Genomic DNA, 72,089 nt, shown 5'->3' with positions numbered 1-72,089 from the left:
GTCCTTTTTTATTATAGAGCATTTCCATGTTAATTAGCATTTTTGAAACCCGGCCCGGCAAACTCTGCGAGATGAAAGAAATCTAATTTTACAAAATTAACAAAACACTATGAAGCTCTTTTGCGCCTTCTCACTTTCATCGCCGTATCACGTGCGACGTGACAGGTGTGCTTTGCATCTCCGCAAACACATTCACCTGTTCGTCACACGGAGCAGCGGCTTCATCTATAAATAAAACTGTGGCCAATTCTGTTTGCGGCGGGTTCACGCCAAGACGGCAGCCGCTCGCGTGGGAACTCCACTTCACTTCACAGGGAGCAGCACAACACATACTGCCACAATGAGGGAACAAAAGAGAGAAATAGTGTGTCATTTTTATTTTTTAACAGTCAGCGTGCCACAGAGTGTACCACATGCTGCGGAGCTACAATAGATGTTTGGGCGTTGGAAGCTAATGGACGGGTCTGGGCCTTCACTGAGACTCGCCTAAGAGATTATGGAGGTTTCGGGAAGGGGGAGAGACAGAGTTGCAAATGTAAACAACCTGGTTGGGGGCCACAGTCACACAAAAGGCTTGATAGTCAGTTAATGAGGCCGAACATACGCGACCACTCGCCTTTGATTTTGCTCAAAACGGCCGCTGGAGTTGCATCGGCCACTTATCGCTCGGTAGATAAACGCTTGCCTGAACGCTGCTTATGAGAAAAGCTATATTTAGCTGATATCATAAATGGCAGCTCAAGCAACAATGATCACAGCAAACACACCTTTCCATCTGCATCATCAGCTGGACAGGGAACATTGACACGGTTCATTTGCTCTTTCTATTGTCCTTAATTATAAACATGCACACAGTTCCTTCCTTCCCCGCACCGAGGTTCCCACAAAACCAAAGGCAGAGTCACAATGATGTAATTACTTCTCCAGGTTCCCAGGATACACTGAAAAGAAAACAGAAAGGGGGGGGAACACAAGGCCGTGGCTGAACAGCAAAGCCAGAATCGGTGCCCTTTAAAGACGACTTGGGTGTAAAGCGATTCTGAATCACCCCGATACATGATTTAATGGCACATTCTCCATTGGTTCAGCCCAGCGCAGCGCTCAGGCCGGAGTCATGGGGGGTTCACTAGTCTGGGAAACAAATCTGTTAGTGGTTGTTTTTGGCGGATTGGAGGAGAAGGATGTCTTAGATTACGTCTGCCTTGAAAACAGCTTTGAATCTAATTGGATGGATCTAAAATAAGAGGGTGGAGCTGAAGATCGACACTTTTTGTTGACAAGCAGGGCTAATGTTATTTATTAAAATGTTTTTGATGACGTCCCAAATGTCCAAATTGGCATGTGGTTTAATGTGGCAACATCTAGCATCTCTTATATAGAGACTGTCCTCAGAGTTTCAGGGGTCTGCAGCAACGTCAGCAAACCACTCAACCTGTATTGAAACAAGGACCCCGTCTCGTTTGCCGTGCTCTGTTGGTGTCACAACGTTATTTACAAGGCCACAAACCTTACGTGGGAAGCGCTGTATTACTTCATCCAAAGCTGGATGGCCCCCCACTTAAAACTAATTGAGACTACTAAGTGTTATAAACAGAGGCCCCCTGCATGACATTAGCATAAAAAAGTAACATTTTGCACACATTTGCGAGTGCACACATCTTAGTGGCGTGGCTTAAACAGTCCTCTACAGTTTTATTTACATTTTCCCAGCATGACTTTTTGTTAGCAGCTCAAAGTAACTTAATTTCTTGTGGTGTTTATCATATTTATCATATTTGTCTCTATTGCTGAGGTCACATGCCTCCAGAGCCGCTCTGAATCTGAGAAATGCCTGTGTAACTAACGAACTATATTTAAATCATGCCTATTTGTAGTTGTCCTTGTGGCCACTATGGCACTTGAGGAAGAAAAGCTCTGTGGAGAGGATGCAGATGAGGGAAGAAAACCCTCTTTGGTTGCTTTTGAACTTGGGATTCAGCGCTTTTCAGAAATGACCTTCGGTGACTTTGTTTTCAACCACGCTGAAGTGTCTTGAGACTGAATTGCTAGCAAAACAACATGACTTCATGGGCAACATGGTACATTTGAAAAGTAAAGAAAGAACTGGACAAGAAAACATATGTTGAAGGTTGGTGATGTTTCCTGTCATTTTGAGGACATTCGTGAGGCTTAGCCTGGTCTGTTACCTGCTCGAAAATAAATAAATAAAAAGGCAGCTACCTGGGATGCTTTCTCAGCACAAGCATTTTAACCAGACTGGCACAAACTTCACTGAAATGAACACTTCTATAACCACTGAAAGCACGCATAATTAATTGATCAAAGACAATTATTAGTTGTAACACTTCATTTTTTTACTTATCCCCCCTCCCCAACACCTTCTGCATCAATACAAGTCAATCTCACATTAGTGCAGACACTGGGGTGCACAGCCTGCTTGGCTCCTAAGCCTTCTTTTTTGGTTGTTAGGGGAGGGATGGCTGCTGGTGGTGGTAAGGGGGGGGGGTATATTCTCTGAAGCTGAAAAACAGCCCCATCAGTAACTCATTTCATATGGACGTGCTCTGATGTGGCAACTGCTTTAGTCTCCACTCTGTATGGTGCTTCGCTATCGGCACTTTGTATTCACGTTCTGCGTTACTCCTTTCTTCTCGATCACACAACGGCAGTACAAGCTATTTAGGGAAAGGGGAGCTGCCACTAATCTGAATTGTTAACTTATTGGTATTTCTTGCTCTGTCTGCTTTTTTAAAAAATGTCTGTCAAAAGCACGGGACTTTGTCAAAACTGGACCGCTTTGACATCTTGACCTTTGCTCCGTGGCTGTAAGTGGCTGTCAAAGCAGAGCTGTCATGTCCCATCTTATATGCTACTCTCCTATTGACTATGTTCAAGTGGGCAGACAATTGTCTAAGCAGGAAGGGGGGGGGGGGGGAATTCCTCTGGGCATAATCAAATCAAAAACACCGTCAATAAACAGAATCAGGAAATAGGAAACAGTATGGCCAATTCGGGGGAAATTTCCCCACAAAGTCAGGAAAAATAAGCTCAAAACACATTGGATGTAAGCAACGTGAGTGCCTCCCCTCACGTTTTTTTTGGGGGGGTGGGGGGAGATCTTTTTGTGTGGTTGCCTATTAGTGCTTAATTGAGAGAGTCCTGGGATAAGCTGTGAAAGAATGTGAGTACTGTCCAAGCCGTGGCGCTGCCCCAACAGAAGGGGGGGGGGATAAATTCACCCCCCCCCCCTGATTACCCCCCCCCCCCCCCCCCCCCTGATTTTTGTTTTTCTCTGCACAAGAGCAATACAGTAAAGTCCGCCAAACGGCATATTTAATTTGTTTGACGAGCCAAGGAAAATTGTTTGCTGTTCAGTTTCTGCTTCCTGTGAGTCTTCCCCTCTCCTCCCAGTGCTGCCGCGTCTTTGTTCCATTCCCTCGGCAGCTTGTTCAACTACTTCCCGTTTGACGTTCATTTGTAACAACTTCAAAACACACTGGCACAGAATATACAGACAGATGTTAGCGATGAAATATTTATCCCATAAATTGTAACCTGGATTCCTCACTTGCCTTGTGAGCTTAGCCAACTCATCTATTATTAATGATGAATGGGTATGTTTTTTTGTCAGCCCTTTGTTGATTTGTAAAAAAGCTGTATGAGTGCTTTTCAGATTTTTTTTTATTTTTATCTATCTATTTCTGTGTAAGCATGTAGCAGATGATGCGGGATGAATGATGAGGGCCAGAAACAGCAAGCTCAGGTCTGTTTTCACCCGATGAATCTTCATCTGAAATCCATCTTTATCTGCTCCCCGATGGTGATGACTGGCCATTTAAAGACACTCGAGCTGTCTTTTGAGACGGAGCCAGCAGCGTTTGAGCCTGAGCTGGGATCCAGGTTCCTCCCACTGCTTTGACATATAAATAAAAGAGAATAATAATGTTCAGCGCCTGCCTGAGCAGCATGCTAATGCGGCTGAAAGTGCCCTTTAACCACCAATGCACCATATCAAAAGGTGGAAAATATGATCCAGAGAGGCATCTAACAGTCCGTGGAAAGCTACACAACTGGGACTCCTGCCTTATTTTTTTATCTGCAGCTAAATAAAACCATTAGACTGTAATGTCCATATCTGAAGCCTGCATGCAAAGTGAATTCTGCGAAAAATCAATCCGTGTGAAACTATAAAATCTCCAGACAAAGTCTGCGCCATGCACATAAATCCAACATTGATGCATTGATGCCTATTTGTTTGAAAGCAACCCTCAGACTTCTTCCATTCAGCGGCGGATAAAACGGGGACGGTGGGAAATTCAGAGGGTGAGATTAATTGGCATGCAAGCAGAGTAACTGTCCACAGTCTGCCGATCACAGGGCTAGCCAAGCATGACAAGCATAGCCTATCTTCTACTTTTCATTAGGCCACGGACGGGGCCAGCCACAAGCTTTATGCTAAACAGGGTTGATACGGCTGTCTCAGTCTCCCAAAGACCTTTACACCCTCAAAACAAAACAACAGGATACGTACTGAAAAAGAAAACAAACAATGTCAGGGGGGGAAAAAAAGAAAAGAAAGGACGGTTCTTGCACGAAGTCTGTCATGCAAAAGAAAAGGAATGAATAGCTGGCGGGGAAATAAGAAGGAAGTGCGGTATCAGAAGTCGACTTGATGCGGAGAATCAATGAATAACTGTCTGCGTATGATTAACTGGGCCTTTATTCTGGAAGCATGCCTGCTCAATTTTCAAAATGTACATTTCATTTATTGGGATCTATTAACTGTGGGGTGTTGGCAGAATTATGATTTGTGTATGCAACAGTGGTAAACTAATTAAAATATAAAATGAGCTGAGTTTTTTTTTTTTGGTGTATGTTCCAACCATGACTCAAAAAACAAGCGGAAAATAAATAGGTTCAGTGTTCCTTGGAATGTTGATAGACTCTGTGTGTGTATTACCATTCTGTTGGTGTGAACTCAAAAAGCCCCATCGCTTCCCTTTTTAAAATTCATATCAAAAGTGCATCTGCAGCAGATTTGTGCTTAAGTTGTACTGGATTTATTTTTCTCTCTTAATAAAGTAGCAGAGCTACTTGAAGGAAAAAAAAATAATCTTGCACACTGAGTTAAATTCCAACAAGCTGAACATACCTACGCGTTTCACAGCACACTTTAACTTAAATGGCAAAATAAGTTCTACTCAGTAACTCTTTGATATGTGTTGGCTGTCTGTGAGAGTGTGATGTCACTCGATGGGTTGCACGTGATGTTTTCCATTTGGCAGGGATCATGTGCAAATGTAAAACAAGATAAAGTCACAGTTAATTTAAAGCTGTTGATGATCATGGGATCCTCTCAAAGGAATAGCTTATTCACTTTCTGCTGCATGTGGTGAGTTTTGTAGCATGTAGGGCATTCTCTATGACACTGCATCATGTTTTCTTCATTCAAAGGTCAACCTAGATGGCCCTTCCTCACATTTTCTTCACTGTAAGGTTACCCTAGTGGGCACTGCATCATGTTTTCTCCATTTAAGGGCTACCAGTAGTGCACAGCATTGTTTTTTCTTTATTGGAATTGCATCATTTTCTCCACTTGAAGGGCACTTCATTACGTTTTTCTCCATTGGAAGGGCACTCTGGAGGGCACTTCATGGTTTCTTCACTGGAAAGGCTCTCCATCACGTTTTCTCGACTTGTCGTTCCACTTTTCTCCACTTGGACAGAATAACTATCGGCAACAATTTTGATCAATTCATAGTGAGTCATTTTTAAAGCAAAAGCAAGCATTCCAAGCATTCCAGCCGCTGAATTGTGACAGTGTTGCTGCTTTTCTATATCTATGTGATAGTAAACTGAATGTGTGTGGGTACTGGACTGTTAGTTGGACAAAACAAGACATGGTATAGACCAAACAATTTATCTGCTGTTGATTATCTTGGTGCATTGATAGTGAAAACAATCCTTGGTTGCAGTCATAATTGATTGACAATGTCAAGGTGACAACAAGACACCACCTCCTACATATTGAAAATGAGTGTGTGGTAGAGCAGTAGAAAAGAACACAACCGGGACAGAAAACTGAGTTCTCATGCTGATTTAGTCGATGCTCCCTCTTCCTGCTGTGAATCAGTCTTGCACTTGCATTTTGTGCCAACACATTTGTGGGCCATATTCTACATGTTGTAAGATTACTTTGCAAGAAGGCAATGAAAACATTTCAGGGTGTATTATATTGTATCACACTGGCTGTGAATTTTTGGTCATATGTCATTTGGAGCTTACTGAAGCAGGGGCACATTTATTCATCATTTCAGCCTCCTTTTCTCTAATCTGTACCTCCTCAGCAGCTCCTCTTGCATCTTAAAAGGAGGTGACCAGAGCTTGGCAGAGGGACAAAACAATAGGATCCCCTCATGGTGAAGTGGATGTGAGTGATCACAGTCCTAACAACCACCGCCGCGACCTGGTTTATGGAAATCACCTCTCCACGGAGCGGACGCCTCCAGCTCATCATAGGGGAATTTCACAAAGGCTCTCACAGGCCAAGAGTAATATCAGCAGAGGAGCAGGAGGGGAGGCATGTTGACACCTTCACTGTTTGTCTGGTCTGGTTCAGAAATACTAAAGGATGCTTATGATGTTGGATTGCGAGTGGATCTGGAGAGCAATACTGGAAAACACCATTACCAGCATGATGACCGTGATTACTGTCATTGAAAGCGCTGCCGTCTAAAGCGACATGATTGGGCCCCCGAGCCCAAGAGTGGGGCAGCCCCGGGGCTACGAAAGGTTGTTGATCTTTTTGTTTTGCACAATGTTGACATCGGTTGGACAAGCGCATTTCCTAGAGGGCGGGTGGGAACGCGTTATTTTGATAGTTAACCCCTCCCTCAAGCTCAAATGACAAAATGCCCATTTTCTGCTGGAGTGTATTCTTCAGCCAAGCATGGGAAGTCGCATTCACAGCCACAGAGTGTTAATAATGTGCCAAACAATTATGTCACAGTCTTTGGCCTCCCATGTGACAGAGAGAGAGAGAGAGAGAGAGAGAGAGAGAGAGAGAGAACACCCCCCCCCCCCTGCTGTGTTACAGTATGCAAATGAGAAAAAAAAGACTAAAGTCTGAGAACTAGATCTTATGGAGCCAGGCCAGGCTACTGTTCTGAAGCAAAGTGAATGGCATCTGGAAGCTTTTTACAGGAATGGGGTCGGGGGGGGGGGGGGGGGGGGTGTGAATTGGAACAGTTTTCCATGGGAAATAAATTGGGAATAAAGAGGCGAACCATAATGTGTTGTTGTTGGGGGGCTGGAGGGAGCTGGTTGGCGCCCGCAATGAACTGGCGTTTTTGAATTTCTCGAGCTAAAGAATGTAATCTATGTCAGCCATGCAGTTATTCCACTATGTGTGTTCATGTGTGCACTGGCCCTCCAACAAGCTCAGTGGGAATAAAAATGAAGTGAAATCTGTTGTAAATGCTGGAAACATCACAAGAACTTGCAAACCGCAGGTTTACTGTGGGAACGGTACTCTTTGACCGTTGAGGTTGACCGTTTTTGCACTTGTTCAAAACACACAAAAAAGTGAGATGTAAAAATAAATAAAAATAAATTGCAGAAACAAGTCTCATTGATTTACCCCCCTTTATTTCCCACCAACAACATTCATCTTTCCGCCATGAATTACTGGTATTATTTACATTGCACCAACACAAAGGCTTGAGGGAGATTATAAAATTGCGATGGGGTCAAAGCGTCCTCCGTGCTCTATAAATTATGCGTCCGGTGCATGTTTAATCACATGAAGCACAACGCTGGCGAACAAACCCTGGCCTGACCTTCTCATAATTAAAATGCAAAGTAACCTGTTCCCTGTCTGCTGCAGTGATTGGACGTGACGTGCAGTCAGTCAGTCAGTCAGACAGCCAGCCTCGCTGCCTGCTCCTTACATACTTCCACCCAACCTTAGGCACACATAGAGCGGCTGTTGCCTCCTCTCCGAGGAGGTTTAGATTTGATGGTATCATCATGTACAGTGTGAGAGGAGGCAATCTGGGATTATAAATGTAAAATAAAGAATCTCTGTTCGCATGAAACAAAAATTGAACTGCAACATTTACCCTTAGGCTATGTGGTAAAACAATATCAAGACAAATTCCATCTAAATGGTATTGTAGCATGTCCTTCTTTCAGTTCTCTTTTCAAAATGCCAAGAAGTAGGCTAAGGAAGAAGTGAGGTTTCCGCCTGATGATAAAACACAAAAGCGCAAAACAATCCCGAAAATGAAGATGTGAAAATTCCACATAACCGCAGCATCATGTCTGCTCTCTGTGTCGGCTCCCCCCCCCCGCCAAGCTGACTGTACTACTAAAAGGCTACTTGCTTCCCAGAGAGTAGCTGCCATTAGCCTCAGTGTTGACCCAGGGTTATGAAACCTTCTAACATTCCTAAGTGTAGTCTCGGAAGCGTTACGCATCAGCATGCGAGAGAGAGAGGCCGTCCCACAGCCAGAGTCATTTATATTTCACTACGGGACCCCTTGATCCACAGAATAAGCCGGCAAAAACAAAACAATCGCTTTAATAATTGGAGGACAGATGTCTTTTCCTCCCAGGGGAGCTGCAATTAATCTTTTAAAAATACGCTGGGTAACATGTCAACTGAAAATAGAAAGAGCATGCCCTTTCTCCCTCTCCACCGATTCTATCATTTATTTATTTTTTCCAATGTGGCTGAGAGGACATTTGCACGTGCAACTGTACAGTGCAGAGAAAATGAACTGACAGCATTTGACAAAAATGCAGCACTTATACAGACTTAATGTGTAAACATGCTGCAGTATGATGTGAGCAATTTAAAAACGTGTTATACACACAGAGGACTCACTCCCTATATTAAAAGTTTTCCAAATGTGATACTTTCAACAGATTCACTTTACATACTGTCACGCTGTTTAGCAGGTAGATCAACCCTCCGCCTCCAACACAGCAACTTTATCATCTCCCCTCTTCCTTGCCACTACAGTATTTCCTATATGCTCCTCACTCTTTCACTCGATAGTTAATTAGTGTGACCAAAAATTAATTAGGGTCTAGTCCAAAGAATTCGGGTGCGCGTTGCAAAATTAATTCCTGAGATGGAGGTAGAGAGGGGAGGATTAATATTCTGCATGTTCTTTCGTAGCCTTGGGTTTTAATGAGAGACGATGAAGTGAAATGTAAATATCAAACACATGAAACCTGGTGATTGACTTAACATGGCTACATTTACATACTTGTGATGGAAAGTCATCAGCAATCCTTTAACAAAGTTAATTCTTGTACGGCTAATGAGGATTTCAAGACCTGTGTGCTTTTGCTAAATGTAGGCTAATACCCAGTGTTGGGCAGTAGTGATGTGCTTACTCTATTCAGAAAGGGATTACAACTTGCAATTCCGTAAAGTACAGTTACAGGTAATGCTCCATTTCTTTGAAAATTTGGCAAACATGCTTGCTGTGACTTCAAATACTTCTCGGCACAGCCTTCTGCCACACAGCGCATGATGATCATAAAACAAGGATGACGGGAAAACTCATGCTCAATTTTATGGATTTCAAAGACGCAGATGAAGTGGACAGATCGGGCCTTAAGAAGGAAAACGTAATAGAGCCCGTGTGCTACGACCTCATCTCTTCCTACAATAATTGCAATTCGAGCAAAGCAGGAAGCGTTACAGTAACTTTGAAGTGAAAATATCTTAAAAAGTGTGAAATGAAAACACATCTTGTTGCGAGGCTATCGCCATCTCTCTGCTTGCTGTCCTTTCTTCTCTCTGCCGGGCATAACACAGTCAGGAAGGCAGTTGTCATGGTGATTAATGCAAATGCGCGCTGTTAACCTGCAGAAGAGAGAAGCGTCTCAAACCTTGGCTTTTGAAGGAAAGAAAACTGAAAATCACACCGGCTTTTATGAAGTGTGACAACTCGCTCGGATGTTATATATGACATGCCCGCACTTCAGATTGTGGAAAACACTTTGTACACGGGGGAGTCAGACAGTGAGCTGGAAATGGAGCCCTTTCAGATGTGACTATGCAGTTATTTTTGACACAAAGCGACATTGGCAACAAGTTGTTTAGAATGACAGCCGGTGCCTCGACTGTGCCATAACAACTGGGATCATTAGTGTACATAAACCGGTCGAGGCATCGCATCTACAGTTCTGAAAGCAATGTGACCGACTAAGAATGCCTTAATGAGAGTGGGAAATGGCAGGGACGAAAGCATCGTTTCGCCGGGGGACCATTATATGGGAATGTGCACTCGCCTCGTCCTCACCTCTTCTTGACCGCTCGACCCCCTGGCTCCAGAGGCTAACAGTGTATTTCTGGGTCCATCCTCCAGAGCACACTGCCGCTGTCTGCCGCGCTGACACAAGCCAGACACTCGGAAAGCGAATCTAATTACAGAGACAATTATGATTGTGACCCAGTTCGACCCGGATTTGTAATCAAATGGACTCATTTACCTTGAGCTTTGGAGCTCCATCTTCTGAGGAGTGAGCGTGAACCCAGAAGCTCCTCTGTCACTCAGCGTCTCTAGAACTGTACAGTCTCTTTGTTACACACTGCGCACAATTATCATCGACGTATGTGCTTATTTGTCAGCTGAATGCATCGCGGTTCTCCTTTATTAATTCCAAATGATCCAAATAGTCTAAGCAATAGGTCTCCATTAGGGTGCGGTGATAAATCAATATTACACAGTTTATCAACTGTCAGCAGAATCATATGATGTGATCTTATTATGTTGGCAATCTACCCATCTCCGTTGTTCACGTCAATGATTAAGAGCAAGCCATAACTACCAACTACCAAAATGACTTATAGAAACGAGTTGTTTAACCATGTCTTTAACCATGACATGTGTTAAAGAAACGTGTCTGCATTGGTGGGACGCGTGTCGTTTCACACGGCACAGCCGACCTTGATACCATGAGACGATCGGCTCTTGCAATCGTGAGGTAAGCGCACAAAATACAGAGTTCATATTAAAACCAGAAATGTGGGCTTGCACGTATTTGATTGGACAATGCGTTGTGTTGCGTAAAAAGTTATGCCAGGTTTAACTTTTTTGCCAGATGATTGTGCGTTTTTTTTTCCTTCTTTTTCCCAGAGCCCTCATGAGTCTGTACCCGATGCACCATGTAGTGGCCTGGGTTAGAAGGAATGAGCGTTGGCTGTGTTTTTTGCTGGCGCATATTACCAATATCTGAAATAACCTTTTTAACTATAATTAAGGATTTCGGCTACATCACCCAACCCAACACCATTCACATTCATGATTTTATGCAAACCTTTTAAATTTCAAGAAATGATGGCCGTCCAGTGAGTATTTTTTCACTTAAGATAGTCAAGATAAATAGTATGAAAACAAGTCCCCATATCTCACTCAAATGTTGATTGTGTCTTTTATTAAGTGTTATGATTCTTAATAAGATTACATCGTCAAAGCTAAATACTTTTGTTTCCCCCCTAAGCTTCTTATCTTTATTCCTAAAATACATGGATTTCACAGGACAGCTTTGAAAATAATCTTTTGGAGAATAAGCGATTCTGTGTACACCAATTAGTTAGTTATGACACAGATTAGTGAAGTTAAACCTCAGTGGCACACCCAGACAACCACAACAACTGAATTCACCAACCAGAAAAAGTTGGCAACAAGTAGACCCTCAGGAGCCCGAAGGCCCTATTCTCATGGTCTGCCAGTTGGTTTGAGGTAATCTGCACTGCTGTTCTTGTTACATTTTAAAGGCCCCACCTCAACCCGAGCATCTACCTGTAGGCTCTGAGTCTGTGTTCAGCGAGGGTGCCCAGGGGCCTCATCACTCACAGGGAGTGTGGCGTGATGAGGCTTGGAGCCTTGATGCCTATAATCAACATTGTGAACATTCTGCATTCACATAATAACCTGAGTTTTTTTCTCCTGACAACCTAATTACCATAAACAGGAGTTAAAAGGTTTGCTAAACAGGTCAGGTCTGGCCATGCAACCACAGTCATTCGGAAAACAGCGAGCTAATGGACAATGAAGTAGTTCTGGTTAATGTTCTGGCTCGAACCAGACGGCAACCTCCAGGTCGGAGAAGTGAAGCCAATGCTTAAGTGCCTTAAACTTGCATTCTTTCTAATAGCTTTCGAATAAAGTGAGGCTACTTCTTACTTGATTCATTACCTCAGTAAACATTGTAACCGTTGAGTTTTTGTTCTCAATCTCTAGGTTTAAGTATTCTTCAATTCGGCATGATGTTCATTTAGTAAATCATGGTCCTGTTTATAGTAAAACAGACCATATCGCAGGGTATGTTTTAGGGTGTGGCTACCTTGTGATTGACAAGTTGCTACCACGCCGTTGTCCGGTCTGGGAATTGTCCGTGTTTTTGTCTTTGAACTTTAACCTTTTCAGGATGTGTTTTCAGTTCATGAAAGGTCATTATAACCGTTTTGGTTGCCAAAATATGTCTTATTCATCGTTCGGTTGTACTTTGCTCAACCCTCGTGTCATTTCCGGTTGCAAAAAGACAAGATGGCAACGGCTGAAAAACCAAGATGGCGACAGCCAAAATGCACAACTCGAGGCTTCAAAACAGCAGTCCACAAACCAATGGGTGACCCTTAGCAGACTTCTTGCGCAACATTAAAACGTTGTGGAACAAGCATTGCCGAGGTGAAAGTCCTGTGTTTGTTTGACCCAACCACCAGCGCTCCCACCCTAACCCTCAGTGGACTTTTCCATTTTTTATATTTGTAACTATACTATGAAACTTTCAATGACGGTCACTCTACATACTATGTCACGAGTTCTGTGTGTCGCTCGTTGCAGAGCGTCACTTGCTCTGACTGAATGCAAAGACGTCAACATTCAACGTATATGTGGTTTGGAGAAACGTACATTGCCGTCATTTATTCCTGGCGACGAGTTCCGAGGCTCAATGAGAGTGTCTAGAGCAGACCTGCTATGGATAAATAGTCTTATTCCTCACACTTATCCTTCCACTGAGAACTCGTGCCTCTGAAGTCACCCTTGCTACTTTGCATAGCACTCAGACGTGTTCGCCGGTTCACCGCGAGTTCTGCGACAAGGTCATGCTCAGTGACACCCCCACCTCCTATCTCCTGCAGGCTGCTACAGTGTCTCACCCACAAAATCTTTGGCGGAGCTGCTTTCGGGGTTGAGTTGGGCTCCCTCTGAGGATTGCATCTCGGTTTTTCAAAAGAACTGACGCTCTTACAGTTTACTTCAGAAATTAATCTGTGCTGAAAGACAAACTAGAGCCGCAGCTCTTTTTTTATTTCTAAAGCTTAAACACCAAACAAAACAGAACAGAAAAAAAGTAACAACTAATCTGGCTCACTTTGTTGTGGGCAATGTCTTTTGGATCCTCTCTCATTTCTTCTGCTAATTGCAACATGGTAATTAGGTGTAGAGTCTAATTTACTACGGGGCTTCGTTTAACGATTTATGCATTATTCAGGGGGAGAATCCAAGGAGGAGGAGGAGGAGGATAACAATAGCACTGATGATACTTGTGGTTTTGATGATGACAGTGAGGATTGAAATGGGACTCACAATGTAGAAGAGGCAGAAAGCATTGATGATGATGATGATGATGATGGTGGTGGTGGTGGTGGTGATGATTACGGCACCGAGGCGGTGACTGTGGCTGCGGTGCTCGCGAGCCAGGAACATAAAGGAGGGTCATTGACCTCTGATTTCAGTCCTATTTCCCCTACAAGCCAAGTCCTAATAGACTCCATTAACAGAGAGGGGGGGAGAGAGGGGAGAGAAAGCCCTGACGCTGGAGCTTTGAGTAAAGTCTGCATATGTGATGACTTGCAGTCTGGCTGGCTGAATGAGGCACGCTCAGAGCCTGATAACCACCTCTTTCCTTATTATTTCCCCTCATTTAACTCACTGTGTGCCTCCATCACAGTTCATTTTCCTGTGTGTGTGTGTGTGTGTGTGTGTGTGAGAGACACACACCAGTCGGAGACATCTCTCACTCCTGCAGCACGCCTGTTATTTCACAGCAATTTTGGATAATGATTTATTTTACCATCCACAATTGGAAGGCCTTCCGCTTGAAAGGAAATGATAAAAACAGTAATCCCTTTGCAATTATGTGGCGAGAGATAGTCACGTTCATTGAGATTCACTGATAGGACGCAGGACGTTCTTCAGTGTGGCCAGCTCAGTATATCACAGGAAAATTCATATGCCTTTCAAATACACTGTCCCCACTTTAAACACTGGGATTTAAAGCTCTATTCGTGTCAAGAATAATGCCCGCGTTGAGATCAGTGCCGACGAGGCTGGGATCTATTAGGGCCTCTGTCACTTCAGTTGCCATTGGGTGGTGCATTTTTCTGACAAATTTGCATTTAATCAAATAACACAAGCCTCTACAGGCCTTTTGAGTCTGGGATCCAGACGTCAGTTAATTCAGCCTTGCTGCCAATGGTGGAAGAAGTAGTCACATTACTTCTTCCACTTTTAATTTAATTTTTAATTTATATAATTTTTTTAAAATTTATTATACTATATTGATCCCGTTAAGGGGGAAATTTGTCTCTGCATTTGACCAATCCCTGTTTTATAGGGAGCAATGACAGGCGCCCGGGGATTACTTCATTACTTCAGTAATAGTAGCAATACTGCTATATAAGAATGCTCTTATGAGTAAAGGTCTCCTGGATTCATAGAAATAAGTATTGGCAGCAACGTATCAAAAATCAAAGTCGTCCTACTGCAGAAAAACAGCCCCTCTTAGTGATATTTGATATATGACATAAGTAGATTGCTAATAGTGATTGTTGTAAGCCGCAGCTGGTGGAGCCAGTTTCACTACTTTATATGGTAAATGGATCTACTTTACTGGGTAAAGTGCTTTACAATTTTCCTCTCATTACACATACACTGATGGCGGTGGAGCCGCCATGCAAGGTGCAAGCTGGGGTTCAGTGTCTTGCTAAAAAGAAACTTCGGCATGCAAACATGCGGAGCGCGAGGACCGAACTTCCAACCTTGTGAAAAAAAGACAACACACGCCGTACAGCTAGGTAGTTCAATCCAGTGGATCACAACCAAGGGGTCACGTCTGCCCCAAAGTGAGTGAGAGACTGGATTGCATCATTTCCTGTGAATCGCTCATGTTGAAGGGAATGGCGGAGTCCGCCACTATCAATACAAAACTACTGTACAGACAGGGAATTATTGAATGCCAATACATTGAAAAAAAAATGCCGACCATAAAATGAGGTTTGAGTTCATGAAAATCTGGATTGCTACTTTGAGAAAAGGCGCAAAAGTATAGCAAAATGTACTTAGAGTATCCAAAGTCAAAGTACCATAAAACTACTGCATATTGGTCATCAAATATGACATTAGATTAATACTGCAGTATTTTACTGTTGGTGGAGCTGTATGGACAGTTCAGTAGATTAGTCCAGAGGAAGGGTCACCAGATAAATCACATACAGCTCAAATCAAATCATATCATTTTACATCTTCGGTTCCCAAACAGGTAGTTAAATCAAACCATGAAAGTTTATAGGGGAAATTACTTTTTGGTACCATGTATTTAAGGCTACTTGAATAAATGTATTTACTTTCCACCACTGGTCATCCATTAAATAGACCGTTCCAAACTGTGAAATTGCCACAGGACACAAACCCTAGACCTTATGCGCTCCCACGGGACATTAAGAGCAGATGTATGACATCTAAAAGTGATGAATTGTTCCCCATAATCCTTTGGGTTTCAGGCTGTGTTACAATATCGATGTGGGAAAGCATGTGGCGGATTTGCAGTCTGGACACATCAAAGCAAATCGTGCAATCTTAGCGCCCCATTTACGAGAAACTTCATCCACCGCGGTCCACTTCGCAAGAGGATGCTCCACTTCTATAGCCAGGATGAGAGTCCGCTGCACGGAGATTAAATGCAACATGTGCCGGTCTCCTTTAGGAGGTGAAAAACAAGAATCTGAGCCTCCATTATTTTTTTCTCCCACGTGCAAGTCAAGTGGGTAGTTTGCCGGTCGTGTTGCTCCTCAGCTTCGCATTATGCATCACAGGTAGATTTGAAGTTGGGAAATCATGTGGGGCAGCAGTTTTGAGAGATCAAGGAGCTGCAGCATTTGAGGCAAAAGCAACACTCATTGCCACTCCAAAAGCAGGGAGGTTCTCCAGAGTGAGCTTAATTACCAACTGCAGGCAAAGCTTCATTTATAAACCACAGGCCTTTTACTGAAAATCAGAGGAGCTAATAAGTTGCCTGCCCATTCTAGGTCATCAACATAAGCAGGGGGAGCGGCGAGAAAGAAGAAGGAAGTTGTTTTTTGTTTTTTTAAAATCCCATTTTCTTGTTAGTTTGTGACTTAAACTCGGCTCTTTGGTTTATCCACTGCTGTTTTGTATCATTATCTGTGTCAAGTGGAGTAATTATCTAACAAATGTATAAAAGCTGCTCTCTAATTAAATGCCATGGGCTGTGAAAGATGGAGATAAATTATTTATGCTGCTTTGATGAGAGCTAGCTAGCTCTAAGGAGTGAGCAGTCCGTCGCTTTTGGAGCCGAAATCAGCGAAACTTTTCTAGGGGGTGTTTGGGGAGGAAAAAAAAGAAAAAGTTCTGCGTGTTTGCCACTGGGATCGAGGTGAGTCAGTTTTTTCCAGTTTCTGCAAAGATGTAATTTGCTCATGGGAGGAGGATATTTTCATTCTGGTATTTACATGTCAGGAAGAGGTGAGGCCACGTAGAGAGACTGTTTAACAAGGTATTTATACTGCGCCAAGTGGAAAAACAGTACTGTTTTTAAAAGGGACAAATTCAAAATGTCAGATGTGTTGTCCCTAGTGCAAACCTCTACTGGCAAAGAAAAAACACAAAAAAAACAAAAAACAAAAAAAGATTTAACAATAATGAGGAGAATCAACTAAATGAGAAGAAGGGAGCAAGCCAAAGTCAGATAAGAATTTCTTATTCCAATAAAAAATACATTCATACAGAAATATAACAATTTTGCAAAACAATTTCAAATAAAAATTTCATAAAGCATAAACATAACAATTTTACAAATATTTTTTTTTTTTTTCCATTTTTATACAAATATTCAGTTGAGAACAAAGAGCTGTGTGTGCGTGTGAGAGAGACGGAAGATGTTGGGGTAGTGTGGGATGAAAGCATTGATGAAAGATGCGAGCAAACACTGGGCTTAATCAAGGCTCAATTACCACCAGAACAGTATTGGCTGCCGGGTTTTTTTTTTTTTTTGTTTTTTTTTTTTTAAAAATCATCCGCACAATGGACGTTCCTCTCCTTTGCCCACTAAAGATGCTGCCAGCGCTCCCAAATGTATCGTGGACAGCAGTTTTTAAGTTTGTACTCATCCCGTCTGATCTGAAATATTTAAGAATGCAACGGTGATCTCTGATCTAGAGCGGGTGGCACAGATCGCTTGAACCTGAAACAGTAGTAAATATGACCCCACAGATCCATCTCTAAGGGAAATATGGTCATGGGCTTTTTTTTCTTTTTTGGGTCAAATCTTCCATGTGCATCGTCACCCTTTGATCTCCTACTGAGAGCCCCCCCCCCATCCTGTGTTTTTCATAATACTGTTGCAGCTCGGCTAAAACAACGCTCCCCAGACAGGGTCAATAACCAACCTACACAGTCAGCAGTCTGTGACAGATTCCATGCCAACAAAGCCTTTAGCAATTCATTACCGAGAGGCAGTACAAGGCGAGGCCTGTCCGACTGCAGCCTGTTAATTACAATAAATCTTTAGAGTTTTCTTCAGTCCCACTCGCAGGGATGTGTGAGTGTGTGTGTGTGTGTGTGTGTGGGGGGGGGGGGGGGCATGAGAGGAGACAATGGTGTTGGAGGGACAGCAGCCCTGTATGAAGAGTCTAGTTTGTTCGTACTTCGGAGCAGAGTGTGATGGACTCAAGTACATACTACACAGTAGCACGTGCAATGACAACGCCTTTAATAAGTGAAGTTAAGTGCTCTAAACATACAGCGTTCGTCTGATTCACATGTTCCGACTGAATTCAATGTGATGTCTGCAAACTGAACTGGTGCTGACTCAAAGACGACTGCGAAAAAGGTGCTTCCCCCCCCCCCAAAAAAAAAACAAAACATCACCATCAACCGACAGGATAGATTGCGGACACCGGCCACTAAACACAAAGAGGTGCGACTTAACGTGGAACTGAGCCTTGATCAAGCTTTTCAAATCACCCATACGACAAATGTGACTTCCCCTGGGAGGGAAAAAACAACCCACTGCTGCAACAGGGTTGAGTCACTTGCATAAGGCACCATTAAGGTCAACAGTGCATTATTAGATAGAAAAGAAAGTACAAAAAAAAAAAAATCAAAGTTACTCCTCAAGGCATAGGATGAGTGAGAAAATGAGGAAGCAGTGGGTGAAATCTCCAGCCAGATGAAAAGAACTGAATGAAACGGGTGAGGTTGTGAAGAAAAAAAAGAGAAGAGGAAATCATCAAGGCTTTATGTACAATATATTGTAACATTTAACCGTCCGCACTTTAGCTGCACTTTTCTTGAAACTATTTGCAGTCCTGATTACAGTGGAAACATGAAATGAACAAACCCTAGAACCATGCAACACCTGTCTATGATACTGACGTTATAGTATAGTTGTGTTATACCTCTAAGCACACAGCTTATACAATTGGACTACAAATGAGCTTCGTAGCTTGTAAAAAAAAGAAACCAGGCTACATAACACATTGCACATTTAGTAGCTGCACCAAAAAACACCAAAAAAAAGCTTCTGTCATACAGTGACCAAGGAGGAGGGGGCTTGTGGTCTCTGGGTCACTGACCAGAAGGGGGACAGGTCCACCTTCTCTCGGGTCAAACCCAAGGCCTCAAAAAGCTCCAGAGAACCCCCCTCTCCGCCCCAAACCCCCCCCCCATACAGTCTGGGTGCCAGACAAGACAGGCAGGAACCTCCACCCTGCCCCGTCCTCACGCTGCCACCGGGGAAACACCAATGGAATGTTTCCCCCCAGAAACCCATTCAGTCCACAGCAACATTGGTACCAGCCCCGCACCGTCCATCCATCCATCCATCCATCCATCAACCCCATCTCGCCTCCTGTCCTCCCAAGGGAGTGGGGGGGGGGGGGGGGGGGGCCGGTCAGCCAATCTCAGACATTCACAGTGCACACATGCTTACCTCAGACAGTTTTTGTAAAGTACCAGTGTATCTGCTGTCCGGGAATGTCCCCACCCCCCTCCCCCCAAAACATCATGCACCATACATACAAATCATTCTCACTCTTTGTTTGGTTTTTTTTTGTCTTTTTTTTGTTTTTTTATGTGTCTGAGTTGTACGTCCTTCTCAAGCAAAAAGGTTTCTTCCCCCCCCCCACCCCCCGTCGTCCGTGATTTTGTCCTTTTTTGTTTTTAAGTCGCAACAGACAACCTTCAGAGCGCCCTTTCTCCAAAGACAGGTCCCGGAGGCACTGGGTTTCAGTATGGTGCAAAACGGCATGCTTTGGCTGGAACACACTCCCCGCCACTCTGCCCTGGGACAGTTCAACCAAGAGACTGGTCGGGAGACGGCGTTTTTTTTGTTTTTTTCCTCCCTCTCTCTCTCTCGCTCTCTTTCTCTCTCCTTTTTACAACAACTTTTCACCCCCGTCGCTGTTGGTTGGAGCTCGACCCGCTCTAGACGTGCCTCTTCATGTGAAGGGCAAGATGGTCAGACCTGGAGAAACATCTGAGGAGAAGAGAGAGGGGGAAGTCAGTGACAACGCAAAGATGGACCGCAGGGGAGCGAGACGCGTTTGCAGGGAATGAAAGTAACAAGCTTTGTGCGACAGCGCTTCTTCTGAAGGTAAGAACTTGAGAGCGATCAGTCCAAAAGATTACGGGCTTCGTATAATGTCATGCGAGGTAATAACTGAACCATCACATTCCACTGAGAAAAAGGCTGATTAACTCCAAATGACCTCCTGATTGATCTTTAGTACATTTGTTTTTAGCTACCTGAATCAAATCCATCAGTGCATCCCATCATTAAAAGGACATGCATCATTATCTGTATGATGCAAGTAAAAAAATAAAAGTAGAGCACATCTACAGTAACGGGTGTCATGCCTGCACGCTTCGGTTTGCGTGGATGTAGGAGCAGCCTTACCTGTCACAGTGACTGCATTTGAATGGCTTAGCCCCGGTGTGCTTTCTGAAGTGTCTGGTCAACTCGTCGCTTCGTGCAAACCGCCACACGCAGCCCTCCCACGAACACCTGTACGGTTTCTCACCTGCAGAAGCAACAAGGAGGGGGTGATTAGTCCAAAAAACGCACGCACACACACACACACACACAGTTTTCCTACTGAGGCTGAAATTGGATTTGTCATTCAAATGCATTCAGATCAATCACCCCTGTGTGTGGGGTGGGGGGTTATGGGGGGCAGGCCAGATGACACAAGTCACTGACAAATCACTCAAGATTCCACCGAACCTGTTGGATCAGCTGCCGTGTTCACATGCAACCTGGACACCTGCTTAGAATGCTAAGAGCGATGCTGTGATGGGTCCTACATCAAAAAGATAAAAAAAGAAAAAAGAAAAAGAAAAAAGCCGCACGTGCAATTTCACGCCGCTAATCAAAAATAAAGAGACGCTCAAATGACCACTCGACGCCCTTCCAACTCCGTGGCCCCTGGCTCCCCGCCCATTCACCCCTTTCCCATGGTGAAACTCAATCTGCTTTCAAGTCCTTTTATCTCCCATGTGCAACCCCCCCACCCCCCTTGCTCCCTCCCTCCCTCCCTCCCTCCCTCCCTCACATTCCAGATAGATTAGGTCACAGTTTAGGTATCCAGCCATGCAGAGCTAATACCCACAGCGCTCCAGCTGAGGACATCATGCAATGTGGACCTTTAATTACATTACACAATGGTTGGGTGACTGAATTAAGAGCACTTCCGCTCTTTCACACCGTAATAAGTGAGGTTTTCTTTAACTCTATGAATGCGTTGCTTTTGCTTGAGCTCAGCAGAGAAGACTCTTTCTGTTTACACACATCACACGTGGGTCTGACGGGTGCTTTGGAAAAACTCACCCGTATGAGTGCGCTGGTGTGCTTTTAGGTGGGAGCTCTTCGTGTAAACCTTGCGACACCCGTTGAACTGACACCTGTGTACCCGCCTCCTGCCGTCCGGGGACGCTTCCCCGCACATGAGTCCCGTCTTTTCCGCGCCCTTCGCTGCCCCGCCGCTCCGGATTTTGACCGGCAAGTGCAACTCGGCGGCGACCCAGCCGCCGGTCACGCCGCCGGCCTCCGAGGTGGCCTCCGGAGAGGATGGGGGTGTGCTTATGACGGAGGGGCTAAAAGGTCCAGAGCCGACCAGGACGGAGCCCAGGGGGTTGGAGGTAAAGCTGTGCGTGGGCGAGAGCTCCTCAGAACTGTCCGACGCTTCGCTGCTGGCATCCGAATTCACGCTGTTGGTGTCCAAGATTTGGCTGTCCTGATTGTCCTCCTCGTGGGCCGCGGGCAGCTTGGGGTCGGCCTTGGCCTTGTCCTTGTCCCCGCAGGCCAAGATCAACTTGCTCCAGAGGTCCCCCTGGCTGTCGAACTTGAGTTCGGACGTGGAGACGTAGGGCTCGCTCTGCAGATAGCGCTCCAACTCCAAGCATGTCTGGTGGTACGAGAGAGAAAACAGTCAGAATAAGTCAACTACAACTGCAGCACTGAGAGAAAGAGAGAGAGAGAGAGAGGGGGAGGAGGTTCCTTCAGAACCAGCAAAAAAGCTTCAGTGTGGGAAATCCTTTTAAATGAGTCATGTGCACATACACACACCCCCCTGAAAAAATAAATAAATAAAGCCTTTTGCGTTGTAACGTTCGTAGCAGGATACATTAACCAGGAAACGGTAGCTACACTGCACATTTCAGGCTCGTGGCTGTGACGACAACACAGCTGTGACGAGGCATGGATCGAAAGGAATTTAATCGATTTATCAAGAACAATGCCAAATATGTGTTGGTTCCAGCTGCTCAAATGCAAGAACCTGCTGCATGTGTGCATCGTACACACACACACACACACACACACACACACGACTGTACACCAATATTTGGGATTTGGGTGAAAAAGCAACATCCCAACACACAAAACCAGCCTTCCTGCTTCACGTCATGTCCTTGAATCCCCGCCCCCCCCTCCTGAACTCTGCTGCACCTGAACCCAACACTTAAAAACGTGCATTGTCATTTCAGCACTCCAATGACTCACTCAACAAATCTAGAGTCCTTTTAAGGAAGCCGCTCAACTCTCCCCCTCCCTCCTCCCCTCCGACATGAGCCATTCAGATGTTTTTTACTCATGCGAAACCTCTGCCATGCAATCACACATCCTGTCTGACGGCCACAAAAAAAAGAGAAAAAGACACTCCGCTTCACAATTGGGTGAAGAGGACTTTTAAGTTGACAAAAAAAAGAAGCGAGCAAGGGCCGTTCATTAGAGGCTGCTCCAGAGACAGCAGGTTTGACTGGGCAGATGTTGAAGACATACTCCCTCCAGGCTTCTGCAGCCTGACACTGTACTCTCCAGCTGTGCTAGTGCCTCGAGCAGGACTTTGGCCATGGCTGACATTGATACAGTGTCATGTTGTGGAGCTCGTTCAAATAAGAGGACGATGCAAATGGATGATTTAAACCAATGTGACAACAAAAAGGAAAATAAATGTAGAATAAGGGTGAGGATGTCGTTTAAAATCATTATGGGGCTGAAACACTGAATCCCATTTTTAAAGTTTATAACGCAGTTTTCAAACAGTGCCAAAACTGACGAAATCAAAGAAAAAAAAGGAAGATACATTTTTTTTTTTTTGAAAATGACAGAGCTGATCCTGAGCCAACGCGCTACTTCTGATTTGGAATCAACTGCTGACTGATTTGAAATTCTACTTCCTCCTCCCACCGCGGCTGCAGCGTTAGCGGTGACACCAGCTCACATGCCCTGAGACAACCCGCTGTGAGGAAACGAAGAAGTCATGCTCAAAATATAGAAGAGCGTGTCAAAATAAAAAAAATACCCCAAAAAAATAAAGAAGCACCAAGCACGCCGCTGTTGCGCTGTCCCCACTCATCTTGGCGCAGCACAGCCTCGACTCCAGCTGTCAGACTGACACACTGATCCACTTCAGGCTGCCAGAAAACTTCATAACGACGCTGGACCGTGAGAAAAAAAAAACAGCACGTCTAAGCCGCCTAAGCACCGGGGCGCCTTGTGTGTTTACAGCCGTTACGATGTGGGGATGAGGAGCTGAACTTCTCGAGCGCACTAAACGCCGCGGTGTAATCTAGCAAAGCAAACGTCTCTCCGTTCCGCTTTTCCACACAAGCTCAAACAGCGACCGTAAGAAGAAAACAGTTGATGTGTATATGTATATTCACCTGCTGCCAGTACTCCTCCAGTGACGGTAAGGCTGAGAAATAGCCCGTGTCGTGAACTATTTGAAGTTCCTGAAAGATGCTGCACATGGGTAGAACATCCATATTTTTTTTTTCCAGAGCTTAGTTAAAACAAAAAAAAAACAATGCAATATAGCTGCAGTTAAATGTGTTTTTCAGGTAGAAGGAGAAAAAAAATTAGACCCAGTAGAAGGAATAACAGCGGTCCCCTGCGATGCAAACGAAGAGGCGCTTGTTTTCAGCAGCAGTGTAGCAGCCGATCGTCCGTCGGTTTTCCCCCCCTTCGTCTCTCTCTGACGTTCAAGGTGTTTGCAAACACTGCGCCGGACTGGATGGTGAACAACTGCGCTCTGCAAACTTCCCTATTCAAACCCCCCCGAAGCCCGCCCCCTTCACCCCCCTTCCCCTTCCCCTCCCCCTCCCGCCCGCCCCTACTCCACGGCAGGATTACGCCTGCGAGGGTTGTCAGCCAATCAGCGGCGCGCAGCGTAAAGGCTCGCAAATGATATCACGGTCGGCCAATCGCGGCCGGCCTCCGAGTTAATTTGGTTTTCTCTGCGTTTTAATTGGCCCGTTTGACTCCCAGCCTCTCGCCGCCGATTGGCTGGTTATTTTTAGGCATGTATATAAAGCTCTCTCTCCCAGAGTAGTCCTTCTCTGTCTGCGACGTGTTTCGCCACAGACAGCGCATGTGAGCCGGACGGGTTTCGCTCCCGTTCAGTGGAAAACATCTGTCTCTCTCCCACTCGCTCTCCGTGTAACTTTGTCACAAGTAGTACTTGCAACACTGCTGTTTAAGGAGATGGGTTCACCCAGGCTGTAATGGTGGCGCAGTGCATGTGTTGACATCAGGCCACTGAGAGTGAACACATGTCTTGGGACACAAAGTGGTGACTAATGGATGGCAGTGCACTTATTGTGTTATCGGCTCACGCACGAGCTTACAGGAAGCGTTCGTCCTCACTTCTCCTCTGCCACTGAATCAATACACAACGAGAGACTTCTGCTTTAAAAAACACTGAGAAGTTGCTCTCCGTCATTAGTTTGAAAAGCTTTTATCATCTAATTTGCACTTAAAAAGAGAGAGCGGCGGAATGAATGTTCGAAGTGGTTCCCTAAAGTTAAAGAATTTGTTTTACCTTTGCTTAGTTATTACAGTACATGGAAGAAACACTCAGTTACCCCCCCAACCCACACACACATTTTTTTGAGATCAGAGTAACCACATGTGCTGTTTAGCAGCAGTTTCACCCAATGCGTTGTCATAATAAACCAACTTGTGACCCAGCAGTAGTGTTGATATGGTTGATATGAGCTTTAAAAGTGATGTTTCCTTCTCAAATTGATTTCCATACTTCCGAGCACAAGATCACACATTTCTGATTCTATACACTGCAACGTTTCTGTTTTCTTACAATGTTTATATCGATTTGTGTTTTAACATACAAAAAGATTATCATCATTATCATCATTTAGTCGATCAGTTTGACATTTAGTACTTCTGCTTCTTCTCAAACCGTTCTATATTATTTAGCTTGCGGGCCTTGTGAACACAGTATTTACTCCATCCTTTGATATTTAGATTCTTGATTTCTCATTCTGTAACTTATCTGACCATGCACCCATTTTTATCTAATGCTAATTTGGGGTTTAAACCAGTTTATAGATATTGTTCGAGTAGCGTTAGTACAGGCGATTTTCTACCGAAAATACATGCGTAATGCGTTGTATATGTAGTTTGTATTTTTAGAGATTAAAGTATCCACTATTTCACAACAACAATACAAAAATAAAGAAAAGTCAGATATAAACAGTTATGTGTCCTTTAGGGAAGGTCTGGACACAGAAGTTTGGAACCACGAGGTTATGAAATGAAAACATACATAAAGCTGGTGAATTTTTGTGTCCAAAGTGGTTAAAGTTGGAATTTGAGTCTTTGACATTCATCACAGAAGTAAACACGGAAACAAAATGACAGTAGAGCTAAATTAGCACTTCCATAATTCCACTATTGTCTGGCGAAACCAGCTGCATTCCCTCATGAATCACTCTTCATTCCGGTCACATTCCACCATTTGGCAACGACGTTACGTCATCCCGACTTATTCTTATCATTTCCTCCTTGCAGAAAGAAGCGTGCCACAGAAGTCGTCTCTTCCTGCAGCTATTCCATAAGTTCTCACACACACAAACACACACACACACACAGCAGTCGGTCGCACCACGACGCGGCACGGCATCGCACAATGAGACAAACGACGTCTCCACACAGGAGACACATTGTCTTCCAAGCGGCAGTATTTTCTGCATGCCTTGCCGAGTAGACAACTGAGCGTCCTTTGTGCCGCTCTCAGCTGTGAGGCCGTATTTGTCACCCAGAGCATCTGATTTAGTCATATGACGATGGGACGCCTTGGGAAGCCTGGAGCAGGCCTCAGTAGCCCTACAAAGGAATCCGCCTTTGCTTTTATGTTCCTAATGGGGCTATTCATTATGTCCCCCCCCCTCCCCTCCCCCTCAGGGCCGAGTGGACGCTTTACTTTGAAGAGTCAAAATTTACTGTCCATTTCCAAGCGCTGCTAAAAAACTTCTTTTGTCACCTCACGTGACGTCAGAGAGTGCGCGGCTCGTCATTGCGCGATAAACACAGCCACTCATTATTCATGCGTTTCCACGGCTTACACTGTCCGCGTTTGATGAATAACAGAGTACACCGTCGGGTCCCGCTGGAGCATTAGTGGGCAGCTCTTCGGTAACCACTTCCTTCAGAAGGCTTCTGAGACGGGAGCATTTAGAGAATGCGCGGGGTCCTGCGCGGCAGCTTTTATCTCGGAGGGCCAGGTCCGCAGCTTTATCATCGTTATGTAATCCCGGCCCAGCCAGTAGCCACGGGAAGGAGCAATTCCAGGATGACCCATTTTAATGCATCACTGTCAGCTCAATTAGTGAGTTGTTCCAAGGGGTTTTTCTGGATGACCTGGGAGCGCTGGAGACCCACTCTTGTATGGTTTTCTATAATGCGTATCGGGAGTAGACTATGGCCGCTCCCCAGCGTAATGTTCATCGTCCTCCTTGGACCTTATGCGGAAGCTTGAACTGGAATGATTAGCAGACTTCGTTTTTTAGAATTTTTAGAATTTTTAGAATTTTTAGAATTTTTTAGAATTTTTAGAATAGAATCACTATTTTGATAATCAGTTAATAATTTGGGTTTAAAATGTGTAATGCTACACATTTGACAGGTCTTGTTGCTTTTATTTATCTCACATGACGGTGAAGTGAATATCTTTGGGTTTTGGACTGCTGGTCTAGCAAACTGAAGACATCACCTTGGAAACCTGGGAAATAATGAACATTGTTCACTCTTTCTGACAGAACAAAGACTAATCAAATTGAGAAAATATTCACTCTCTTCAAACATACTAGGACTCTATATTTTCTCCGGTCTTGCTTCAACAGAAGGCCGTAACATTTCAGGACTATGACTGGACAGATGTTAGCAGATGTTATGTGAAGGGAACCAATTTGGACACAGCAAGGGGAAGGCCAGCAATGTATTAATTCATTAGCATTTCACTCTCGTAACATTAAGGTTCTTGTAAGAGGCAGATTTGAATAAAAGAGAAAAATAAGAATCTGAGTGATCTTTTTTAATTGTATAAGTCATCCTCTGAAAACGCTGAATTTGAAATTTTCCATTATGCAACTCCCTTTAAGCCCTCACCGCCATTCTTCTGTCAAACGCCACACCTCCAGTTTGCAATACAGAGGCCCAAAGTTAAAATGACCCTGATGAGTTTTGATCAAATATCATTAGAAAAAAAAAAAATAATCACATAATAGAACTGATGGTACATAACAAGAGAGCACACAACATGTTCATTTATTTCATTTGTTTGTCAGTGTCATAGAAATGGAGCAGAGACAGATTTATGGCCCAACAATGTTCAAGCGGACATGACGGACTCAGAAATAAACGTCGCCTCATTATTTCCCTGCTCACCATCAGAGGGCCAGTTAGTAATGAGGCACAGCACTATTGATAGAGATGCAACGCTCTCCACGGGTGCCGCTGAAAATTTGTCCAAGCTTAAATAAAATGAGAATAAAAATAATTGATTGGAAATCAATGCACATACATCATTCACTCTTTTGTTAAAAGGAGAAATGGATGGGAAGCGCGAAGAGGGGGGGGGGGGGAGAGCTCCTGGAAAATCAATATTCATTCCAATCATAAATCAGAATTGAGTCAGCGCTCACGGAGAGGGGAGATAATCATTGGCCTGGTTTTGGATTACATACTCCACGGGGCCGAGGCTTGTCCAGCCTGCAGATGTGTTTAGCTTTGTTACAAGCCCCCACTCGCTACACAACTTGTCCCCTCCCCCCCCCAACACACACACACAAACATAAATGGTGAGATCCCCTCATTGAAATGCATTGATGGTTTAGTGCAACGTCGGCCTTATGTGCCGCTGTCAGGCCACGTCTGGGGACAGATCAACATGTGTGCACAATGGGTCGCGCGGTGTCAGCTCCATCAGGCCGTCAACGAGGAGCCTCTGCCTCCCACCAGCTCTTGACCTTGAGGACGAAGAGTGGGCCCTGTGTGTGTGTGTTTTGGCTACGTGTGTCTGAGCGGACATGCATGGGACACAGCAATCAGTCAGGGCGCTGTCGTGATGGAGGTTTGTGAATTGGTTTGTGCGCCTGCATTCAGAACAGACCGATATATCAGTTTGCGGATATATTGGGGTGGAAATCAATATTGTCTACCTCTGGTATGATGGAGGTTTCTTCCCTGATCACCGCTCCACACACGCACACGCACACACACGCAGTGAGAAACCTGCGATAAAATGCATCTTCTGTGGTTCAGGTAGACAAGGCCGGCTATTTACCCTTAAAGAATGTCATTATTAGTTTGTGTTTGTTTATTAATAGGGGACTCGGGACAGTTCATGTTAATCCCATATTAATCAACACTGACCTTTTTGAATGCATCAATTTGAATATGCTGAGGTTAGCATATTAAACACCAGGAAGCCATCAAATGATTGGAAAGCTAGTAGAACATACTGAAAACTTCAGCTTCATAGGATTTTAAACACATATAGTGGCTTTAAACTGTCAAAAATGCAATGAAACAATAATGAAATCAAAGCAAATTTGGGATTTAGAATGAAATTACCATGGAAACGCTCTTTGTTCTGCTGTCTACTGTTTTTACAAAAAGTGTAAATGAGCAATGTCAGTCTGGAAGCATTCAAAATGCACTGTAATGCACTTTAAGTGTGTGTAACCATGTGTGCGCTGGTGGTGTTTTGACAACAGTGAATCACCAGCGAGCATGCTGGCTGTGTCATGTGGCCTTGAGGTTATCACTCAAGTGAAAAGCAAGTCAGTTTCCCTTATCTACGGTGACGCTCTGGTTGCCCTCAGGAGTCTCTCTGTACCAATGAAGCAAATAGTAATTTCTGGAACAACAAACAGTGACCACATGTAGCCCCCCCCCCACCACCACACTGAGCTGCATTCACTCCCTCCAAGTGCACGTTCAGAAAAATACGGAAACACATTGTGCCAGCGAAAGATTTCAAGTGGCACTTTGTTTGAGCATTGCAGTCACGCAAGGAGAGATTTCAGTGTGTAGATCTTTGAAAAAAAAGTGCTGGAAAACCTGCAGGAGAGTTCAGCGGTCATTGTTTTCGCACAGGGTGGTGCATTCAGGGGCTGAAAGTTGTTTTTCACTCCAGTGATGCCAGCTCTTCACTAAAGGCTATAGCACCATTATACAGGGTGCAGGAATGTTAAGTATTTTTATTATTTTCTGCCCCAACCTCTGTGGGAACAAGCGCTCTCCGAGTGTTTTCGGGGGTGGTATTTATCCAGGCCATGGTATAAAACACCCACACACACCCAACCCGCTGATTAGGGAACTGGGATGCATTCATTGTACACTTTCGGGTGAGGGAGAGAAAGAGGAGGGGAGGTTGGGATCAGGTTACCATGACCATGAACGCGCTGAGCTGAATGTGGTATTATGTGACTCTTATACAGGATCACATCTCACCCAGTTCTGGAGAGCACACAGACTCATTCCTCGCACATGAATAGAGTCAACACTGACTCGTAGTTTCATAGTCAGACATATGAGCTGTTAGTCATTGCTGTCACAGTGATGTGATTGTTGTCTTAGCTGGCATGAAGCCAATTTTTTTAACATTTGTTTCGTAAGCAGATTTCTGGTGCATAAAATACACAGATTTTTCCCACAATCTTGACAACCTCAATGATGGATTCCCCTCTGGCTGAATTGATCTGCTAGATACATAAATTCCCTCAAGAACCAAATGTTTTTTTTGTATGTGTGCTTGTTTCCTATCTGACAACAAATCTATGTTTTACATTGTAATGCCAGTCACCTCCCTCACTGTGCTATCTGATCTTACGCGTCTCTCAGAGAGACAGAGAGAGAGAGAGTGACCCCGGAGGCAGGATTTCTGCCCAGGGGGGTCTTTGTCCCCACATAACTGTGAACAATACGACTCCACTGCTTGCTTATCGTACCTATCCAAAACTCCGATCCATCTTTCATTGCCGCAGATCTGTGCCACGGATCAGTTTCGGATGAAGTTATCCGACTCCACCTGCTGAGATATAGGAAAAGAGAAAAGTGCTTATGTTTTCACAGGAACACGAAGGGGGACCTTTTTCCTCCACGTGGTTAAGTTTGCAATGAATGACAGTCGGACTTAAAGTGAGACTTTGAGCTATGAGTAAAGCCTCCGGTCATCACGTTAAGGTCCGGCTTCCATGTACGAATCCACATGCAGGATAAGACTGAAGCAACGTGTCGGGAATGAACTTTGGAAAATCTTTATTGGGAGGTGCTACTTTATTTGAATCGTGTATTTGTCAGGAGTGCTGATCAGCAGCGCCTGATGCGGCGTGTGAACTTTAGGTGTCTGTGCAGTATAGGAAACGCATCAGCTCCACTGCACCTTTTCGCTAAGGTCGTGACTTTTAAAGGTTGACTCCAAACACCGGCTTTGTTGACTCAGCGCCTGTCTGTACATTAGGACACAGATAGTGGGCAGGCTAACGGCCCCGCTGTTGCCAAAGTAACAAATCCTGCCCACTATGACCTCACTTGCCAGACGACCGCAGTTGAACTTTGGACGGTTATGTCATTTATTTGATCTGTGTGTCATCGGCATTTCCTTTCACAGGTTCCTCCCCTCCCTCTTTTCCTCAAACTTTTTTTTGTGTGTGTGTTTTCTTTCCCTATCAAAAGGAAATCCTATCCCGAAACCCCCTCGTGTCCCTTCGTAACCCACTGCCTTTGTTGTGCTCCATTGTGAGTGTTCTTCAGCATAATCGCTACCACGTTAGCCCCCTTTCATTTAAACCCTGTAAGTCCATTTTCCCAAGCTTACATAATGGGTTTTCTATAAAACACTTGAGTGAACACTTTGATCTAAAAAGGTGACCCACGCAGCGCAGGTTTCACTCCTCATTGGAGCCAACTATGTCATAGCTTACGTGGCCGCTGCAGCAATCAGATGATAATCATCACTGTTAGAGATTCTCTGTCGCACCCCCCTCCTCCCCTCCAGCAGATACCTTTGCCCGGCTGAGAGTGACTCATTCATATCTCATGACTGCTCTCCAATGAAACTTGTTGTTTTGGAGCAGCAGTTTCCCGGAAACGGGCTGAGTGGTGAATTATACCATCACACCGCCACGGGCTCCAGGGAGTAGCGCCGACATAAACAAATACACCGAGTACAAACTGTACATACTAATGGCCCTAATTACTCGTCAAGTAGACGTTGATGCGGAGTGAAGCCTGACTTGCCTCTCTAAACCTGCAAGAGGTAATGATTTAGATCCTCTTTCATATACAAGGTAGGCGAGGCAGGTAATGAGTTAGCTCTAATAGTGCCAATCTTACTATCACTGACACCAAGACTAATAATATAGCAAATGTTGCAACTGCTGCTAATCAAAACTCAAAATGTTTATATTGCTTGAGGTTATTTTACCACAATTCAGAAGTATTTCATCACAGTTATCAGCAAAATGTATTTACAATTGTACGTGTTACATTATTATATATTATACAATGGGATAACACATACAAAACAGCATTATAATGTTGCAGCAGTCTGCAATGGAGCTAGTCACACCCAATTTATACTGTTGGTGGGTTAATTTACTGTATAACAATGAATTGTATATGCTCATTGTAGGTTTTTAAAATGGGACACACTATAGGTGAATTGGGTAAAAGATTATTTAATAGATATCACCATGAAACTTCCCCAGTTGATTACCAACATTAACAATTCTTTTTTGTATTACAGGTTTTCTATATATGTTTGAATATGCAAATCATGCAGTATCTAATAAAATACAGGCTCATTTGCATACATTCCAGAAGAGAAATCTGAACATTGGATGATTCCAATGAAAAATGATTGTTTCATTTTGTTGACGTATTACAGTTAAAGGTTTTTACAGACTCTTTGTATCACTCCATAAATCACAAAATACTGTCAACAGCCATACACAAATCTATTTTGGCCATGTTTTCAGGAATAAAATGTTGAAAAATCAGACTGTGAATGCTATATAAACAAAGTCCTGAGTAAAAGCCTTCAGAATATAGATAGGAATGATACTGGAAAGTTGTTTTGTATGTAAGTGCTACTGAAGTGGAGATTTCTGGCTCAGAGTCTGAGAAAAAACTTGTTTTGAGAAAACGACCTTTAAAGATATGGATTGTAAAATAACATACATGTTGAAGACACTACAGATGAATAGGGTACACAAATATCACCATAAAGCTTCGCCAGCTGATTACTTACATTAGGACAACTGTTTTCTGTATTAAAAGTTTGACGTGTTATTTTAAAATATGTAAATGAGGCGTCATCTAACGCACATTTTTGGTGAATTTAGGAGAAATCTATTCACGTAAACAAACAGAGTAGTAAACACCTAAATGTGTATTTTGGATATTTTCTTTCGACTTGTCATAAGACATATTATGGAAGCAAAATAGCCTAAAATCTCAAAATTGACAAGTGAATGGAAAGCTATGTTTTTTACCAGTAAATTATTTATCTACAAAGTAACTAGAATTGCCAAATAAATGTAGAAAAAAAACATACAATATTTCCATCAAAAATATAGTGAAGGTAGCATAAAATGAAAATACTCAAGTTCCATAGAATTGTACTTAACTGCAGTATGTGCAGTAAATGTACTTGTTACTTTCCACCACTGACTATTAATGGTGATAACAGTCAAGCACACAAAGCCCCTGTGGAGCACAACGTGCAGTCCCTTAAAACGAAATAAAGCCCCTTTTTAATAGGCACCTTCGCTGCCGCCCTAACAAGCACAGAGTACGACTCAGCACAACACGTTGACGCTATCAATGTATGGTGTGTGAACGTGTCTCTGCCGTGAACCCCAAACTGGAGGCCCTTTTGAAGCCTTGCGGCAGGACAGACACCGTGAGGCTGTGCGGTGATGGCGGCAAGGTGACACACAGAGACGGACAGACGAGCTGGCAGACTGGAGCCGACAGGTAAACAGACAGACAAACAGGGCCGGGGCAATGCCCCAGAGAGCAGTGACACGAGCCTCCCCTCTGAAGCGCCGACTGAGCGGGCGAGGTGGGGTGGGTGGGGGGAGCTGGTGGCTTTTCGCTGACTGAAGAGCTGAGTGTAGACACACAGCAGCCCACTCACCTCAAAACACACAGCCCGTAATGACTGGAGACACGGCTGCCTTCCCTTGGGGGGGTTGTAGAGCACAACACCATCTCTTCCCCAACACAACCTAATGGCTGGGGCTCAATAAAAACAACGACGGTGGCAACAACAACCCAAATAAGCCATGACAGCGCGTGGGGTACCTGAGCGACTTCCTAATTGATCCTTCTCGGTTGGAGACTTCCCAATCCTCGCTGCCACAGCTGCACTCTTTGCATCATGGCTATTCTTAGTGCAGGTGTGCTACAATCGCTGGAGTTCTTATTTTGAGCTTTGGCTGTAAACACATTCTAGAAACATTTATTCAGAGAGAGAGAGAGAGAGAGTGCTCTTTATCTAGTTCAATATCACAAAGGTGTCGCACAAGAGCAGGTTTATTTCTTGGGTTTTCTGCAACACAGCTCCCACTTCTCAGCTAAAGCAGTCAAAGCACACACAAGCCCGCAGCCGGCTGACATATTGTGAGAATTAATTAACAGCCGCGGCAGATTTAAGCACAGTTATTTGGGACTTTCTGTACGTAGGTGTGATATGTGGTTCAGCGGAGAGCGACGCGGCCGGGGCGTCATGTCATCTCACACTATCGGCGGGTGACAGCCTCTCGGACCAGCCTCTCAGTAAGCGCGCTGATCCCGGCCGAGCCTGCTGACCGGCACAGTTAACATTCCCAACCCTTTACAGCCGCCTAATCCGGGAATTTATACAATGCGCCTGGCCTTCCAAAACCGGGGATCAGATTCTCCCGGTTGGCTCCGCATTAGCCCAGCCAGCACACGCAGCTCCCCGCCCGTGCCCACCCACAAAGCAGACCAGCAGAGAAATTCACACATCCTCGATTCATTCTCCGGCCACGGCCACACGCAGCACACCGAGCGACAGAGGGATGTTAACAAGCTCTGTGAATTTCTTCCCCGTGTTTCCTCCGTCTTGTTTTCTTCTCTTAATCCTTCATGTGTGTTTCCAGCTGACCTTCAACGTACATTTAAGCCAACTGACATGACTGGTGGGGTCTTTAACTTGCATTATGCTTCGTGACATTGACAAGAAAAAAAAAAAATAGGTGAGGAGAGCGGGCCGTGTTTGCGCCGAGGCAATGGGATCAAATCCAGGGAGAAATCTATTTCCTTGAGCAGCCACGCCGGAGGGACAGGAAAACTGGACGCATCCTGACATGCAATTAGGCCACAATGCACTTTGGGAGCATTGCAATTAGTGAGTGTCATTTTCAAGTGTTTCTATCTCTCTGTAGTCACCCTTCCAGTGTGAGCTTCTAGCGTTTCAGGCCAGACTACCACAAGGTCAGATAGAAGAGATACACTACGCTGGTGTCGGAACCTCTCAGCTGTATGCGGTAATTACTGGTGTCCTTGATATGTGATGTGAAATGGGGATGGTAACCTTTAGTGTTTGCCTGTTAGCCCACCCTTCCTCTCGCAGCTCCTGCCCTCGATCCCCCCCCACCCCCCTTCGCAGCCACCTCCCTCCTCTTCACTCCCGGGAGTGCGGACGGGAGGCTCACTTTGGAGGGAAATGTGAAGTGTGTTTGAGTGCCAGCTGGTGCCCTGGGACATGGTTAAACATCTACTGGCCAAATGGTGCTGTGTCATTGCTGTGAAGCGGGACGACGCTTTTGATGCAACACGCTGTCCAGGGGAGGATGGGCGAAAGGACGCAAGAATGCACGCTTTGTTTCTATTTTTAACTTTGGACATGGACGTCTGTTGAAAATTACTAGGATTAAGGTATAAAGACCCCCCCCCCACCGACATGTTTTAAGACAGACTAAGATTGCATCAGACTAATAATTTGTCAGATGCCGGCGCTTGACAACAGCAGCAGAACCCTCAGCCCTGGCAACTATAAAGAAATGGAAATTATAACAACTGAAGGCAAATGAAAGACAGACTAAAGTGTGGCTGTATAGGAGTGGACTAAATGTGCCCACGACATCCATCCAAAAAGCAAACTCCCAGAACCCCTCCAGTAGTCTTGCGAGGGTAAAGAGCTGGTCCACTGTTCCACGGCCGGGACGGAATCCGCATTGCTCCTCTTGAATCTGAGGTTCGACAAACGGTCGGAGCCTCCTTTCCAGCACCCTGGCATAAGCCTTCCCCCTTACCCCGGTAATTTGAGCACACTCTCCGGTCCCCCTTTTTGAAAATGGGAACCACCACCCCGGTCTGCCAGTCCATGGGCACTGATCCCGACCCCCATGCGACATTGAAGAGGCGTGTCAGCCAGGACAGCCCAACTATGTCCAGCGCTTTCAGCCTTGCCACCGAGGAGCTTTTTGACTACCTCAGCGGCCTCTGCCTGGGATATGGGTGAGCCTCCCCCTAGATCTTCAGGCGCTGCCTCCTCTTCAGAGGACATGTTGGTCGGGTTTAGGAGTTCCTCAAAGTGCTCTTTCCACCGCCCAACGATGTCCCCTGTCCGGGTCAGCAGTTCCCCCCCTGCTGAGAACAGCCTGGGGTAAGCCCTGCTTTCCCTTTCTGAGTCGTCGGATGGTTTGCCAGAACCTCCTTGAGGCCAACCGAAAGTCCTTCTCCATGGCCTCCCCGAACTCCTCCCATGCCCGAGTTTTAGCATTCGCGACCACCGCAGCTGCAGCCCTTCTGGCCTGCCGGTACCTGTCAGCTGCTTCGGGAGACCCCTGGGCCAACCAGGCCTTGAAGGTCTCCTTCTTCAGCTTGACGGCTTCCCTCACCTCCGGTGTCCACCACCGGGTTCTCGGGTTGCCGCCACGACAGGCACCGGTGACCTTCCGGCCACAGCTCCTAGTGGCCGCGTCCACAATAGAGGCTTTGAACATGGTCCATTCGGATTCCATGTCCCCAACCTCCCTCGGGATGTGTGAGAAGTTCTTCCGGAGGTGGGAGTTAAAGACCTCCCGGACAGGGTCCTCCGCCAGACATTCCCAGTTCACCCTCACTACATGTTTGGGCTTGCCGGGTCTTTCCAACCGGTTCCCCTGCCATCTGATCCAACTCACCACCAGGTGGTGATCAGTTGACAGCTCTGCTCCTCTCTTCACCCGAGTGTCCAAGACATACGGCCGCAAATCAAATGACACGATTACAAAGTCTCCGCAACCCGTAGGCGCATGGAGGCGACCCTCTCGTTCTCCGGGGAGAACTCCAACACAGCAGCGCTCAGCCGGGGGCTCGTGATTATCCCCACTCCCGCCCGGTGCCTCTCACCCTGGGCAACTCCGGAAAAGGACAAAGTCCAACCCCTCTCCAGGAGCTTGGTTCCAGAGCCAGCGCTGTGTGTGGAGGTGAGTCCAACTATATCTAGCTGGTACCACTCCACCTCCTGCACCAGCTCTGGCTCTTTCCCCGCTAGCGAGGTGACGTTCCACATCCCTAGAGCTAGTCTATGCTGCCGGCGATCGGCTCGCCCAGGCCTCCCGCCTGACCCGCCGCCCGGTCTGCATTGCACCCGACCCCGATGCTTATCCCTGCGGGTGGTGGGTCCACAGGGTCCACTATGTTTGCCCACTACAAACATGAACAAATGTACTGCCGGCAATACTGAATCAACTGAGTATGATAGTTGAAACTAAAGCTATCTGTCAGCATTTATCTGTTTTCCGATTTAAACTAAATGAATCCCATGATTCTGAAGTTCCTCGAAAGGATCTTGGCCCTCTGGAAAAGTTCCTGCAGTGGAAACATCTTATGTGTGAGAATCTTTACTCCTTCAGCAGATGAATCTGAAAAAGGACTTCAAGTGTCAAACTTCACACATACGTCATCTTGCACAGTGAAGAAAGTCCAAGTAAAGTGACAACAGACTTTTGAATGGAGGCCAACTTTAAGCTCAAACGGACAAATGTATTTAAACTCCCAGAGACACTGAAATAAAGTGCAAACAATAAATTTGCTATAAAACGACTGCAGCACAGTTTGTTAGGCAATGAGATATTCTTGAGAGGATTGGACTTGTGATTACTTGCTCATATGCAAGCTCTTACCATAGCCAGAGCAGTGAGACTCCAACATGGCCTGTGGCTACTAATTAGACTAACAGCAACTCCATCATCAGTCTCTGATGAGCTGCTTTAATTGGCAGAGAAATAATTGAAAGAAACTAGAAAGGTGCATTCAGTCGAGTGCAGATCTCCGCCAGGTGTGTCTGCAGCGACCACTGCTGTTAGTGTGATTGAATGAACACAACCCACAACTGGCTAACCCCCCGTCCAGCCACTAATGTGCTGTAAGGCCTCGTAAAACACACTTCATACAAACTCAAAAAGAACGTATAAGACATTTCATGCAATCTTGCCAAAAAACAAATTAAAAACATCAAGCCGTTGGCCTGCATAGCAGTGGCTGAGATGTACTCAGCAGTGTGTGTACCGGTAGTTCCTTTAGCTGTAAGCCCAAAACACAACGTTTGCAAACCGTTTTCCCCACACTAGCCTCTGGTCGCAGAGTAGCGACCGAGAGGTACTCGGCAGTGTGTGTACTGGTAGTTCTGTGAGCTATGCACTCAGTAGTTACGTTACCTGTGCACTCGTTAGTTTCGTTAGATATGCCAGGGGGCAATTAAGATTAATGAGTGAGGATTCAGCAGGCAGACAAAAGCCATAAAAGGTGTTTTGAATAAATGAGAGACACCACAGCCACGAGAGGTCCTTCAGCATGTAGCCACAATTTGGCAAATATTATGCAGTTTGCTGCAGCAGAATGCGAGATTAGCTGTGGAGAGGCACGCGGGCACACACGCAACCGATTGCATGATCCTCCTGGCAGAAGTAAAAATAACCTTCTGGCCATTACTATTAGCTACACCTGTGATGAAGAAACTCCTTAGTCCGCTGCCTATTTAAAAGATGTAAAAGATGTCGAAAGAGCTCTGGTTCTTCCGTGTTTTGGTAGTGGAACATGCAACCGCAGCCTTGCATATCATTCATTGCTGCACTCCTGTGCTCAAATCAGCATTGCAACACAGTTGGAACAGTGTGCTATAGAAAGCCCATGCGTACACACTCAAGAGCAAATGCCGCATGTTGCAACATGCCAGGTGTTTTGACAGTCGGCCGGTGTTCCACGTCTCTCTCAAGCACCTTCATCAAGTGTGTTGTGCCAACCTCCAAACACTCCCCCCTTGGCTGAATAGCACTGGCTTATATAACAGGGCTTCACACTCATCAATCTGTACGCCCCGTGTTTATATTTGCCCCCCCGTCCCCCACACACACACTGTTTTTGTTGGATGTCCCGTTCCAAGGGAAGCGGCGATGGAAAGGGTGAGGCGCTCGTGAGCAAACATGCACAAACACCTGCATATCTGAGATGCCTGGCAGGAATTATCATCACGACCCACTGTAAACACACAGACACACACACACACACATATGAGCTGATCTCCGTGCACATGCTTTACAAAAGCTGAGGAACTGTAGCCTTGCCGTCTGCAAACAAAATGTGGCAGCCAGGAAACACTATGCGGATTGAATAGGATAGATTGCACCAGAGGCCTCGGTTGGGACATGTCACTGGGAGACGGGGCAAAAACAACACCAAAAAAAAGAAAAAAACTTCCTTTCACATAGGTTTGTGTCGAAACATGTTTTGTAAGAGGTGCCTACCTTTACGAACAGGGTGGGTTAGGAATATCTCACTGTTTTTTCTTCCCCCCTGAAATATAGAAGCTGCTTCAATAAGAAATATCACAACTGTACTGCAATAGCCTATAATATTGCAATTACAATTGGTTGGGGAATTCAGCAGTAAAATGATAATGGCTTTCCATTACAGTCATGGCAATGAAGACATTTTGCAGCTGCATTATCTACACTTATTGATATTTTTTGTCATTACTTTTCCAGCTAATCTAAATTCAGACATTCTATGTGGCCACTATTGATTCGGTGTGAAAACACTGAGAAGTCGTGCAAAGATATGAAGGTGAAAGGAGGAGTGACTGTGGCAGAGTGACTGAGGTCAGGGGCATTGTTCAACCACAATCTCCATCTTCATCCATTGTCCATCCATGAGTGCCCGTCTCAATGGGGACTTTCTTTTTCCTTGATACACTTTTGACCTCGACGTATCTCCTCCTCGTGCAAACATGTCGACCTTGGCTCGCCATTCAGTGACACGCTGAGGCCGCGGCGAGAGGTTGATAGCGTATTCCGATGAGCCGATACTGGGATCCGCATTCATCCCTTGCAATGGGAAAAGTTTGATGAACTCGAAACACTGCTTGCAACATTGGGTAAAGATGCATTTAATGGCTCTATTTTGAGAAACCAGGTCGACGCGCCTTGTGCTGCGAGAACATCCTTCACTCCTAACCCAAAATACAACCTCCGCTGCTTCCTCCAGGTGAGCGTCGTTACCCAAAAATGAGCCATGTCAGGGAACGCCGCCGAGCATTTGTCAAAAATTGCTCAAGCAGTTGCTGGTTATTATTTATGGTGTCTTGTCATGGAGCCTCATTGTTGATTCTCGCTCCGGGCACCCGCATGCATTTTCATCACACACGCTCATCTCCCACCCTTTCATCAGACGTCGTTAGCATCAGGTTGTGACCGATGTTCCCGCTGCACTAACCGGGATCCTGTTGGAGGTGTCTTCTTTTAATTTATATATACTTCAATAAAATAAGAACAGGGGAGATGAAGGCAGCTTGGGGGGAGAGGGTTGGGGGAGTGATTGCCACCTGCCACTTCATTCAACTGCATTTTAATCTGGGGTGTCTGGAGGAATCTCGTTCCGCAAATGACTTCGGCTGAGGAGTGGCGGCGCTGGAGGGAGGGAGGGAGGAGAGATTTGAGCTGCTGATACCTCGCAACAAATCACCTGGATATGAACTATTCCCTTTCTAATGGGAATCCATATTCATCTTCCTCTCCAAAAGCTCTCCTGTGGGGATGCAGATGTGTGGCTGCTTTTATATCTTCTCCTTATCCACTTCCCCATCCGTGTACCATAATCAAAAACCCCCACACATTTCAAGGCCCTACACCATGCGCTCACTCATATTGAATTTCCATTGCTACACCATTGAGTTTATGGACCATCTTTGGGATTATTAATGACACTGCACAGAGTTATACATATGAATATGGAGATCAGCCACATTGTGCATGCGCCCTCCTATATAACAGGATTGATCTAAATCTCTAATGTCTTCTTTGACTGATGGCGCCACCCTTCTGCTCCACTCGCTTTTGTTAATAATGTGCCTTCCTCACTCCCATTATCTGTGTATTTAAAACCCAAGACCCCCTAAAAAGCAGCCGTGAATGATAACTTTCCTCCACACAAACTCCTTCAGCAGCTTCAATTCAATCTGCGGCACAGATAAAGGGGTCAACTTCATGCTACTAGGGATCACATTGAAACCATAACGGGTTTAGTTCTGGCGGTACTTTTTCATTGTACAGAATTTGCGTTTTATTCAGGCGTCTTGAAGGGCACCTTTACGCTCGTTGCTGCTGTTTCAGGGGCTGCTATGTGCGTGCGATGCCCAGACAAGATATGTAGGATGAATTATTACAGTAAAGTGATTTTATTTATTAACTGGCCAATGGAAGTTGGGAGCGTGCCAACTGTTGCGGTTCCATTCAGGGGCCTATCATCTGTATTGTCGAAGGGCAGATAAATACAGTATGGCTGTATTCATGGTTACAGATGATATATAGCCGGACCGTCTGAATCTACATGAGCAGTGAATTAGTCTGAAGACTGTTGGTGAAAAGCCAGCAGATGAGGGCGGACAAAGACACAATTTGACTATCTGCTGAAAGCTCACTTTTTACATTAAAATTAAGATAATTTGTCGGACTGGAGTTTGGTTAAAGGTGAACTCCACAGATTATAAACCATTATGTCCTCTTTGGCTCTGGAGGAACTTTGGCAAGTATGAGAAAATAAACCCTGGTTTTGTCATGAGGGCTTTTTGAGCTTTGGCCTGGAGACACGTCTTCATTGAAAGACGAGGGCATTGACCAGGTAAGCAGGGACTACTGAAAGAGACACTGTTGAGTTGGATGATGGATATTGTAGGATCAAGAGTTTTTGTTACAATGGGATGAAAGTTAGGCTATCTAGGCCACTGCTGCATCCATTTCAACCATTCGTTTTTACGGTCGTGTCTCGATGGTTATCCTTGATTTGCAAAATTGTTGCGAAAACTCACTGCCCAATCCTGACCGCAACCATCTTTTTTTGCAAATCTAACTGTCTACACACAGCATTTTAATGGAAAGGTCTCAAGATTTATTGGATAGATTGCCATGAAGTTTACACATGTTCCCCGCAGAATAAGATTTAAAATTTGTAAAAGCTTGGATGATCTCCTGCACCTTTCATCTATGTGAATGTGTTCAACACGAAAGACATTCACATCTGCCTCAGCTAATGTAAGTATTTACCTCAAAGCACTGCCATTCCTAAGTACAACCTCACAGAGCAACTAACATGCAGTAGACTCTTCATGTACAGGAAATGTAAAACCTGCCTTACAGTTTCAAATAAGTGGTTTACCAGGTAGGTATAGGGTCTACCAGACATACATTATCAAGCATCGTGGCAAGTGCAGAGTTTTTTGAAAATGGACCCATACAAGAGACTAAAAGTCAGTTTTCAGCTGAGTCCTCTAACTTTACGGAGGTGCAATACCTAATTGCTGAAGTAGCCTCCTGTTTAAGGGACATCTGGGGGCAAATATAATCTTATTGGATAATTTAAACCTCAGTCGGTGGAGTTAAAAGGCCACAGTTCTCACATTAAGGCATGGTGATATTACACTTCTGCCCTGCAAATATTTGTTCTCTCACATTCACTTTAATTGAAGCCTTTATTCAACTTTGACCATGCACATGTGCATGGTGTTTTGGAAATGTAGTCATGAAGTCATTATTCTAGTGCCATAATTCTATTTAATAACTAGACCAGACTGCACGCTGGAGCATTGCGCTGACAGACTGCTTATATGTAACAGAAGGCTCATGTAACCGCGTCTTCACACTGAAGTCAGGCGACACAACAACAATGGAACAAGAGGAATGGGAACTAATATTTACAGCATGCATTCTGTTAACTGAAAACATTAAATCTGGCCAGCGTGATCTCATAGAAAGACGTAAAGTGACCACAACCTCTTAACGACCCATTGTGTGGTGGTGGCACGGAATATGTTCAAATTACATGCCGCCACTACGGAAACAATTTATTGCCTGTTTAGGAAACAGAATCCTTTGGTTGGGCTTAGGAAAGGAAACATCATGGTTAAAAGAACTATGTTTGTTATGTCACTTCTTCCGTAGCCTTAGCAATATAGAATAACTAAAACGTTGACTTATTGTTTTAAAACCAGAGGTGAACGCCAGCCTCCTGAGTGAAAGTCCCTTATTTCTGTTGAATCTGGAAATTCGTGTGGCCACCAAGAAAAAGGATCCTGATTGCCTTTCCAGTGGTGTTGTTTCCCTGGTCGTGGCACGTAATGTGTTAAAATTACATTGAATATGGTCATTTTTACTACTCGGAGTAGTTCCAACTGGTTATATTACAGCAAAGTTAATACTTCTACATTAGTTCAGTAGAAAACCATATTATGATAATGATAGTTTCTACAGATTTTTAATGTTGAACACGAGAGGCCGTGTGGGACGATGTGTGTCCACAGTATGTCAACAGCACCATAGCAACCACTGTAAACACCAGACTTGGCAGAGCCACGCAGGTCACTTTACCTAGTATTATGTCATCTTTCAAAGGACCACATAACACCAGGAGGGAAACAGTGAGTGTAATATTGACAGGTGTTATCAGAGGAGACTCTGGGAAATGAGCAGGGACATCATCGTTCCGTTTGTTCAGTTTGTCTATTGTGTATATTACTTTCCCATTGCCTCTTGCTGCGGTTTCTGTTATTTTTAATTGTTTGTTTGTGTTTTTGCCTCCATCTCAAATTTCTCCGGGGGCCAAATTGTTATTGCAATCGAGCATAGCGAAGCCAGCGAGGCGTTGTTGTGTGACTGCAGCCCGCACATCTTCCTGACCTGCGCTGGTAATGAGTGTCATCTGCACATGCTCGTGGAGACCTCTGCAATATCAGCTGATAGTCATGTTTGTTCAGGGTTGTTATCCCGGGTTGAGAAACAGCTCGGGGCAAACAGCAGGGGAAGAGAGCGCCTACACACGAGCTCTGCCTCTCAGCAAATGATATCGAATTGCCCTCTTTATTTTCTCTCCCCTCTCTCTCTCTTTCGGTTTTTTATGGTGAAGTGATGCTGCATCATCTAACCAACAATTTCTGGGGAAATGCTCGACTGCAGCAGAAACAGCAGCTCGGGAGTTTGGAGATAAATGCGTGCTATTCAGCATGCGGGCAAAGCCTTTCACTCAGGGGCCTCGGCCGTGTTTTTATTTGCGGAGCAGCAATTTCATCTCGCCGTCTTCACGCCGGTCTCAGAAATCCAATAAAGATGACTGACTACATTTTATCACTGCAGGATTTATCTCTCAGGAAGATTTACAATTCCATCCAGATAATGTGGAATGGGGAGGGGGAGGAAGTAGAAATATGAAAAACCATGAACCCAGTATGATATGTGTTTTACTCAAACTTGTGAGGAGACGCCGGAACCTGTAATTCACCAGCGCTGTTACTGCTGGATACAAGAGTTGCACAGCTGATTTGTATTACTGCATAGAGTTTGTCATGTCATGTGCATAAGAGGCTTGTTTTCTTTTGTGTTCTGCCAGTTTGAGACGTGATCCGAATGGACCCAACAGGCCGACAGTGGTTCCTTGGCCCTGTGAGTCAGGAAAAAGCCTGTTTCACCCTCGACCTTTTGTCATTATCCACCAGCAACATCGCAGGGCAGACAATCAAGGGATCAAGGCCGGCCAGGAGAAATCCTGTCCCCAGACATAAAAAAGGATGCGCGCCGTGATCTTTCCCCCTCATTGCCAGGAATTCAATTTCACTCAGCTAACATCTGCCAGAGATAAGTGAAACATAAACAATGTCATTCACACAGAGTGAGGGCTCAGGCTCTTTCCTGGAGAGACACAGCAGCACCGACACATCCCATAATTACAACCATGACATTTGTGCCCAACATTCTCCCTTTCTGCTTTTTTATTAATCTGGAAGAACTGACGAACTAGAAAGGATGTTTTGGATGGAATGAAAAAAAAAAAAATTCAAAGGGGTCGCTTTCAATAATAATGTGTGTGTGTGTGAGTGTGTGTGTGGTCAATTCATCATGTAAAATTTTAAAGAAACAAACCATCACAACTGAGCTGTAGTGTGTGAAACCTTGTGCTGGTGATAAAAAAAAAATATCAGTCTCTCCAAACAAAGACGTCCAATTTCCCGTTCAAATCCAGGTGTCAAGGCCACAAACCCCCCGCTGTCACCCGATACAAAGCCCTGCACCCTTGGGTCAATGTCGGTGTAGTGTTTTCTTCTGTACCGCTGGAGCTTAACTTGAAGGCCCCATTATGATTGAGATGACGCAGACATCCAGTGTCCTGGTGTAACCCCTTGAGACCTGACTCACTCTGTCTCCAGTAAACATGTTATTAGGACACCATGTTGGTTACATTATGAGTGGTGCTAACCTGTGGCGGTGTACAGTAAACGGTGTGTCCATGCTGTTATACACACATCTTTTACGTTGCAGAGGGGTTTCGTATGTGTTTCACATCATCCAAATCCTTGAAATGGTTTTGATCCGAGTGGAAGACTCTTGTTTTTCTGGCCGCGGAAAGTATGTTCAAGCACTGTTTTTCCCCCTGAACCATTTTCATATAGTTTGCTCACTTGTTCCGCGCTGCTCAAGCTGAGGTGGCATGCAGTCACGGTCAAAAGCGAAAAAAAAAAAACGGATCATAATTTCCTAATTAAAGCAGTTTAAAAGGAGCTAAATCATCCCTCAGTGTTCCCTCGACTTTAGGGACTGTACAAACATGATTGAGGCAGACTTGAATTTCATTTCACATAATGAAAGTATTGCTCATATGTTCTTTGAACCTTCCTCTTGACTTAATAAAAATGAAAGAATAAAAGATAACAGCAACACTCCCACTTCCATCTTTTTTTTATTGTCAAACATAACACATTTTGAAGAGTTGCCAAACAATTATGAATATCACTAAATGAGTGAACCAGGAACGGGTTGTGAATATCGATGAGAAAGATAAAGCCCTAATACGGAGAGGATACTTTATTATTCTCCGACACAACCCATAAAAAGACATATTGATGTAACGCTTTGTTTTTTTTATAGAATATAGACCACAAAGAGAGACTGAAATTAAATATGAGCAAAAGTCAGATTCCGTCCCTTCAGCAAAAACAAAAAGTGCTTAACTTTCCACCTTTTCTGACCCCCTGATAATTTGCGTACAGTCCCTTGGTCCGAGCTGTCCATCTGCTTCCTAACGAGAGACGTGACTGTCGGACTGCCTCGCAACTGTCATCAATAAAGCCAGGTTGTGCTGTACCGTTTGTGCAGCTTGGTGCCCTGCTTTGAGATTTATTGCTTATTGAAGTACGTAAGGAACACATAATGCAATAATCTTATGCTGATGGAATAATATAATTTTCCCTCCACTGCCTCAAAGGAAAATGCAGCCCACTATTATCACTAAGTATTCTCTCGAGGAAAAAAAAATAAAAAATAAAGAGAGAAACCCTAAAGGCAGTGTTTGTATTCGCTGTGTGCCAGTTGCATTTGGAAACGCGGCACAGAATCAGTATTCATGCAGACTTTGGTTATTTGGTGTGCAGACCTCATTATATTAGCATACCAGGAGGTAAATGACAAATAAATGCAGCACTCATCACCGTCTCTATTTCTACTTGACAATGCGTGTTCTGCATGAATGAATATTGATGCACAGCTTTCCCTAGATGGTTCATTTTCAAGTTAACACCCAAGGCCCCCCCCCCCCCCCCCCCCCCCCCCGTTTTTTTTTTTGGGGGGGAGTGGGGGGGGGAGATGAGGTTTTTAAAAAAAAAAGGAGGCAGCAGCGGCAGCAAGGAGACTTGTAAGTAGCGCACATTGTTAGTATTGAAAGCGTTTCCTGCTGGTAGTCAATAAACAGGATGCTTGCTGTGTCATCCCAGACGTTTGAAGACAGCTGCCGTATGGCAAAGAGAAACAGCTTGGAGTCTGCCACTTTGAGCCTACATCTATTTCGGGGGATTTATCCTCAGTTTCTTTTTTTTTTTTGGTGGGGGGTTAGAAACCTCCCGCCCCACCACCACCCCTTTCTCTCCTCTCAGCTCTTGCAGCTTCAGACACCTGCTTTTTGTTCGACATAAAGCTGATTACACTTTTCAGCACCGCTATTCCTCAAAAAATGCAAAAGAAAAAAAGAGAAAACCTTGGAAAGTGTCCCTGTCAGGTATCTATGCATATTTGAGTGATAGCGTTGCTGACAATTCAAAGGGACAGTCTGACATTTTTTGGGAAATGACCTCAAATCGCTTTCTTGTCAAGAGTTAGACAAGGAGATCGACACCACTATCAAGAAGAGCGGTATCAATCTTCTCATCTGACTCTCAGGCAAGACAGTAAATTAATGTATTTCCCAAAAGGCAGAACTATTCCTTTAACTCGAAGGGTAAACCGAGATAAAATACCACCGCATATGCTTGGATATGCCACGAATCTCCCCATCTTACTTGGGCTTTTCAATCTCCTGCTGTCGCAGAGACTCCCTCTGACCCTCCCTGCTTGGCTCGTACGGTTCCAGACGGCGGTGAGCACGTCCAGCCCAGCCGGTGGATAACCCCACTACCTCATCCTCCCCCTGGGACCGACTTACATCCTTCCTCCTCTGTCCTCACTCTTTGCCATTCTCCTCGTATCTTCGCTCGGCTTCACTTCCCTCCACAGTGAGAGCATCGCCATCTGCTAGCCCAAATCTCTTACCACCCACCCTCCCCGCCTTAAATCTCCCAGCCTCCTTCCTTCTCCACGCTTGTATCTCGGCGGCAGGAAGCAGCACCTGCCTCTTTACCTCACTTCCTGTTGTCAGAATCCCCCCCCCCCCACACACACACACACTCTGCGTCTAATCCTTTTGCCTGTCTTTGGGGCCTTATGTGTGTGTGTGTGTGTGTGTGTTGGAAACCGTGGTGGAATTGCTATTCACTTTGTGGCTCCGTCCCACGCCTCCTGCAGTTAGAGGCTGTATTTTCAGTGACAGGTTGTGTCTGGACACTTAATCTGCTCTCACAGGCAACCTTGGCCACCGTTTTCTCCCTGACCCCAGGCCTCCCCGCGAGCAAATTCCTGGCATAAATCACCCCTCCTGTTGGAACCTTTATCAATTCATCGGGACCGTCCGTTTGGGTGCCGTCATCTTTACAGCAGAATAAACAAGCCAGCGTGACAGCCTGACCTCTTATTTAGGACAAAGAAATATGGATGTCGTACAAGGAGCATAAAAGATGTTAGGCTACATTAACTTCAATTGCCACATTCTTCTGTCACAACCCATTTCCCTGCCATTCTTTCCATTACACAGCTTAGGAAACATTCTTATTGTTTATTGCGGCAGCGACTCTATTGAGTTAGGTGACTCAAAACAGGATGTTTCGCTGTGCAATTACCGCTCACAAGGAATGATGGAGGAACAAACAGAAGCTGAAGTCACTTCTGTTTTTTTGCTGGGTAGATCTCCATTGTTTTAGACTCTCGAGTTATTTTTTGTGCAGCCTGCTTCCTGTGCTATCATTAAGGCCCATACAGTCAGCCTGCCCGTGTGTCCGGTCATCCTCCATCTTATGTGACCTGCCCGGTCACAGTGGTCCCAATACATAGCAGCTAAAGCATGATTCAGTTGATTCATACATGCGGGATTTGCAGTAAACCCTGGTCTCCAGAATCGGAGCACTGTGCCATGAGAGCACACCATCCACCCTGACTGTATCCCTTATGTGTGGTCAGGCTGCTCTCATCTAGCATTTGTAGCTATAATAATAAAATTGAATGTGCCATAGTCACAGGTGAATAAATTCATAGGTATCCCAAGAAATAATTTCATATGTTATCCACATAATCATGAACAAGGAAGTATAAAGACGGCAAAAGCGCAGGGCAGATGGATGGGTCCAACAAACGGCCATCTTTCAGCATGGAGAATGCCGTTTGTTCCTCGTGTGAAACAAGAAGTCAACATTGATTTATTTACCACGTGACTTAAGTACTTCAGTAACGGCACTTTCGTAGTTATTTTAACCCAAACAACGATATTTTTCTAAGCATTACCAAGTAGTTTTGTTGCCTAAACCTAACTAAATACCTAGCTGCTGTTAGCTGCTAAATGCTCCAACATGTTCACCAGCTAGTTGCTAACTTTGTCTGTTTACCATTTGGTGTTTGATAGTAAGCGTAAAAATAGTTTTCCACTAAATCTTTACAAAGCAAACAGCGGTTTGGTACTATATTAATGTTCTTGAATATGAATATTAGCACCTTTTAAGTAACGAGCACGTACCTCTTGAGTAAATCATTTGAACAAATCATCACTGTTAGTGTGGACAGCCATGTGGTCTCTTGCTAATTTGATGGAAGACCCTCCAAGGCCATTAGACATTATTCAAATAATGTCATCTTGCATTCAAAGTGAAGTTGTTTTCAATGCTTTTCACCTTGTGAATGATCTGAATCTGATGCCGATGCTTTTAGTCTTTCTGGCATTGAAACTGACTTTTGTAGTTCCCTCATTAAATGTGATGTTTCTCTCCATCACGTTCTGCTTTACTTATGTGTGTATTTTCTCACATTCTGCAGCATGTGCTATTTCCGGTCACACTGTTTTCCAGCAACAAAAAGAGCCAGTGAATAGACTGCTGCTTTTTTTTAATGACTGGAATGTTAGTATGAACAACACAGCGACAATCACCGATACACTTGATGACTCCGAATCGATCTCCTCACCCTGATTTAGATGGCTGTGTGAAACTGTTAATAGAACATCTCAGGCCTCGAGGCTGAACGCATTGATCCTATGCGATGTTTTCATTGGGTCTTGAGAATATTGATACACTGAGTATGGATCCACTGTATTAGACTTTACATGTGGAGATTCTTGTCAATGGACATCGATTGGATCATGGAAGGCATGTGTATTAGTGAATGTATTGCTCTGTGTGTCTTTTTTAACACAGCAACATTTTCGAAGAAGATGCCGCACAAGCTTGTTGATGCAAATGTGGTCATGGCGAACCCAAGCACCGTCAGATATCTATGATTAATGGACTTCAAGACTGATTGATTTGTCTGGGACTTCCGTGACAGACAAAATGTTTCATTTTTAGCAATCAATAAGAGCGTCTGGCTTGACAGCACAGATTTATTAGGACTAAGGTGCTAATCTAGCATTTCATCTACAGTGCGATGAGGGTTGTAGGAAAACAAGGTTCAAGGATCAAAGCAGCTCTTTAGAAGTTGTCCTCTCCGATGTCGCTGCTGCGTTGCCAGGAAACCAAACAGTGAGGCGAAAACAGGAAATGATTTCACTGCCTCTTTCCTTTAACTTGCAACAGGAGCCGACATGCTGCAATACATGTGCTGAGAAGCAAATACAATCACAGATACAAAGAAAGTTAGGCCTAATTATATGCTAACGTGGAGCTGTCACATTTCATGAGCTCACAGGATTACAATGAAGCGCTTCATTCTAAATTTAACAAAAAACAACTAAGCAGATTAGAGCGGTACGAGCACCAGCGGTGGAAGAAGTAGTCCGATTTTTTTCGTGAAATGAAAGTTTCATCACCATGATGTAACATACCCCATCATGAGTAAAGGTTTCTCATTCAAAAAGTCAAAGTGTAAATGTACCAAGAAATAGTCAAGTACCACAAAATTGTACAGTAAACCAAGTACAGTATTTGAATGAATGCATTTGGTTTCTCTCCACCACTGACCAGCACTTAACGCAACTGCATGCAGGCAACCAAATGGGCACCAAAGAAGAAGAAAAATACTCGATCATTGTTGCTAAAAGACATTCTAAATTGCCTCTTGGTTTTGTGGACATACACACTTGAGCGATTGCTTCCGGTCGCCATGCAGAAAGCTACTTAATGTGTGGTGGCAGCATGTGAGTGCTTCCACTGCTGGGCTGCACTCCTTTCATTAGGGGGCTGTGTGCTCAGCGCCGGAGCTGGCTGACGGCTGGCAGGTCGGAGCCAGAAGAGTTCATCTGTGCAGATAAGGATGAGCCGTACCAGAGCAGCCTCAGGCTCTCTCCGACATCTTCTCATGCCTGCTTGATAGAGCTGGGAGGAAAGTAGCATCTCGTACACGTTAGACCCCCCTCCCCCCCTCTAAAGAAAAGACAAAAAGAGATGCATTTACATTTGAATATCCACCAGTGTATCTCGCGGGGGACACGCTTTAGTGTCAGAATCACCTATTTGTCCTTCTTGAGCATTTTTGATTCTTAAGTGATAGTGTCTCTTAATGAATATTCAACAATGCGTGATGTCAAAACATGGCTGATGTAATGAGGCCTGTTCACCCTGAAGATACACACCTCTGAAACCCCAATTGTGTCACACACCGCTTCCATTAACATCTTGATAACGGCCCAGCGGTACCTGTCAGGGGTTAAAAGAGAGACTTCAGTGTCTGCTCCCTCAATTATTTGTGGCGTTTTCCTTTGTTGGTCCTTCTGGAGGGTTGGCCCGGGCCTTCTCAGGGGGGGAGGCTCACTAAAGACGAGCACGACGTTCCCAAAAAACATGGCTGGAATTTTGGCTCCGGGGCAGATGGGTATTCTTTCCACAAGGGGAGGGTGGAATGTGTTCTTGGTAAGGAGGGAGTGTTATGTGTTGAAGGCAGGAGGGGAGGGTGACAAACTTTCCCCAACTCTGACTGGCTGAGAGATGTATGTGTGATGTAAACATGTAGGGGGCTGATGAAAACATGCATCTCAAACTGAGATAGTGTTCAATCTTTAATATGCACTGCTTTCCTGCAGGTTTTATGTTATATAACTGTGCCCAGTATAAGATTGTTCATCTATGTTAATGTTAGGGTAGGCATTTCTGAACTGTTTTTCAAAACAGTTCTACAAAGTGCCATGCTCTATAAAAAGGGTTATACATTATAAGGAAAATTACACAAAAACAATCAGAGGGAATAAAAACAAAAGGAGACACTTTTTAAAAAATTCTAATTTCTGTTCTATATTATTCAGCACAAGGCTGTGCACTTCATTGGGAATTAAAAAAAACACAATACCCTATATCCATAAATTATAAAACTGTCAAATTAACTTCAAAACGAATAGCTACCCACTCCACTTCACTTGTTCTAACTTCCAAAGTATTGACCAATTAGTGAACCTTCCCACTAGCGTTTTTGCCTTAAGACCTTTTCCCATTCAGAATAGCTTATCTTTTTTTTTTTAATTAAGGGAAAGAAACTGTCCAATCCTTCGTAAATCCAACCACCATCTTCTCTCTAAGTCAACCATTCTTATTTGGACGGGCTGAATTTGTTTTTCGCCAGAGACTAATTGGAATTAAAAAATAATTAAGTTGATTTATTTTACATCGTGTGTACAACAGGAAAAGTTGAAGGGATGGGTGCACTTCATCATAAAGTCATCCTTTTTACGGGAGTAGGCACTCGGTAAGCCGCATGGGGATATCCCCCAGATGGAGCGTGGACATAAAAAAGCAGAGAGATCTCACTGGAAGGTCCCATGTTCAGCTGATTCGGAAGAAAACGGGAGGGGAATGGGGTCGAGGTGGGTTGTGTCAATCTGACACTGAAAAGAAGGCTGATTGCAGCAGAGAAAGGAACGTTTTTTTAAAGTTTGACAGCAGTGACATGATTAGTTCACTAAGGCTGTGGCAAAATATGACTGGTCAGTTGATTAAGCTTGAAGTCTAAGCATGTCCTACCTGGTTGCACTTTCACCAGGCTTCCTTTCTGTCCAGTGGTTTCATTCAGGATGCATTGCATTTTACCCTTTTTGAATAAATAATGACTCTCTTTCCCAGAAAAAAATTCATATTTACATGGAACTATTAGTTGCCAATTTCACCACTATAACACTGCAAAATATTGTTGCTCTGCCAGGGCACACACTTTTCTACAGCACCTTTTTAATGCAAGATGCAAATGCAAAATCATTAATAAAGCAAAGAGAGCACTGTTCTCAAGATGGCAAATGACTTGCTGATGAACATGTGTGCTTTGTTTTAGTACTACTTGACCTGATTGCAGCCTTTTACACAAATGACTCTTGTTTACTGACTGACAGAATAAAGCTCTCGGTTGGGAAATCTGGAACAGCTCTAAATTACTTTATCCCTTCCCTGAATGCTAGAAAGTTTGATCATGTCTCGTCACTTTGGGCTTGTTCCTAATCAGGCATGTATTAACCAACACATTCTCACTCCCAGCAAATCTTCAAACACAGATGCTGGGTAAATGCCCCTCGGAACTGGAGGTCGACGCATTAGGTACTCCTCAAGTGTTAGGTTAAAAACTATCAATATCATTTACATTGGAGTTACTTGAATACCCTGTGCATCGCATACAGCCGCAACAGGGGAACTTTGTGCGTTGATCTCCGATGCCGAGGGGAACGACCAACTGCCGGCATTTGACGAGTAGAGAGTGAGAACGGGTTGGAGTACCACAGGGCTCAATTCTAGGTTCAGTTGTATTCCCTCCCTTCCTTCTTGGGGACAATATACATCGTCATTGCACCTTTGTAACATTTTCAAGCCGGCACAAAGATGTACCTCCCCACTTCAATTTTTTGAAACCAGAAAATATGAAAACTGGATTTAATTTTTCTCAAACACAAATTCTTGTAGCTTGCGCATCAATGAACAGTTATTATGTTGTTTCAATGGTGTTGATCAAAATCTTTCAACATGTGTCTGTTGCAGCTGCCAAGAAGGCATTAGCCAACTTTAGCCAAGATGGCTAAACTGGCACATTTACAGAAATGTCTATTAATGTGCACTGTCCCTGTAACTTTAATAATGAAACAAAAAAAACTGGCTCCAGACTGTCCAGCAGCTCAGCTCTCAGTCTTGGATGGAATCACTCTTACCCTATTTTAGCCCTCCCCACCGCCTTCCTGAAAGAATTGATTTTAAAATTCTCCAAATAACTTTTGAAGCACTTCATGGCCTGGATCCCAGCTACATGCATTTCATGTTCATATCACCACCAATGGCAGTTTGCTTAGAATAAACAGAAGAGGAGCTTGGCAGTGAGGATGAAAAGTGATAAACAGTGTGGCTGAGAGAAGTCAGAGAAATAAGTAACACTTACAGAAACCAACATCGCATTGGCCTCTCTGTTTGATCTTTCGGATGTGAAGTGTGCACTTTTTTAGCAACAACACAAAAACACATCCAGCTCTTTTAACATGACTCAAATAGAATCCTTAAAACTCCAGCTACAAACACACTACGGTGAGTGTTATAGCTTTTAGCATTGAGCTTCACCTGTGATATCAGAGAGGCTGCAGTCTTTACTGGATTTTGCGGGGCCTCCAGTCACAATAGTCTCTTCACATTAACACTCACCCAAGGTTGGCCAGGATTTTCATCTCCAAAGATATGCATTTCTAAACATTGTATAAGCATTGTGCATTATTCATTTGGCTTATTAGAGGAGGTGGACTTTGGGTTATTGCGAATCAGAGGAACAAATATTAACCCATAACATTAGCATACGAATGAGCAAGCTTCTCACTGAATGACTTACAAGGACTGGTTTCATAGAACATGCCCTCAAGGTAAGCACTGCTCCATACCTAATACAAACAATATAGGCTGGAATTAAAATTGTATGACATCTGCTCCTGTAAGTCCAATTCTGTTTGTACATAGACAATGTCCTGTGTGAAAACCCCATCATAATAAATGCCACTGGTGTTTTGTTGTATTTGCCATGGAAAATATCATAATTAACCTTGCTAATAAGAGTCAGCATACCATATTGCTGCTGTGCAGGAAAAAGTACATTTACAAGGAACGTTATGGCTGGCTTGCTGAGTGCAGCCTTGACTCGGTGCACATATGCTCCAGTGTTGATGACGTCTGTGAGCATCAATTCATTTTGGATGGAAATCAATGATCCTCCAGGATCAAATTGTCTCGGTATGGCCTGAGGTTTATATTTTCCTGAGATTGTAGCCCTAATGAGGCACCACAATCCCCCTTCACACAGATACTCTGTACAATCCCATCCTACACCCCCACCCAGCCGACTGGTCCTGCACTCTACATGCCCTGATGCAGATATCTTCAACCCTGGATGCTCATTAGCCATAGGGTGCAATTTCCAGCCATGCCTCACTTTCTCATTCATTATGAACCAGATGTATGGGGATTCTGCGAAACCAGTGAGGAAAAACTATACCAATGCATCCATGGCATGGAAAACCCATAGTGTCTGAAAATCTCCCTAATGTCGATTTCGGATCCAAATAATATGCAATATCTTCAGCTTATTTGTGTCAATCATGTTTAACTTGGCAACATCTTACTCGTCTGTCCATCAGCTGCTTGATGGGAATCATCAGACTCCAGTCCAACTCCAGCGTGTACCGACTTGTCATCTCAGTACACATCTCAACTGAACTTGACCCGGTTACATCGCTTCACTGCCTCTCATCTTACTGCATTTGTCATAATTATATTACCGGAGGAGGGGGAGCATGTCTGTGTGTGTGTGCGAGTGTAGGTGTGTGTGAAAGAAAGTTGAGGAAGCTTCCTGTGCCCGTTTTTGAACCCTTTAGCAGAGTGTTTCTAATTACCGTCTGGTACATAAACTCCTACTGGAGCCGGTGGTTGAGCATCTTCAAGCATCACCAAGTTTGAAGATAAAAATCGCAAATGCTCATTCAAAGACATGGTGCTGAGAATATTATCTTTGACAGGCAACATAATGTTCCTCAGTTTCATAATCTAAGCAGCAATTGACCGTTCACTAAAACCTGTTCCGACTTGCTATCCCTGTAAAGCTTTGTGTTCTCCCAAGACGCGACAATTGATAATCTAATGATAATGGGTTTTGAAATAACTGTGGCCGATTAACTATACAAAATTGTATCCGATTTTCATTTCTTTTTTTCTCTTATTGCTTCTCCCTTCTAGCTGGTGAGCTAACTTTAGCCTCATAAGTAAAAAATAATGACAGGGGCTGTGTTCAAAATTGCATACCATCATATACTTAATACTAAGTGTGACGTAAAATCGAGCATGAGGTGCTTTCCTACTGCATTTTTGTTAGCATGCCTTGCCGAACACAGCCTTTGTTCGATATTTGTTCACATAATAATAATTCTCACATTTATAAAATGCAGCGCACTGCATTACGGGGTTGTGAACAGAAAGTAGTATACATACCATGTGCAGTACTTTTTTTTCTCTATCTTGGAATTCTTGAGGGCACTTTATAGTGGATGCATTTTAAAGACACAGATTTGGATGCTCAAAAAAAAGAATAAAATGAAGCAGCGGACAGTAAATACAGTCGTCTATACAGTAAACCCTTTTATTGTTTCAAGCTGACTTTTAAAATGAGTCATTAAGTACATTGTCTATGTACTTAATGGCTATGTATATTATATTATGCTAAAAGATTTTTTCATATTTATCCTTACTATAGAAAAGACCAGAACTAACAACTGTTTATGGGGAACGTAACATTGGCTGGCATGCAAACTTCCTCAAATCCAATAGAGCCGTTAAGTGCTGAAATAGCTAACAGGCTAATATTTTGCTGAGTTAGTTGTTAAATACACCTTTTAATCCATTCCTTAAACTTTTGGTATCACGTACGTATCACAAACTACAGCCACAAACACTCCGCTGTCCAGAGAGGAGTTTGGCGATCGGTCATTCCACCCCTATTGATACAATCATTTTCCTCTGACACTCATCATGTACAAGATAATAGAGGCCCCCTTTACTTACATAACCCTGCTCTCAGCAGGAGTTTCGTTCTCCATCAGTTTGTGTATGATTTCATATGAAACCACAACAAGGAGCTTAGAGCCTGACAGAAAGGTCAAGAAGTTGATCATTTTGTGCATTTAATGTGTAAGAAGTCTAATTGTGGCATCAAAAGATCTAAGAAGTGGTTGTGTCACATGAGTCATGTCATATATGTATCAACGTTTTAATTCACCACGATAGAGCCTTGATGTCATGAAATTGATATAATGCTCGGGAAGCATTTTTGATCCAGTGGATGTGAATTTTTTCCGTGGCCCATGCCTGATTCTCTCAGCCTTCCCCTAGCCAGCCAGGTCAGTAATGAGAAAAACTTGTTTTACTCTAAAAACATGGCTTTCCAAGGCTGGCTGGAGACACGCTTTGTTTGGCTCTCATGACCAGACCCTAAGTGGGTCAGCCATAGTATTGGGCCGCTCCATCGTCCTTCGTCTGGTAATTCGAAGCATTGATTGAACTCCGTCTCAACTTTCCGTTAACCCGCGCAGAGAGGCAGAAGACACGGTATCACTCAGGAGGAAAGAAAAATGAAAACAGAAGGGGTGGTCGAAGAGAAAGATGATGTTCTCATATGCCTGACTTGGCCTCATAAAGGACCATGTAGTTCCGAATATAGCGATGTGACCTGAGGACATAGTTCTCTGTGGACCAAACTCCCAATTAACCATTCAATATCCACATGATTTATGCTCTTTGTTTACAGAAGGAAATGTAAGCAACTGCCAGGATTCATTTCCAATGTGGACATGTTTACACTGTCAGCCAAAAGCGACGCCTCTCTCTGTGGTCTTTATAAATGTAACCAGCATTGACTTCCCTGTTTCAACACACGGACCGTATATGAACTGTGAAGTTCACTCATGCAACAGTACAGTCCAAGTTTCCTCTCACAGTCACAGCACGGCTTTTGTAATTAGGCGTAATGTAGTGTACGCTGATGTTCCGAAACCAATAAACTTGTTTTCATAATCAATGAGTCCCAGAGGACATGCGATGGATCGCAATGCTGCATAAACATAGCCTGACATTAATGATTTCGATACCGGGCGCCGCTGTATTGTTTGTCCTTGCCACATTTCGGCAAATCTATTTGGTATCGAATACAATTCATCATTCCTCAGTCAAACATGCTTCATGTGAGTACACATAATGTGGTCGTAAAAAGACGGATGCTGTGCCGCATAAGAAGCAGTAGATAATGGCCCTTTTTGGACTTGAGGGGATTTGTCACTATTGTTTGTACACCGAATAGCAAAGTACATCAGCAAGGACAACTGTGGTTTACACGAGCCATTGGCAGGCAGCCAAGCAAAGAGTAATAACGGGGACAGGAAGAAGAAGGAGCCGCCTTTCATCATCTATTGCATTGGAGACTGACAGGAGAGTGATGTACTGTGCATGTGTCACATAGGAAGGGGGGTTAAAGGGCTTGAACTGTAGCACAAATTATTACAATGACTGCTTCAAGAGCCTCCCTCTCCACCTCATGTAGCTATCTGTACAATTATTCTGTGTATGAATCTGACATTCAGTAGAATGTTCGCACATAAATGGTATTTTCTTTGCGTGAAAGTAGCAGCCTCTTGAACTACATCTCAAGCAGAAGGCTAACCCTGCAATTCATTTCAGAAGCACCGAGCGTATTTTCCTGGATGTTGCTCCTTCCAAGAGGTTATTTTTCGAAATGTTCTAATTTGTCTGTAGTCCATTTCCAGCCCTACTGAGGTCAATAGCTAGACGCCGCACCTACACACAAACATTATCTCTCCCCTGTGGCCACGCACTCCCCCACCCCCCTCCCCTCCTCTTTTCTTTCTGACAGAGCTTTCGCTGCCTAAGCCAGATGGCATTTCTCAACACAAATGAACCCCGCCGACGAACGCATGCCCGCAACACGACAGAGAGAAAATAGTGACGGTCCGAGTGTGGGGTCTCTGAATAAATCATGGGCCGGGGAACAAAGGCTTCCAGCAGTTTGATCAACGGAGCTCATTTTAAATCTCTTTTTAATACGCTAAGACCTGCGAAATGTATCAACCTGGCTGCATTAAACTCAGCTTAACATTTACAACGATGGGGAGCCTCATCTGAAGGGGCTGTTAATTCCTCATTTATTCTGTGGAAAAGGACACTCCGAGGTGCACTGACTTAATCTCTATTAGTTGATGACAGTGTGCATTTTTGCCGTCATTAATTGGCCACATTTCTTGACGACAGGCGAGAGATACAGCTGGTGACAACAGGCTTTTATTCTGCTTCATCCTAAATAGTGTTAGGTGCCATACATTATAGAAAATGTGTTAAGATATCAGAGATCACGCAGACATTTTCAGACTCCATTGTTAAAAAAAGAATCTATTAGTGAAGCTGAAATCAAAACCTCTGGATTTTACCCAGTTGTGATAATTCTGTTTTTAGCTATGCTAGCAGCGTCGCTCTAGGGATGATCATGTTGGTTGGCTGGTCCATCAATGAAATGTCCATCGAATTCATGGTCTACAGAAGATGATTTCAATTGACTTTTGATCCGTCACCGCCATCAGGTTAAAATTACATTTCGTCTGATACTTTGGTTTATGACCAAATGTTAGCATGCTAACATGCACAACGGTAAACATGGTACCCACCAATCATCAGCTGTTGTGAAAATATTAGCGCTACCATATTTTCAAACCCCCAAAATCGTGACCCTTAAGTGTACCGCACTTATATGCACATGCGCTTATGCACGCACCGTAGGCGTTTTCATCATGATGGGGGACAATTATTTCAACAAACACGCCGACTGAGTGCACCTTTCAACACCATGGACAGCGCCTCGGCAGACCAAACATTACGTTTTGTCTCCCAAATTCCACCAAAACATAGTTTATTTAAAAAATTTAAAACAACACCAGTAAAGACAAAACAGATTGCATTGGTGGAATAAAATATTTTTTGATTGTCGGATACTTGACAATTAAGTCTCGGGACACCCAGCTTGAAACCGGGACAACGTCGGCTCACCGTATTTCAGTTTGAAGCCCATCTGTGCCTAAGTACGACTGCTAGCAAGGCTGCTGATTATCTTGTATTCTGTAAGATAACCTCTCAATGTATTTCATCATGTCGTTTTGCAGTTTGTTGCCATTTTCTTTTAGACGGGATTCATCTGAACTAGAATCTGAAGCCTTTGATTCAGCTGGAAGCTTCAGACATGCATGGGAAAGTTTTGGCAGCAACAAGAGTTATGGAGTTGGCCTTCATCTTTTCAAAACTGCATTGTCATTGTCTGCCTATCGCATCGACTTCGACTTTTGTTTAATCAGCTCTTTTCTGACAAAGGTCATCAGGAACACATCCAAACCTGGACCACAAATATTAGCCCATTTGTGATCAGAAAGGCTCCATGCTAAACATTTTGCCTTGGATTTTTTTGCAAGCGTGGCCATTAACCTTTTCAAAAATCGAATCTGGATTTGACAAACGGGCATTCGGCATAATGTGCTTCATCCCTCAGCGTGGATTAAGAAAACCGTAGCCCTTCATCAAGCAGGATAAAAAAAATCAGAGATAGCATAATGAGACAGTTTGAGGTAAACCGTATCTGGGTCAGGTCCAGCCTGCCAGACTGTTAGTGCTTATTATTGAACACTGCCATCCTCTCTGCCTCTCTCCCTCTCGAGTTCATCCTGCAGATCCTCTCTCATATTGACCGCGTGCATTACGGAGCTTGGGGAACATGGCTACAAAAGTCCCTCATTAGAAGTTTGGGTTTCTCTGAACATTATGGGAGGAGGTGGAGTATTGATCGCTGCAAGATAGCTAACTGGAAAACACTTCCCATCGGAGCCGGCTGAGGCTCATTTGGGAGGGATGCTGCTGGCAAGCTGGAGACTATTCCACATCTGGTTATTGGACCCGGGGCGCTAGTGAATACAGTATGTTTCGCCTGCAATCAGGAAACACTGGGAAATCTATATGTGGTAATTACAAATTCATGCCACCACTGTGAAATTGAACACTTGGCGTCATTATAAAGTAATGGGCGCATTAGAGGGAAGTTTGCAGCGATGATTTCCCTCTCGTATGAGTATCATCGGCAGCGATCCACACAAAGGATGAAACTATACTAGAATGCTTTTCCTTTACACAACAACAAAGTGGACTGTGGCTCGAAAAATAAAAGCTGACATACAGCAGCATATAGATGGTTCACTTGGTTCAAAGTAAATCCTTTTCTTTGCTTACCAAGCTCATTTAGAAGCCATTAATTCAAGGAGGCCTTTTAAATCTCCACTACAATGGCCAATTTGTACACGAGAATGTAAAATATGCTATGACTCACATCCATTCCTCTATCTGTAATGTAATTACCTCACATGCTGTAACTCCCACTATGATTCCATGAATATTCATGCAAATCCAACAATTCATAGGAGGCACACATTCACTATCAAGTCTGAAGTGGCATGTGTGCTTTATGGCAAAAAATATCCCTGACTCTGTATTTGACACGGGACATGAATGGCTGGGCTATTTCCCGCCGCTGACGGGTTAAGACAATGCATATAGGTCATGAAGAATGAGGTCCACCCTTAGATGCATAAGTGGGTCAAAAATGACCCGGTGAGGTTGTTTTCTTGAAATATCTTCGTAATGAAAAATTGTTATCATTTCATATTCCAGGTATTCCTCAAAAAACATGTTTTTGATATAATGCCATTTACATTTTTAACTTACCTTTTATACATTTTAAGAAATTGTAGTTTTTGTATTACTACCCCAAGCTTCCATAAGTGGGTCAAAAATGACCCGCATGCATTTTCTATGGAATCCAATGGGAACATTTGATTCTTATCAACTGTGGCTGTCAGGAATAAATTAACTGTGGACCACACAGACTATATCAGAAGTGTCACCCCTCAGGAAGATTATTTTACACAGCAAGAGCTGATACTTGTAAGTATTATCTTCATATAATATTGTGTGTTTGTCTTTCATGACTGTTGTTATTATTATTTATCAACAAATTAGCCTACTTTATAACTAGCTAACACTAGCTAGCTAACTAAGATAGCTAACATTACTATATGTATTGTGTGTGTGCGTGTGTGTGTGTGTGTGTGTGTGTGTCATTCATGATTGTTGTGTGAAAGAGTGTTATTATTATTTGTCAACAAATTAGCCTACTTTATAACTAGCTAACACTAGCTAGCTAACTAAGTTAGCTAACATTACACACACACAGACGGACACACAGACACACAATGGATGTTCACATTTTTCTATTGCTGTTCTGGGTAATTTTCTTTTTCAAAAATGTTAAAAAAGTGAAAAATAAAGATATTTCAAACATGAAATCATTCTTGTGTGGTCCTAAATAAAATACTAAATATTATACAAGTGATTATTCTTAACCAAAATGATAAAAATGGCATAAAAACACATTGATTCTAATATGAAGGTTAATTAAAAAGTGCTCATCATACTGGGAGGCACGGTCCATTATTTTTCACAGAAAGTCCGTAATGGCCCCACGCAGACGCAGAGATGAAAGGCCAACATCTGCTTTCATAGTCACCTCTCAAAGGCCATTTTTACAGATATTATCCAGCCTATCTCACCGTCATTGACAGCCGTTAAACAATGCATTGATAGACTCTGCCATATCTGCCCTATGAAAAGCCTGTTTGAAAGAAATGCTGCTTTCATTCATCATTAAAGATGTCGGTGCCGACTTTGTTTTCCCCAACACCAAAGCGCCTCTGATTAGTCTGTTGCTGTTCAGATATAAATGCAGACGAACACGCCGCTTTTTTGAAAAGTGCAGCGATGAGGACTCTTCACCACGGTCAAGATGTCACATCTCAATTACGAGTCCAACTTAACATCAGGGAGCTGTGATTTTTCTCCGCGGTGTGCAGTTAAAAGGCTTCTTGTAATTCACCTCATATACCTGTCTGGCATGAAATTGTGTGTACAAAGCCAATTGAACTTGAGACAATCGCTTCATAATTACAGCTCTTCCCCGTCCCTTAACAGCTATTGGTCCTTGGTGTCCTCTGCAGCTCTGAATAAGAATTTGGGCCCAGTCATCTGGAAATGAGGAAAGAGGGAGGTGACTGGACGGTATTTGTTGGCCATGCTCGATGAAGCCTCTAATTGTCCTTGGCCATGTAAAGCAAACCTACATGTCCCATCCTTTTTATCACTATCACCGCTGTGCTGTCTCTATATTCTCCCAGACCACCACCACCACCGTGCGAAGCCACTGATGAAAAAGGGCACAGCATGGATGATCAGTAGACATTTTTTAAACAAAGAATACCTTTTTTTTTGTACCTGAAACCACCTTTTTCTTCTCATGAGCTGGTTTTAAAAAGATCATTGAGACCATGTTTATCAGTCCTAACTGGCAAAGAATTGTCTGTTGCATTTCTGGTCCTACTTTTTGACAGTAGGAGTAAAAGCACATTTCTTAAAGGAGGGCATTTCTTATAGCTCTCAGTATGTGACAGAGCTCCAGAGATGAGTTCAGATATACATTCCTAATTGTTATGGTGTAATTCCCAAGACTGGGTGATGTTGCAGTAAAATAAACATGGTTATCAGTCATCATTGACTATTTTTGGTTGTGCACAAATTTCTTTTCTTAAGCCACGCCATTGTCTCGCAGCCTAATATATATATATTTTTTGCTTCTTTGACTCTTAAGCTGCTGAAACAATTGAATTTCCTCAGCGTGGGATCAACAAAATTCTTATTCTACCTTTAGTTATTGCAGTTCTTGTGACTGAAAAACAGTAATCACATTAGAGTAATACATTACTGTCCAATCGCACAGTGACATTCCACCCTCTCCAAGGTGTATTCCCTCTTCTTGCCTAAACTTCATGAATAACTCTCAAGTCCTACTCTGACGTAGGAGAGGTTTCAGTCTTCGACTTTCAAGATGATTTCTCGGAGGGATTTGTAGATGCTTAATAAATACAGGCCTAGCTCACTCAGAAAACCCTGCATAATATTTTGGCTGCGGCCAAATTGCACAGTGGACGATTAATGCCCGTATATGGATTGCCACTTTAGTATGACATGCACTAATGCATGGCGTGGAGAAAATGTATAAATCTGACGAAATCGCTGGCGCCCTTCATTTTTCAGTCTAATGGCAGTGGCATTAACAGCTGCTAGTCGCTGTCTTATAGTCATTTATTACCACCCATGTTATCCTAGTCTGCCATTTTACTACCATCGCACTATAAATCAGGGGGCCAGCGCCCCCATTCATGCCTGCTTCAGCAGAGAAATATGGAGCAGTGGGAAGCCTGCGCACCACAAGCTGAGGTGAATATCATGTGTGAAACGTAGCATTTAAGTCAGTCATAACTTTTCTTCTGCCTTCAGGTCAAATACTTTGCATCACACACTGGCCTGTGTTAAATTACTCCCCCATTATCATGGTTACATCATTTCTATATTACTGCGCGAACAGTCATGTTGAATAGACTCACTTGGCTGTTGATAGCTTTAATATCAGGGCTGCTTTTTGGTGTGAGCGATGCTAGAATGAAAGGCGAAAAAAACAAAAAAACATTTATAAGTACAAACGTCTTGTAGTTTTTCTGAGCGGTTATTATGCCTGGAAACACCGGGGGGGGGGGGGGGGTGGTATATAAATGTTTTGTCCAAAAAAGCAAAGGACAAAACATCCCTGCTCGACCCGTTTGCTCCTCTGTGGCATGGCGGCACACTGCATTTAATTTACTAGCGTCAGGACTGAATGTACCAAGGGATGTGCTCCATAATTCATGAGGGAAGAGAAAGGGAGACAAAAAAAAAAACATGATGAATCTGCCGCTGCTATATTCACGCGCTTTCAATTGAATGTTAATGGACAGAGACAAAAGACAAAAAAAGATTTACTCTGGAAGCAGAGTTAGAGATCTGAGGTTAAAACAAACAAGTTAAAATGTGTTTGCATGTATTTAAATAGAGGAGGCATGATCTAAAAATGAATTCTAATGAGAGAGAGAGAGAAAAGTCATCTCAGACTTTGCATTAATCATTACCAATTCTGTTCCTGACCATTTTCTTATCTTCATAATTAAGTAATTAACAGTTATTGGTGCCAGTTAGCCCCTGCGCTCAGACAGGACACAGCAAGAAAATGATAACACTAATTTACTCAACCGTAAAGGAGTTTTGGAAAACTGCTGCATTGTAATCAAAGATTAAAAAGGTAACCAGTGAAGAAATATATATTGACTTGGCAAGATCCAGGAGGGAATGTTCTCACATGCATTTACACACTCACACAGCCACACACACACACACACACAAATTAATTTAAGAGATGAAAAACGACCACAGGCATTTTCACACACTTACCATGCCGGCACATGCGCTCATGCAGAAATTCACAGCATAGACCTGACCTGTAAATCAACACTTGACAGGTTGGAATTCATCACAGATCTTTGCACTTTCCTCTTCCACATGGGAACACAATTACAATTGTGCAATAGTTAGGTATAGCAGGGATTTTACATCATGATCAAGACAAAGCTAGACTTGAGTCCTGGGGAGAATGAAAAATGTCACTTAAAGTAGAACTGTTAATATAGAGTTAATGTTAAAAAAAATAAATCAGTAAATGAAACCGTCATTTTGTTTAGACTGTTGTCCCTCTTTGGTCAAAAATTGTAATTACAAAAAAAGCAAAACACCATTTTTTAAGTTTCTCTGTAGTGACAGCGCCCATTACATTAGCGTTTTCCATGGGAAGTGACTTTTGGTTCCGATTGGCCAATTACTGTAGCAGGAATCGGTGCTAACATTAGCGAGCTAAACTAACTAGCTTAAATGTTCCGAGAGAAAGCTAGTAGTAGAACAACACGATGGAACCTGGTAGGTGTTGAGTGCTTTAAGAGGAAAGATGTCTCACCTGCTAATGGTACATAACCAACACTATAGAGAGGCGAATCACGTCCCTTCCAACGGACCACCATGTGACCTTATTTCGGAAAGAATATGTATGGTTCAGAAACAAATAATTTTTTCATTCTGTTTGAATTGTGCCAATAATTACAAATTCTATGTAAAAGATCATTTTACAATTCAGGGAATTCATAGTTTGTCCAAAAAACGATATTTATATGTAATTACAAAGACCACAAGTTGCGTAAGTGACGTCTCTCACTGAGGCTACAATGCCCGAAAGATTCGCACCAGGATGTATTAATACAAACAACGGGTCTTGCTCATTCTTTCGCTTCCCGGCTGAGTTGTTGAATAGAACACATCAGGTAAGATAACGTTACATTTGTGCCATATGTATAATAATGGCACAATTCAAACGGGATTAAAGCAATAGTGGTCTCTTGCCATTGACTACCATACATATCTTTTCCGAAACAATATCCCATGGGGGACACAGGAAGGGGAGGGACTTTGCCTCTCCATACCTGGGCTTGTTGAAAAAGGGAAAAAAACGTGTTTCAATGTTTGATGTTCTCCAGTCAGCAGAACACCATTGAAGATAACTGCTAACGTCGGCTCTTCAATGTCAGTCAACAGTTTTGAAACGTATTTTGGAATATGTCCAAAAACGGTTTTATCCTCTTTTGAAAGACGTGCACAACAGCTTCAGTACCATCCATATTTCCTTACACAAATAGGGAGGCAAATTGATATTATGGTACGTACATCTTCATTGCATCTTGTGTATTTCGGCTCATATTTATACATTCTCTTTCTTATTGGTCTTTGTATCCAAATCACATTAAAAAGCTCGACCTTCACTTCCCCCGCTTCCATAAACAGCGTCTCCTCGGAAAAATCAAACGGGTGCCATCCCTCCATGTAAGGCTGTGCGCACCTGATGCAAACGCATTTTATTGTAATTTATGATATGTGATCTTACACGCACCTATAAAAGTTAACAAGCTCACTCTTAAACCCGGGTTTAGACATTTATAAGGTTGTGGGAGACATTGTGTTGCATCTCTCCGAGAGCGCAGAGGACAGGCGGTGAAAGGGACCGCTGATGTATCGGTCATCCCTCGCTTCCTCGGACTTCAATGAATACATCTTTGCTTTGATCTGCTAAAGTTGTTTATAATGATTCTCTATTAGTGGCACAGTCATTACCCTTTCCCCATGGGAGTGATGCTGCCCCCACCTTTTGACACACACACACACACACACACACACACACACACACACACACACACACACACAGACTATTCATTCCTGTCGGTAGCAGATTAAAAAGAGAGTGCACATATCTCAAAGCGCCAATACATCAAGCAGTCTTTGCTGCTGGTTGCTCTTCCTCTGCAGTGCCATTGTTAGAGCTGCTGGTGTTTTGGGGGCTGGCTATGTGCTGGACTTTGTCATGTAGCTCCTTTCGTTTTTTCAGCTCATTTTATTTATTTTTTTCTTCAAAAAGAGAGACATAGGGAGGTCTTTCATTGCGGCCGCTGTCTGGGATAGCTAATCCCGGGCTATAATAGGCTCGATTCGCCTCAACAATGTAGCCGAGAACATCCCTTTGATTTGAAGGCCTTGTTCCAATCTGGCTCCAATCAGCGTGTTGGGTTTCTGGGGCCACTGCTGATTTTCTCGCCTCAGATGAGTGATCGCTGGGAGACAGCCGGACATGCGCTGCCAAGCCTTGGATCGCATGTGTTGAAAAATCACACAATCGCACACTTAAATGACTAACTGTGTGTATTTGTGTGTGTGTGTGTGTGTTCTGCCAAGGCACTATGGTAAACCAAAATGTGCTGGCTGGCCTCCAGTCTGAAAGTTCTTTTAATCCTCCATCTGCAGGAGGGCGTGCAGGTTGCACAGCACACCTCAACATGGATACCTTCACACACACACACATACATTCAAGTACTGCGACACTGTGATATTATGCTGTTTGTGTTTGATGTGGGTGACTAAAGAATCCTCTTAAAACCCACCGTAGAGCCGCCACAGTGGGAAGAACAACCTGCCGCTTCCATTGAAGTGCACTTGTCAGTGGCGACCTGCCGGATCAAAACAACCGCGACACAACCCCTGCGGCTTGTGCACCTTTGTCGTTTCCCTTTAGAAGACACATTGTTAGACATTCAAAGGGGACGTGGAAGAGGTTATTACTTTGTCAGAGAACATTTCCAACTGACAAAAAAAAAAAAGGAGAGAAAAATATTACTCCTCTCTTGATAGCAGCGGGTGAACGTGAGCGGAAGAGAGGGTAACCTTGGCGGCTGGCGATGCGCTGACCCAGGTCACTTTGTCTGATGTATGATGCGGAGTCACAGAGCACACGGCACATTTATTAGACTGCGTAATGATAAAAAAGATAGTGGGGGAAATGGATGACGGTTGAATTGGAGCCCACACGTGGAGAGAAGATGAGGCCCCTGCTCGCGGTCTCCCGGCGGTAATATCATAAAGCGGGCGAGAGAAGATGCTCCTCAGGAATACAAATGTTGCCTTTAAGTTGGAAACGTGTGGCCTGAGATGTGCCACCGTATTGAAGGTGGATGGGGGGTTGCATTTAGCCCTTTAACCGATTAATCTTTGCCATCATCTTGGCATTGTAGGGAAGCAATTTAGATGGTAAATACAGTTTGCGATCCATACATCATTTGTTGTTGTCGCCGTGTGCCGAAGTTTGGCTGCACATTTTGGGGCTAAGCAGGATTTACGCTAAATAAATGGTCTTATGTGTCATTGAGATCGGTTATTTCGTACTACGCCACCAACAAGGTGGCATCTGAATTTCATCATTTGTAGTGAAAGTTTGACTTGTTGGATGAAATGTCTTCAGGTGTTAGTGGAGGGAGGAATGTGTTAAACAAGTTATATAGTATATAAACAGATATTTACCAGCAAGAAAAGAGAAAAATGATAGATGAATACGTGAATAAGAGAGAGGTATAACAGACCTTTTTTTCTGACTAGGTGGGCGTTAAGAACAAAAATAGCTGTGCGTTAAACAAAGCACAGGGCTGAGATGGTGTCGGCATATTTCTACGGGTAGGTGGGACGAAATACGATGAGAGAAGTCAAGTTTGAGTAATATGGGAGTGTGAAGGCTTATGAGACACCAAAACTTCACCGCTCTGTAGAGTCATCTTCTCATTTCATCTTTAATGATTACAAAGTAAATGACAGAAATACCACATTCGGCGGAACAAAACTTCAAAATCACAATATAAGCAGATTCTGTGCAGGAAAAGTCGTTTTTTTATTTTAATCCAATATCAATATTGAAGAAAATAATGAGTTCATGTTATAAACTACTATATCAGAATTGTCCACTTGCCCGTATCTAATTGTCTGTGTTAGGCTGAATAACATTAAGTTGCAGAAAAGGTTTTGCTACTCTGAAACTAACTCAAATTAACATCTCAGAACTTTGTCTCCATTTCTTTTTAACTAAATCTGTCTAAAAAGCTGTCAAGAAACAATTGGGAAATACTAAACATATTTTTACATTTTATATTCAAGGAGGCCATTGTGCTGCCAATCCTGCTGTTCCAAAGCCAGTATAGGTCCGAACTAGCCTCACCTCCAGAGCTGCTTCTATGACTCAATCTCAACCTGCTCAGTCTGAGTCCATATACGTCATGTCATAACCACCTTCACAGAATGATATCGGGGAGGGTCTTTTTCAGAGCTGTGAAGACTCCGTCTGGCTTTCCTCACATCTGGCATTTAATGAGCAAGATACGTTTGGAGTCCGCCCAAAACTGAAGAGACCTACACGATGAGATTATCTATCCAGAAGCTGCTGAAAACTGTGGGAAACAGAGAAGCGTGTACCCAGCCGTCCCACCACTCCCTTGACTGTAATGTAAGAGATCTACAGCCTTAATAATCTCCGTTTGAAACCATTAGGTCTGCCTCTTTACAAGTCCCGAGAAAACTCAGGCGTGCCAGCTACACTCCGTTGGCTCAGTGACAGTAGTGGCTTACTGAGCGCATGTTTCATATTCAGCAGTCAATGGGGTGAGTAGTGAATTATGCTACAGTCTGCCAGCAAGGCATACAGATTGTCCCCTCTGTGTGCATAACAAATGCAAAAACAATTTTACATATATGACATCTGGAGCTAATGGCAAAGATATAAAACATATATAAAATAAAGCTTCACGCTGAGTGATGGAATTTTAAATTGTATTCTACACGTGAATGGCTCCCAGGGTGACCGTCGTAACCTCGCGACGCTCCATGGTAAACAGCAAAGCGATGAGAGTAGAAAACACAGGGTGTAGAAATCAAGCGCTTTTTGTGTTGCTTTCTCTCACTGTCGGTGTCTCCTGGGGAGGGTGATGTCATCCTCAGACGTTCCACGCGTTGACCCGTGCGCGGACTGGAGGGACAGCGGCTGGGATAATTGACACCGGAGCGGCTTTGAAATGCTGATTAAGCACAACCTGCCCAATAGCCCCCGCCCCCATCCCCATCCCCCCCACCCAGACTGTTGGCTCTGCAGAGGAGAGGAGGAGGAGGAGGCCTCTGACACGGGTAGGAATCCTTACAGGGAGCTCTCGGTGATGTGCTTACAGTATCAGCAGACATCAGAATTCAAGGCCACTTCTCAGGAGATGCTCATGTAGAAAGAGCGGGTGGGGGTGAGGGGGGTGGTTAACGACATTCATTAAGACGTCAGCGCCTGCATTAAAACCTCTTCTCTGGTTCACATTTTCTTGGGTTTCGTGTCACATCGCCTCCTTTTCGTCACTGCTGCGCTCCCCGTTCACGCCGTGTTACACGCCCGGATTAGCGCTGCGTGGCGAGATCCGGGATCGCATTTTGGAATTACAATTTTAAAAAGGCTCATTAACTTTCAAATCGTCCTTTACATACCAGCTTATGTTAACACGGTTTGTATCATTTAGCCTATGACGTTTTGTTTTTTTTTGCAAACGTTTTCTAACAGCCCGCTACATCATTTCCATCATTACACGTGGACGTCCATTTTGGGAATGCTTCTGGGAAATGTGGTAATGATCTAATTAAGCGGCAGTAACGGTGATGTATTTAATGGCCGAATGTGAAAAGGCGGGGCAGAAATTGAACTTCTGGGACGTTAGATTCTTTAGATGGTCTCCCCTTGCCAATAACCACGACAAGGTCAATGCTCTGGAGGTCATTTTTCTCTGCCTTCACCCCCCCCCCCCCCATCCTGATGAGAAATATTGACCAAGAGGCTGTGAAGAACCAGGGGAGTGCAGCAGCACAACTTTTTCACTTTGACACATAAGTGAGGCAGTACAGTGAATGTGGATTAAAAGACTTGATGTGGCGGAGAGAGCTATCACTCAGGATGAAGGATTGAGAACAGCCGAGGGGTTACGCCGCGGCCATTTGCTCTCAAGCTTCTTCCTTTTTTTTCTGGGTGGATGGTCAATAGCAACAGACTGGAAACACATAGGTCAACTCTAGGCGGACAAAAGCGATGGCTTACCCTGATTTCGTCTCACTCGGGGGCCGGTACAATTTGTCCCCAGGGAGTGGAGAGACCTTCTAACATCTCTCAGCCATTTTGACCTTTCAACCTTAACGAGGCCTTTCCCCCTCTCTGATGGATGGCCTTTTGTGCATGGTTCAAGTCTCCTGATTTATAGAGTGCTGCTAATATTTACTTTTTTTTTTTATTGCCCCCTTCTCCATCCCCACTTTTGGTTTCATTTCCCAGCTCTCTGCACTCACACGTTCATCTTTTCTTATCAATTAGCATCTTGCCAGAAAAAGTGAATCCATCGCGCTGTGCGAGATAGAGTTAGAGATGAATACGAGAATCATGACAGAGGCTCTCGCTCCGTCTGACGTTGCTGAGCTGAGGTGATTTTTCACTTTTTTTAATATCCATGTGCCAGAATGTGTGTTTAATGGCTTCCCTGGGGCGATAGGCTAAATTGTGTTTTGCGCCTCAGCGCTGTAACTTAAGGTAACGTTTCCATTTGAGATATGAAAGACTCTTAATATTGACTTACACAACCTCAACTTCATGTCTGGGGCAACACAAAAAGCGTTACCCAAACCTTTGCAAATAAAATGAATGACATTTATTTAATATGAAGATGGTTAAGAGAAAAGAAAACAATTAATATTACAGAAACTGGAAGTGTCGGGGTCTCCAAAGCAAAAACAGGGTTAGATATGGTTACAGAGTATCACCAGTTAAACTTAACCACAGCAAAAAAAAAACTGTTCTCACTCCAAACACCACTGACACTCAATTAGCAAAGCACCCAGCATAGACTGAACGCTGAAACACAGAGAGAGATTGAGAGTGAGAGTCGGTGGACGTAACAGGGGTTCTCCAGTCCTAAAGATCTAGTGGACAAAACAAACCGTGCCCTGCTGTGTGTGCAACAAGCTTGACTGCTGCAGGAAATCTTAAACGTACAGGCGTTACATAAACGGGGCTAATAGCTGCTTTGAGGTGTTTCATACAGCATGTTATTATTGATGCTTCCTGTTTCAAATGTCAGATGCCCATCCTTTCTGTCTGTTCCCTCAGAAACAGCACCCATCAGACCTTTCTCTGTGCATTTTTTATTTGTATTTCTTGCACACGTCATCATGGTTGCGGGTGCTGCTCCGTGTTGAAAAGCCAGGATTTACAGGAGAAAAAGTGCCAGATGGCATACAAACCAGTGTAAATTCTGCATAGATGTGCCCGGGGATGCTCAGATTCACAGCGTCACACGCTCACTGCTGCTGGATGTTTTTTTGGATTGTTGGACGTGAGGGGCTGAGGATAACCATCCATAAATATGTTCAGAAACAGGTCCTTATAGCTTCATGTCTTGCCTCA

The 72,089-nt window shown here is 43.9% G+C and overlaps 1 protein-coding gene across 1 annotated transcript; it reads right to left on the bottom strand.

Moving 5' to 3' along the window:
- Positions 1-15,094: 15,094 nt before the first annotated feature.
- Positions 15,095-23,849, bottom strand: klf6a (Kruppel like factor 6a). The gene is made up of 4 exons (XM_031872411.1): positions 23,490-23,849; positions 21,154-21,730; positions 20,224-20,347; positions 15,095-19,803 (listed from the first exon to the last, which is right to left on the bottom strand). Exons 1-4 carry the CDS (start codon positions 23,589-23,591, stop codon positions 19,752-19,754), a joined length of 855 nt encoding a protein of 284 aa, XP_031728271.1. The 5' UTR covers positions 23,592-23,849; the 3' UTR covers positions 15,095-19,751.
- Positions 23,850-72,089: the final 48,240 nt, after the last annotated feature.

This window comes from Anarrhichthys ocellatus, unplaced genomic scaffold (assembly GCF_004355925.1).
Source record: "Anarrhichthys ocellatus isolate YVR2014 unplaced genomic scaffold, GSC_Weel_1.0 scaffold63, whole genome shotgun sequence".
Classification (NCBI taxonomy): domain Eukaryota; kingdom Metazoa; phylum Chordata; class Actinopteri; order Perciformes; family Anarhichadidae; genus Anarrhichthys; species Anarrhichthys ocellatus.
Note: the sequence above shows the minus strand (reverse complement) of the source record. Positions and strands in the feature narration are given on the sequence as shown.

Excerpts from the sequence above, each read along its gene's own strand:
- klf6a (XM_031872411.1), bottom strand. The coding sequence starts at position 23,591 with ATGGATGTTCTACCCATGTGCAGCATCTTTCAGGAACTTCAAATAGTT. Across the intron at positions 21,731-23,489 it reads TGGAGGAGTACTGGCAGCAG|ACATGCTTGGAGTTGGAGCG; the intron begins GTGAATATACAT and ends TCGTACCACCAG. Across the intron at positions 19,804-20,223 it reads AAATGCAGTCACTGTGACAG|ATGTTTCTCCAGGTCTGACC; the intron begins GTAAGGCTGCTC and ends TCTTCTCCTCAG.